This window comes from Equus przewalskii, chromosome 20 (assembly GCF_037783145.1).
Source record: "Equus przewalskii isolate Varuska chromosome 20, EquPr2, whole genome shotgun sequence".
NCBI classification, from domain to species: Eukaryota; Metazoa; Chordata; class Mammalia; order Perissodactyla; family Equidae; genus Equus; species Equus przewalskii.
Window position 1 is genome coordinate 2,913,527 of NC_091850.1, and position 68,013 is coordinate 2,981,539.

The window sequence follows — 68,013 nt, forward strand, 5'->3', positions numbered from 1 at the left end:
CATCCTAACCGCAGGGGTAATTTCCTGGGAAGCGGCAAAGGGAGGGAGGACATTTCTGTCATGCTAACGGAAGCAGACATGGATAAGAGCAGGGCTGGGTGGGTGGCTGTGGGCTCTAACCTGGGGCAGGAAGGCATTTGGGGCCACTTGGGGCAGCAGATTTGGGGTTAGGAGGAGGCCCAATCTTTTCAGAGGGCTCAGAAGGATATTTCTCATGGAGACTGTCTACCTTCTACCCCAGTCATCTCCCCAGGATGGAGAAATGGAAAATGTGTGGGGCCAGGGAGTCAGACAAACTGAGTCTGTCAAGCCCCAGGACTGCCACGTCTTGCTGGATGATGCAAAACCAATGATGCCTCTCTGACCTTTCCTCCTATGGCTCAGTCCCTGCCCTCCAAAACTGAGAGTGGACGACAACTGGGCCCAGAGGAGGGGCTGGAGTCCTGCCACTGGCCGGCTGTCATGTCCCCTCCCCAAGCCTGCTTTCTATTCTAGCAAATAGGGATAGTGAAGGTGTACCCACCTCTTGGCATCATTGCAAGGATGAAAAGAGTTGTCACATGTGAAGGGTCGAAGGCCAGGAGCTGTCCACACCAGTCCTCCCTCCCTTTTACCCCCTCTGGTGTCCACCAATGCCTGGTGTGTCCACTTCACAAACAACTTCTGAATCTGCTTGCTCCTCTCTGGCCCATAGCTCCTGCCCAGAGCTGCCCAGGTCCCCTTATTGCCTCCCGCTGCTTCCCCCCACTGCCCTGTCAGTTCTCCCCACAGCAGCCACAGAGAATTGTTTTAAGTGCCAATATGATCAACTCACTTTCTTGAGAACCTGCCAGTGGCTCCCCATTGCACCCTATGAGTTTTACGTGGCCCAGCCCCTGCCCACTTCCCCAGGCTCCGCTCTCACCCTCCAGCCACAGTGATCTGTGTTCAGCTCCTCGTACATCTGATCCTCTTGAGTCTGAGGCTTTGCACATTCTGTTCCTTCTAATTGGCATACACTTGCCTGTGCTCTTCCTGGCTGACTTCTCTTCATCTTTCGGGCTAAGCTTACATGCCATTTCTTCCAAGCCATCCTTCCTCACCCCGTAACCCCCAATGCTGGGCCAGAAGTCTCCTCTGGGCTCCCACAGTGCCCAGAGCTCTCCCCACACAGCACAGATCACTGTGCTGTCTCCAGCCGATATGAGTCTGTCTCCACCATCAGACAGACTGGTGACGTGTCCCCAGTACAGGGCCTTCCCCATGGCTCTGTCCCCAGTTCAGGGCCTGGCACATAGTAGGTGTTTAATAATGCTTTCTGAACAAGTTTAAAAAAGGTTCAGCTAGACGAGGCACTCTCCCTCTCCTGGGACCAGCTCCCTCAATCCCCATCTGCTTCCTCACCTGCCTGGGGCTGGGCTGTGGCTTTGCTCTGCCCCTTGAGCCTCGATGGTGAATGCCACACAGGTGCTTGCCTCGACCTCTCCAGGGGTCCCAAGCTGGCTGGACAGCCGTGGCAGAAGAGGGGTCCCTGAGAAGTACTTCCAGGTGACACCACTGTCAGGAGCTCCTGGGGGCCAGGCCAGGGTCCACTGACCCCCAGAGCCACTGGGAGATGGCAGTGAGACAGGAGCGCGTTCCCAGGAAAAGGTCTCTCTGGGACCCTGGGGACCACGAGGCTCTGGGATGCCCTCACTCAGATACCTGGAGTGGCCCGGAGAGCTGTGTCTCGGTCCTACTGCCTCCCCGAGGAAATTTACCTCTCTGCACCTCAGTTTCCTCATCTATAAAAAGAGGGTGTGGATCTCAACCTTGCAGGATACAAACAGTGCCTGGCCCACAGTAAGCACTGCAGAAATATTTACTAATCGATTAACACATGGTATATTCATTATAACATTATATAATATATACTGATGTTTGTTATAATAATATGCACTGTAATGGTATTCTATCATATTATATTATTTATTAAAATGTACTAAAAGTTAACCTTTCTTGCACTCACTCCATGTAGGTGCTGGCCTAAGCAGCGCTCACGGACTAGCTCTTGGGGCACGAGGAGGCCGTCATCTACCATCATCCCCATTTTACACACAAGGAAATTGAGGCTCAGAGATTAAGTCATATGCCCAAGGTTGCAATTGGTAAACAACTAGGGGGTTGGGGTTCTGGATTCTGAGCCTCAGCACTTCATTCTTTGAAGGAAGGCCTGAAGAGGAGAAACGAAATGAGACGGAGTTTGCAAGCATGCTCTGAGTAGACAGTGGGACATTTAAAGATCGAAGAGAATCAGGATGAATTGATGAGTCGGGAGCGTGAGCTCTCCAGCCCAACAGACGTGAGTTCAATCCACGCCGTGTGGCCTAGGGCAAGCAGGTCTCAGCCTCCCCATTTGTGAATGGAGGAGATGAAAACAGTACCAATTCCTTGAGATTGCTGATAAAAAAGGAGGGCCCCGCAGGCACCGGTCACAGGCTGGGTGCTGTCCGCGGTGCTGACCCCGAACTTGGCACCGAAACGGGAACCCACAGCCTTGAGGAGGGGGCGGTGCAGGCAAAGGAGCCCACAGGGCGGTAGGAGAGGCGGGGATCAGAGGGGCGGCCTAGCCTTCTCCCGTTCCGCCCTCGAGCCTCACAAATGAGTCTGTCTCCACTATCAGACTATACATTCAGATGGGGAAACTGAGGTCCAAGACCACCGGCTAATCAGGGCCAGAGCCAGGGCGGGGCGTGTGTGTGCGTGTGCGTGTGTATGTGTGTAATGTACATCAGTTGAGCCCCTACTAAGCACAGGGCGCACTGCTCAGCCCGCTTCCTTCCTCATGATGTCGGTCCTCTTATTCTCGCATCATGAGGAGGATATTAAAGTTTGGAAAGGAAATCACCTGCTGAGGGTCACACAGCCAGGGGTCGCTCACTCATCCCCTCTCAGCTGTTTGCACAGATCTGATCCTTCTACGACCCAGGATACCTGACTGTCCTCCCCATTTGAACAGGACTGTCCCCACCCTCTCCCAGGGGCAGCTGAATTCTAATGCAGAAATCTCAGCTCCCCTCAGGCCTCCAGTGGGAGGGTCCCCAGCGGCTGGGAGGACGTGCAGGAAGGGCAGAGAGTAGGGTGTGTGGAGACAGCGGCTCCTCCCAGAACAGAAGGCCCACTGAGATGTCACCTGCCCATTTTCTGCATGTGGAAACTGAGTTCCAGGTGGGAAAACCACTTGCTCACGTTCATAGTCACTCACTTATTCATTTAACAAATAGACAAATATAGTTTGCATAGTGCTAGAAAGAAAATGAAGCCAACTGTGTAAGAACCAGGAGAGTTATGGGGGAGCGATAATGTTGCTGAGGGTAATTAGGGGCCCTTGTGAAGAGGTGGCCAGCAGAGAGCTAGGGAAACAGCATACCAGACAGAGAGGACAGAATGTGCAAAGGCCCTGAGGTGGGAACAAACTGGCAGATCTGAGGAACAGCAGGGAGGCTGGAGCGGAGTGCGGGAGTGAGTTGGGGAGTTGACGCGGGGCCTCAAGGGTGAGGGAGGAGTTGGAAGTGGTTCCGGGAGTGGACTGAGAGCTTTCAAGGGATGTGATTGGCTGTACGGTTTTAAGAAGTCTCCTTGCCTGCCTCAGGGGGCAGGGACCATGGCAGGGGGGTGCAGGGCAGAGGCTGGGGCAGCATCTGGGTAGGACAGCGCCCGGGGCATCTACAGGTGGCTTTGGGACATGTTTTGGAGGCTCAGAGACGGGCCATAGCTGTGCGGTGTTCAAGGGGATTCGAGGATAACTAGTGATTATTATGGATGACTAGTGGTTCCCCAGATAACTAGTAGCCACACAGTCACCTGGGTGGATGGAGCCACCATTACCCAGATGGGGAAGATTTGGGGGGGAAAAACCAGAATCTGGGCAAATTTGGGCTTGGTTTGGGCATCACGTGACCCTGAGGGGGTGCCAGGGAGGCAGCTGGATGTTTGGGTCTGGGCTGGGGGGGGCCTGGCAGACAAGACAGGCCCTGTGGGGAGCAGTTGACAACACCTGCAATGGGTTGGACAAGGAGGCCTTCAGCAAACCTTGACTCCCCGGCCCGGCCGGGCCCCGCTGCCTCCTCGACTCGGAGCGGGGGTGGGGTAAGGACGGGGGCGGGGGGGGGGGCTCAGTCAGCCTGCCACTCCAGACTAACTGCTTCCCTGGGTGAGAGGCTGGCGTGGGGATGGAGGCCCTTGGGGGAAGGGCAGGAGAGAGGCTCAGAGTCGTCCGTCTTGCCCATCCCTGGCTGCGACTCCAAGTCCTGCCTCTAAGACAAACCCTGAACCTGCCCCTGGCTGCTCCTAACCCTCCCGGGGCTTCCAGCACCCCTAGAACGAAACCCATGCCCTCCGCGCAGCCCCCAAGACCCCACGTGTTGGGCCTCCCGCTGCCGCCTCGCACCTCTCTCCATTCCCTGGCGCAGCGGCCCCAGCCCCACCGCCTCATCCTCGCTGCTCCTAGACCACGTGGGGACCTCTGCCCGAGCTCCGCCCCAGCTCTCCCCAGGCTGGCTGCTGCTTTCATCCACTCTTCAGCTCAGATGTCACCCCTCAGAGAAGCCCCTCCTGCCCGGCCCGGCAGCCGCCTGCCTTTTTCTGGGTTTACGACCTGCCTCCCCACCCTGTGAGTGCCAGGCAGGCGGGGCCTGGGGTTTCATTCCTGAGTGCCCCCCGTGTGCCCCGTGCCCAGCGCAGGTGCACAAGGAAGGGCTCCAGATGCAAGTGTTTGTAAACTGAGTGTTTGGGGGAGCGCCGGGGGGCCCCACTTTACAGAGGAGGAAGGTGGAGCTCGGGGAGGGAGCCGTCCACCTGGTTCCCCAGGCTGCCCAACCAGCGCCTTCCCACACGCCACACACCACATGGGGAAGGTCCCCAGCAGTGGCGGCAATGAGGGCTCAGCCCAATGGCAGGGCTTCAGAGCCCGGACAAGCCTCCCAAAGGCCTAGGGTCACACCTCGCTCGGCCACTCACCTTGAGGGGGTGCCAGCCTCTCTGTGCCTCAGTTTCCTCACTTGTCAATTGGGGCCACCCTCCTCCTCCTCCCGCGGACATCTGGGGCATGACAAACCAGCTAACGCATGTAGGACTTGCCCGTGGCAGGGGACCAGCTCACCCTGACCTCTCTCAATCCACACAGTTTGAGCCCATTTCTTTACACAAGCAAACAGAGTCCCAGAGAGCTCACCTGCCACTCAGGCCTCGGTGACCCACCTGGGAGTGAGATCCAGCTCCTGCCAGCTTCCCTGCTCACTACTGTGTTTTTCTCCTGCCTCAGTTTCCCAGAATGGGGCCATTGGCCCTGCCCTGAAGGTGTGGCCTCTGGCCCTCCGTGCCCCAGGCCCACTTTCCTTTGGCAATCAAAGCCTTGTGTCCAGGCCTGAGGGGTCCCTGGTGCCCCCCCCCCCCCGCCCCTGCTGGTCGCCTGCCCTCAAAATCGCTGGCTGCAGCCCTGGGCTGGACACCTGGATCGAGTCCCAGACTCCTGGTGACCTCTCTGGGCCTCAGTTTCCCCATCTGTAAGCCAGTCCCCAGGCAGTTCTGGGTGTTTCCAAGTAGCGAGGCGTGGGACCCCTGCCCCAGGGCCAGGCCGAGGCAAGCCCAGCCCACCACTCACTTCGCTTAGCAGGAAGGAGAGCGCTGATCTGCTGCACCTCATGCCATAGACGTCTCTGAACCTGGGGAGACGGATGTGAGACCCTCACACCCCGGGAGCCCAGCTCTTCCCCTGCGAGACCCCCCCAGATAGGGGCTCACTCCATGTCCTGCACCCTCTCCTGGAGCCCACAGACACTCAACCAAGGTAGCCTGGGCCACACCACAGGCACCCGTGTGAGACACCCACCCAGCCAGACCTTTACAGGGACCCCGGCGCCCGCGCACGCCCCCCGAGCCCCTCCCTGCTCCCTACCAGCGTTAGCAGCCTGGGAGCATCAGCTCCCCCGGGAACAAGGCCCCAGGCCCCAGGGGGATTCTTTCAGTTCCCAGTGCAGCCCTGCCAGGTTCAGGGACCCCAGACCACCGCCTGAGAACCCCCAAACTCACACAGGCTCTGTGAGGCCCGGGCAGGCCTGACAGCCACTGCCACCACTGAGTCCTGAGCCCCGTGGCTGCCCTGGGAGCGGGGGAGTGGAGGACCCGCCCTGCCCAAGAGGACGGCCCAGGGTACCCCCAGCAGGGCCCCTTAACTCTGAGTGCCAGGCCACCACATGCCATCCTTAGGCCCCAGCAGGGAGATGGCAGGCAGAGTGACCAGGAGGGTGTGAACGTGTCCAGAGATGGGTGTGAGACAGAGAATGGCCAGGAGCACGACCAGGTGTGTGTGTGTGTGTGTGTGTATTGGGTGGGGGGGTGTTAATTGTTCCTGTGTTTGCTTATGAGAGAGGGAGAGAGATGGAAACATGGAGAGCCAGAGAGAGTGCTAGAGAGAGGGAGAGAAAAGAGAGACAGAGAGAGAGAGACAGAAACAGAGAGAGGCGCAGCTTTGGGGTAAAATGGGAGAATTTTACCAGCTTGGTCTGGGACAGCGCTTCATAAGAGAGCCCACAAGGTGCGGCCACAGCAGTTTGGGTGTGGCCCTTGGGGGTCCCTGGAGGCTCCAGGAAAGTTGCCCATCATGCTGTGTGCCCCAGGCAGAACGACGACGACCCTCTCTAGTCAACACCTTCCCCACAAACAGCGGGGGCTGAAGCTGCAGCAGGAAGCCAGCGTTCGCAGGGGGGCTGTGGGGGAGCCCTGTGGCCAGGAAGCAGAGGCCCGCGTGGTGCTGCTGCCTCTTGAACCAGCGAGAGTTCATGTTTCACCAGAGCTGCCACCTGCACGGTAGGCCCCGCCGTTCCTTCTGCCCCCAGGAATCATTGGAGCATGACCCTCCCTGGGTGGCCTTCACCCTACTGTGCTGGGTGACCTTGACGTCAGCCTCTCCAGGCCCAAGTCGTGGCCAAGGGGCACGGCTGAGATCCTCTAGACTGCTCTGCTAGAGATGCTGGGAGGCCCTGGGGGGTTAGGCACAGGAAGAGCCCACCCGCCGAGGGGCCCCAGCCCCAGGCCTGGCCTCCTGGACTCAGCTTTCCCTCCTGTGCAGTGGGAGGGAGAGAGCGGGCTGGGCTCAAGACTGAGATGGGGCTGTCCTGACTCCCAGCCTCTGCAGGCTTCCGGCCCCTGGCGGCCTCCAAGCCCCTGCCCCACCGGCCCAGCCCCCCGGAGAGCCTGCCCAGGGCTCTGCCTCCCGAGGACCAGAAGGAAGATGGACCAGGCTCTGATGCCTGCTGGCTGGAAACTGGCCACAGTGTTCCGGTAAAACCCACGCTCCTTCCCACAGCCTGCCCTCACCCCCGACCCTGCTCATCCCGAGTCCTTCCTACCGCCGCTGTGCCTGCTTCCCGGGACACCCTCCCTGGCTGTCCCCAGGCAGCGCCTGCCCACCTTTCAGGCCTCGGCTCAAATATCGCCTTCCCCAGAGAGACCTCCCTGCCCCCAGCAAACCTGGACACCCGGGCCCCCGGGTCTGGCCACAGCCCCAATCTGTGGCCTCAGTGCCACCTGAAATGATGTCATTGGAGTCCTCCCCTCGAGGCTCTGGGCCCCACGAGGGTGGAGAAATGGCCCCCACTGTGACCCCAGCATGTAGTAGTGCTCAGAAAAGTTTGTCACATGAATCCATGACTCAGGAGGCCGCCGAGGAACAGAAGGGCTTTATTCCCACAAGCCTCGACCCTCCCCAGGCACCCAGCCCCCCTCTCAGCCCAGTCGGGGTCACTCCGGTGGGTGACGGGTAAAGGATGACGTGCGGCTCACGGCGCCCTGCAGGAGGAACACACAGGGCCTTTGCAGCAGGGGCCCGGCCTGCGTGGGGGCAGCCTCCCCCGCCCAGCCCCCAGCTCACCATGGACATGTTCTCCAGCTTCTGGAACTCAGACACACCCCGGTGGCTGCACCTCACGGCCATCACCACAGACCCGATGAGCAAAACGGACACCAGCAGACAAACGGCCACCACCACGCCCGGGTTCCTGTGCAACTTGGGGGCCCCAGTGTCACCCGGAGCTGAGGGGAGGAGCCCCGAGTCAGCCCTGGGCCCGCCCTTCCCAAGGCTGAGACGCCACCAGGGCCGGAGCCTTCTCGGCCCTTCCCAGGAAGCCACGCTCTCCTTCCTCTCCCGTCGCCGCCATCACCTTGTTGAAGCCCACTTTGATCCTTCTGCTCTGGAATATATTTGTCTACAAGGAAATCATCCAGTTCACTGTGCTTTCGCTGCCCTCGTTGACCACTCCTGGGAGTGCTTGCAGCATGAGGAAAATCTAACCTAGAACTCTGTTCCCACACACAGTGGCCTTCTGAGGGTGCATGGGAAATGCAAAGCTTTGTGAAGATAGTTTATATCCTGTGACTTTAAGCAAAAGGCTCGTGTTTGCACTCTCCTTTGAACATTTTGGAGACAACATATTATTTTGAACAAAAGATTTTTCTATATCCCCTAAAAATGCTTGGTCTCTATTGAACCCCTGGGGCCCTGTGTGGTCATACCCTGCAACCTTCCCAGCCCCTCTGCCCCCCACTAGTACCCCACTCACCCCATTCCAGCCAAGTCACTCTTCCTCAAACACGCCACGCACGGTCCCACCTCAGGGCCTTTGCATGGGCTGTGCCTGCTGCCCCGGCTGCCTTCCTCCTAGCTGCCTGCATGGCTCCCTCCTCTACCTCTTTCAAAATGTGACCTTTGCTCAACACTCTTTAAAAATTTCAAACCATTTGCACTCACACTCCAATCTCTTATCCTGCTGTATTTTGTTCTTTTATAAACAAACATACACTTTACTTATAACCTGTCTCCCAACATAACTTGGTCTCACGAGACCTGACACACAGTAGGTGCTTAATAAACATGCACAGAATGAAGGTCTGAAGAGCTTCAAGTGATTCCAGGGTTGGCGGGATGGCGAGAGGCCCTTCCCAGCATATTCTCAGGTCTGTGTCTCCCCCTGGTGGCTGATACCAGAACTACAGCCTCGTGCCCCCACGGACCCCTACTCCCAACCTCCCAATACTCACCAGGGCCAGAGGCCACAGAGGTGCTGAAAGTGGCAGCCGATGGCATGGAGGAGGGCTCCGCTCCCGAGGTGGGGGAAGTGGGGTTCAGGGTGCTGGAGTGGGAGGTGAGGATGAGCTCTGAACTAGGGGAGCCAGAGCTGGGGTGAGTAATTGTCTCTGGTTGTGGGGAGGTGGGTACCAACCCTGGACTTGTGGAGCTGGGGCTGGACTGGATGGTGGGGGTTGTCTCTGAATTTGAAGGGCCACTAGGCGTTGTGGAGCCTGTCTCTGAAGTAGCTGTGCTGGGGGGGATGCTGGAGCCTGTCTCTGAAGTAGCTGTGCTGGGGGAGATGCTGGAGCCTGTCTCTGAAGTAGCTGTGCTGGGGGAGATGCTGGAGCCTGTCTCTGAAGTAGCTGTGCTGGGGGAGATGCTGGAGCCTGTCTCTGAAGTAGCTGTGCTGGGGGGGATGCTGGAGCCTGTCTCTGAAGTAGCTGTGCTGGGGGAGATGCTGGAGCCTGTCTCTGAAGTAGCTGTGCTGGGGGAGATGCTGGAGCCTGTCTCTGAAGTCAGGGGGCTGTGGCTGGAGGGAGAAGCACTGAGATTTTTGAGAGTTGTGCTCTCTGTCCCACTCTCCGAGGTCATCAAAGAACTTGTAACAGCTGGAAAGAAAATATCACTGAGGGTACAGGGAGCAGATGACGAGGAAGGAGGGCGTGTGGCCCTGGCCTCTCTCTGGATGCCTCTCCCTGTGACCCCAGATAGTGAATGCCTGCCCCTTAGGGAGACCGGGAGGATTCAGTGCCACTCGAGCGCTCGGTGGGAAACCCCATTGACACCCTTGACTCCTGGTCTGCAGCCCCACAGCCAGGGCTCCAGCCCGGTCAGACCCTCCCAGCCCCCGCTCTGGCTCCGGGGTTCTCGAAGCCCTCTGGGCTGGGACCCAGGCAGCACGGCGGGCAGCTCTTTTAAACCTTCTGGGACTCGCTTTCTCTGTCCGTCCAGTGGACATCATCGGCAGGCAGCGCCGTCGGGCTCACACAGGCCTGCACAGTGTGCTGAGGGATGCTCTGCGGCACAGACCCGCCCCCGTGCTCAGAGCAGCCCCCTCCTTCTCCCCCAGGTGCCTGGAAGGTCCCCTGGCTAAACTCAGAGTTTAATGGGAGGCCCAGAGGCCTGGGCTCAGGGAATAACCAGCAGTTTGAGTCTCTGGAAACCCACCCTGCCTCGTTCCAGCCACTCCCTGGCTCGAGCCCCATCCCGGCACCAAGCCCAGGGGCCAGGCTGAGGGAGGGTAAATATTTCGTGGGCCACCTCCCACAATCACTTCCTTCCCAGTTCCCACCTGCTGGGCACCTTAGCTGCTTGCAGATTCATTCATCGACCGCTCCCTGTCACACCCCGTCCACTCTGCCCTGGGCGGACCTTTGTGCTTCCTCCCTTGCCTCACCCCAAGCTGCAGAAATGCGGAAATAACACCCAGCACTGGCCCCGAGAGGGGGCTGGGTGCACATGCAGACCCCCAGTTCTCTGTCCCATCTCCCAGGCGCTGGAGCAATGATAAATGAGTCTAGAAGAGGCATGGTCCACTGGCTTGACTTCATCTCCATGTTACAGATGGGGAACTGAGGCTCAGAATGGTAACGAGTCTGGGCCAAGGTGACTGGGAAGGTGGGAAGAGGACCCTCCAAGGAGTCAAGGACTAAGAGGCCAGCCTCCCCAAACTGCTTCCCACATCATCATCTGAGGAGGAATCCAGACGATAAGTTTCTGCTGAAATGAAGATGACTCAGGGGCCACAGTGGACCCCAAGCCAAGCCAGAACTCTGGGGAGATGAACTTTTAAAGTGAACTGAGGAAAACTAGTGGGCCTTGAAAAAGGAGGTGGTGGAGGACACAGGTTCCACTGAGTGCCTGGCACAGCAGGCAGGTGCTCATGAGCTGCTGGAGAGTTGACAAGAAGGTAAAGTGGAGCTGTTCCTATGCACTGTGCCAGCAGTTTGCTTTGCCCAGAGACTCCTAGACCAGGAGGCTGGTACAAGCCAAGTCGACTGGTTCTAATCCAGGTCTGGCACAGGCTGAGAGCCCTGGTTTGCTAAGCCTCTGTTTCCTGAGCTGTGAAATGGGGATAAATGTGGCACCTTCTGTATGAAGCCATTGCCTGTATGTGGTGGCCTCAGCTCTGACATTAAAGGTTTGGGGCTGGGACAGGGTCAGAGAGATACCTCGGGGGGAGGGGAGGGGATGCAAGAAGTTCACCTCTTCGCCACCCCAGGAACCATCTTCCAGGCAGCAGAAGGAAATTGTCAGGTACCCAGAACTTCTCCTGGGAGCCATAGACGCTTAGCGACCAGGGAGTGAGCTCTTGTCCCTGCCCACCCCCATGGTCCTGCGGTCCTCACCCTTCTCCCTTTGGGGGCTGGCTAAGAGAAAGTGAGGCTCCAAACGGACACTCACACTGGATCCCAGGCGGTCGCCAGCCTCTCGCCTGTCAGGTCATGCTGGGATCACAGAACTGACAGCCTGGGGGCTGGGATGGCCGGGCTCCAGCTGTCCTCACGACCTCCCCAACTTGCTTCTGTGAGGAGGAGCAGCCCTTCTGGGGTGGGGGCGCTGGCAGACCAGCGCGCCCGGCCGGAGGGAGGGGTCGGGGCGCCAGGTGTGTGGCTGGCGGTAACGGCCCCGGCCAGCCTCCTGGAAGCTGGGCCACCTTCTTACCTGTCGTGCTGGCGGAGGCATCTCCGGCGGGTTTCAGCAGCAGCCCCAGAGCCAGCAGCAGAAGCGGCGGCAGCTGGAAGCCGGCCATTCCTGCGCCGGCCGGGAGGGCGAAGGCGGGGCTCCGCATAGGTGTGCGGCCGGGTGCCTCTGTTTACACCTGCGCGCGCGCGCCCCCTGCTGGCGGCGCGGGGCTGCGCAGGGGCGAGGCGGAGGCGGGGCCTCGGGGCGCCGGGCCCTCCGGTGCTACTGTTCGCCAAAGGCGCCTTTCCTGCTCTCCTCTCCACTTAACCCCCATCTCTTCTAAAAACCCCGCCTGGACCATGACCCTGAAGCCCTCACACTCTGCCCATGCCCTCAGGACACCCCTGGCCCTTCCAGTGCTCCTTCCCCCTGCAGCCCCCACTGCTCCTGGCCCCCTCCACAGCTGCCCCAAACCGACGCCATCAGCCGCCTGCCCCTCCTCTGGCCCCCTCTGGGGCTCCCAGCCCTCTCCCTCCCTCACTGCCCTGTCCCTGCCCACCCCCGCCGGCTGTAGTTGTCTGTGTCCGGCTCTCTCTTACCCACACTGGGGCTCTTAGGGGTGGACCCAGCCTCCCCCACAATCCAGACATGGTTGGAACCCCCCAGCATTTCCTGAAGGAGGCAGCCATGCATACACCTGTGGGATTTTCTAGGGCCCAGGGACTCATGGAGACCATTCTGGGCCAGGTCCCCAAACGTGGGCTTCTGGAGTGTGCTGGGGACAGCTTTCATCTGGAGCCGATTGGACGCCGCCCTGCTAGCCATGGATGGATACGGCAGCACACGTGAGGCCGTGCTGGCAGCCCCTGACCTCCGGGAAGGTTTTGGTGTCCCCATCCCCGCCACAGACCCCCAGGTATCAACTGTGTGGTTGGAGGCTCTGGGGGCCCTCCCATCCAGGATGTTCCAGATGCCCCCAACCCCCCCACCACCATGCCCAAGATGCCCCCATGAGCACAGGTGGACCAAGACCCAGGCTGCAGAGAGCTTTATTCATTAGACCCAGAGAGCCACACGGCCCCTCCCGGGGGTCCCCCCATCGGGCAGCCAAGGTCCTAGACGCCTGGCCACTGAGTGTGCTGCGGGTTGTCCCAGGCCGCTGGCCCCAGGAGTGCATCCGTGGTGAGGGAAGACCGGGCAGAGTGGCCGCGCCAGGTGGCTTGAAGCATCTTGGCTGCTCCCTGCTGCTGTCTCAGCCTGCGGCGGACGAGGAAGCCCCTCCAGCCTGACTGGATGGTCGTGGCCGCCTTGTTCTGGAGGTGGGACTGCTGGAGGCTCGGGGTGACGGGCTGCGAGGCACAGTCCCAGGGCATGCCCGCCTGGCTCCAAGAGCCCTGGCCGGTGCCGTGCACCACCCGCGTGGGCAAGCTTTGGCCGCACATGTGACAGGTGCGGGGGCTGGAGCCCACAAGCATCACCACGCTGGGCGGGCTCCCCAGTCCAGGACTCAGCGACTGGCAAAGGGCACAGACGTGTGGCTGGCAGGACTGGAAGCAGCGGTGGTCAGACGTCGTCCTGGTCCCGCCACCCATTTCGGCCCACGTGCCCGGCTGCAGCGTTTGCTGGGCACGGCCCCGGCGGGTGCAAAAGCCCCGCCATGTGGCCTGGATGACGATGGCTGCTCTGGAGAGCCGGGCCAGCTCCTGCCGCACACGGTAGCCGCGCCAGGCAGCTTGGATGACGATGGCCCACTGGTGCCACACCCTGATGGTACGGCGCACCAGGTAGCCGCGTGCACACGCCTGGATTGTGACCACGGCCTGGCTGATTATCTTCTCCATGTCCTGCACTGACACCACCAGCTCCCCCGACTGTCTGGGATCCGCCACCACCTGGCTTCCCACAGCGTCCCATGGCACGGTGGCCCTGGCCGGCTCCCACACACCGCCGGGGGCCGCAGCACTGTTCATGGGCCCAGCTGCTACACTGGGGACAGCAGAGTTCCACGCCTGGCCACCAGCCACGCCAGCCTCCGTGGGGCCCTGGAGGACAGCAGGAGTCAGGGATGCCCTGTGACTGTCTACAGGGGCCGCGGCGCTATGGAAATCCTGAGACCCTAGAAGTGACTCATGGCTACAAAGGGGCCGCCGAGAGCCGCTAGGGGAAGACTCGTAGCCCAGAGACACCCTCCGACGCCCCAGGTGCAGCCGAGGAGCGGCCGCGTTGTGGGCCACCTGGCTGGTGCGGATGATGGGCGGTGGGGCCAGTGGGGGCCCCGTGGAATACTTAGGACCTTCCTGGGCACTCCTGAAGGCCTGCTCCTGCACAATCTTGGCCAAGGAATCATCTGGCATTTCAGAAACGAGCTTCCCGTGCACAGACCTGTAGGATTTTCTCGAGCTAAGGAAGCCGTGGTGACTGTTCTGAGCCACATCCCCAGACACTGGCTTCCGGGGTGCACTGGGGACAGCTTCCATCTGGAGCCCCCCAGACGCCGCCCTGCTAGCCATGGATGGGTATGGCGGCACAGCTGAGGCCACGCTGAAGGCACCTGACCTGGAAGTGCTTGGGGTCCCCATCCCGGCCACAGACCCCAGGTGCAAACTAGATGCCACAGTACTGCCACAGGCCGGCTTGGGTGACCCTGAGACTGTGGGAGAAGCCTGAATCCCATAGGAGTGGCTCTGGGGTATAATGTGAGCCACTGACGACTGCTGATGAGCCAAGGGGGCCCCGGTGCCCTTGACAGATCCCATCTGCACACTAGGGACCCTGCTAGCAGCCACAAAGTGGGAACTGGGGGCCCCCCAGCTGATTGGCTGCTGCAGAATTGGGGTGACACTGCCACCTATGGAGTGCTTGGCAAAACTTGAGGGTTGGGGAGGGACAGGGGCCATACCACTGGTCATAGACTTGGCTTGGCTGGGGACCACCTCCTCCAACAGGGGCCTTTGGCCATTGGGAAGAGTCCCGTCTTCTACAAGAAATTCACGACCATGGTCAATTTCAGTTGCCAAGGGACTATCGCCCATCCATGGGGTGTCCTCAAGGACCACGGACTGCTCACTGGACACGGACACCTGGGACACAGCCTCGTACAGGTCCTGTGGCTTCATCATGGCCTGGCCATCTGTGGTCTCAGAAGGTGCCACCCCAAGAGCCTGGTGCAACTGTGAGGCTCTTTGCAGAACCGTGGGCACCTGGTGCACTCCCCTGGCTGGGCCACCAGCTTCCGAGGCCTGGGGATGAACTTGAGCCAGGCTAGTGGCGTGGGATGCCTGGAAGGGGACTGTAGAGCCCTCCCCAGCCAGGGCTTCCTGGTACAGCTGGGGGGTGGTCTCCACGAGCATGGAGCCCTGCAGAAGGCTCGGGGCCATGCTTCCAGCCGCGGAGGGCAGACAAGCTGCACTAGCCATGGGCCCCAGAGCCAGGCCCTGATTCAGCCCCCCCACCATGGATGCTGGGACTGCACTAGAGGCCACAGAACCTGGAGGGGCACTTGCCTCAGAGCCTTGGGGCAGGCTGAGAGCAGTCAGACTGGCAGAGGGTCCTCCAGGGAGATCTCGCCTCTTCCCACCAGCCTCAGGTGCTACACTCAGACTAGGGGACGCCCCACTCGCCACAGAACCCAGAGGCAGGGTCCTGATCATGCCACTGACCATGGCCCCTGGAGGAAGGGGCTGAACCACACCATTGACCGTATAACCTGGTAGAAGGCTGGGGGCCACACCACTGACCACCGTTCCTAGGGTCACAGCTGTGGTCATCCTACTGGCTACAGAACATGGCGCCAGCCCACTGGCTATGCCCATCCCAGGCTCCCAGCTGAAATCATATACTTGTTGGTAACCAGATGCAGCGACTGTGGGTACAGGAGGGCACTGGTGGTCCAAAGATGTTGGAAGATCGACATGGCCCTGAGACGTGCCGGGGCCCCCGCTGGCCAGGGACTTGGATGGACTCATAGCCAGTCCGCAGAGCAATGAAGCCAGGGAGCAGCCAGGGCCCACCTCTGAGGCTTGTTCATGACCCAAAGGGGCATCTGCCACAGCGGCCGGGGCTGCCATGGGAGCCGTGCCACTGGCCACCTGAGATTGGTCTGGGCTCATTCCAGTCATCACCCTTCTCTGGCACATGCTCCCTGTCATGCCAGGACACATAGGTCCCTGAGACACACTTAGGAACATGCCAGCAGCCAAGGTCCCTGGAGCCATCCTGGGGAACATGCCAGCAGCCACAGCGCCCTGGGGTATGCATGCAGCCATGTCCCTGAACACAATGCCCTGACACACACTGCTTGCCTGGCCCGAATCTGAGTCCTCTCCGCGGGCCATGCATGCCTGGTGGAGAACTGGGGTGGAAGGAGCGGCAGAGGGATGCTCAGTTACAGTTGGGCACCTCCCACCGACACTAAGGGGCTGACAGAAACCCAGGGACACCTCGCAGAACTCAGGGGCCCAGAGGTGTGGGGCTTCCCCCCTTGCCGTCAGAGGATCTTGACATGGGCCCAGCCCAGGGGCCACAAAGGGCTGGCTCAGAGCCTGGCCCATGCTGCTAGTCACACACGGATACGGTGCACTTGAGGTGACTTCACTCACAAATGATGAGTGACACGGACTAGGGGCCACTGTGTTCACCCTTGATGACAGTGCATTTGAACTCACCCCAGGGGCCCAGCTTGGCTGGCTGAGTGCACCACCCTTACCACTGATCACAGGGGGCTGGGGTCCTCTGAAGGCCAATAAAGTGGCCACTGATGGCTGGCCTAGTCTGGGGGCCACCCCACTGGTCACTGATGGCTGGGCGAGGCTGGGGGCCACCCCACTGGTCACTGATGGCTGGGCGAGGCTGGGGGCCACCCCACTGGTCACTGATGGCTGGGCTAGTCTGGGGGCCACCCCACTGGTCACTGATGGCTGGGCGAGGCTGGGGGCCACCCCACTGGTCACTGATGGCTGGGCTAGTCTGGGGGCCACCCCACACGTCATCAATGGCTGGGCTAGGCTGGGGGCCACCTCACTGGTCACTGATGGCTGGGCTAGGCTGGGGGCCACCCCACAGGTCATCAATGGCTGGGCTAGGCTAGGGGCCGCCCCACAGGTCATCAATAACTGGGCTACTCTGGGGGCCACCCCACTGGTCACTGATGGCTGGGCTAGGCTGGGGGCCACCCCACTGGTCACTGATGGCTGGGCTAGTCTGGGGGCCAACCCACTGGTCATAGATGTCCGGCCTAGTGTGGGGGCCACCCCACTGGTCATAGATGTCCGGCCTAGTGTGGGGGCCACCCCACTGGTCACTGATGGCTGGGCGAGGCTGGGGGCCACCCCACTGGTCACTGATGGCTGGGCTAGTCTGGGGGCCAACCCACTGGTCATAGATGTCCGGCCTAGTGTGGGGGCCACCCCACTGGTCATAGATGTCCGGCCTAGTGTGGGGGCCACCCCACTGGTCACTGATGGCTGGGCGAGGCTGGGGGCCACCCCACTGGTCACTGATGGCTGGGCTAGTCTGGGGGCCAACCCACTGGTCACTGATGGCTGGGGTTGGCTGGGGGCCACCCCACTGGTCATAGATGTCTGGCCTAGTGTGGGGGCCACCCCACTGGTCACTGATGGCTGGGCGAGGCTGGGGGCCACCCCACTGGTCACTGATGGCTGGGCTAGTCTAGGGGCCACCCCACTGGTCATAGATGTCCGGCCTAGGCTGAGGGCCACCCCACTGGTCACTGATGGCTGGGCTAGGCTGGGGGCCACCCCACTGGTCACTGATGGCTGGGCTAGGCTGGGGGCCACCCCACAGGTCATCGATGGCTGGGCTAGGCTGGGGGCCACCCCACTGGTCATAGATGTCCGGCCTAGTGTGGGGGCCACCCCACTGGTCACTGATGGCTGGGCGAGGCTGGGGGCCACCCCACTGGTCACTGATGGCTGGGCTAGGCTGGGGGCCAACCCACTGGTCACTGATGGCTGGGCTAGTCTAGGGGCCACCCCACTGGTCACTGATGGCTGGGCTAGGCTGGGGGCCACCCCACCGGTCACTGATGGCTGGGCTAGGCTGGGGGCCACCCCACTGGTCACTGATGGCTGGGCGAGGCTGGGGGCCACCCCACTGGTCACTGATGGCTGGGCGAGGCTGGGGGCCACCCCACTGGTCATAGATGTCCGGCCTAGTGTGGGGGCCACCCCACTGGTCACTGATGGCTGGGCTAGTCTGGGGGCCACCCCACACGTCATCGATGGCTGGGCTAGGCTGGGGGCCACCCCACTGGTCACTGATGGCTGGGCTAGTCTAGGGGCCACCCCACTGGTCATAGATGTCCGGCCTAGGCTGAGGGCCACCCCACTGGTCACTGATGGCTGGGCTAGTCTAGAGGCCACCCCACTGGTCACTGATGCCTGGGCTAGTCTGGGGGCCACCCCACTGGTCATAGATGTCCGGCCTAGGCTGGGGGCCACGCTGCTGGTCATCGATGGCTGGGCTAGTCTGGGGACCACCCCACTGGTCATCGATGTCCGGCCTAGGCTGGGGGCCACCCCACTGGTCACTGATGGCTGGGCTAGTCTGGGGGCCACCCCACTGATCATAGATGTCCGGCCTAGTGTGGGGGCCACTCCACTAGTTCGAGATGGCTGGCCTAGGCTGGGGGCCGCCCTACTGGTTATAGATGTCCGGCCTAGGGTGGGGGCCACCCCATTGGCCTTAGATGAATTGGATAGGCTGAGGGTGACCCCACTGGCCAGAGAAGGCTGGCCTGGGGTTGGGGCCACCTTACTTGCTACTGATGGCTGCAATAGGCTTGGAGTCAACCTCCTGGCCACAGATGGCTGCTGATAAATGGTAGGGACCACATTACCTGAAGACAGACTTCTTGTCAGCTCTGTCCTGTCGGGTTTCTGGGACAAGCTCTCTTTCGGACCCATGGAGCTTTGGCCTAAGGACATATCCCTGTCATCTTGACCATCTGAGCCCCAGTGGACACCCAAGGTCATGTGACTGGACACTGAGCTGTGGTACAGAGTGGGGGTCGGCTCTGAGGCTGCGGGGGACTGTTGGTGGAGGTTTGGGATCATGTGCCTATGGCCCACTATCTCGGTCTCTTCCACATCCTCAAGCTCCAGGGGCCTTTCCATGGCCTCCCCAGAGAGGGAACCATCTAGAAGGAGGTCCTTGTGCGAGCTGGCCTCCCAGGACTCCTCTTCCACCAGGTGGACAGAGGTCAGGCTGGCCACGGAGCTGGCGGACATGCTGTGCAAGCTGCAGGTACACAGTGAGCTCTGGGAGTCACTCATGTTTGGGCTGTAGTCCGTGGAGCCTTGGGAGAAGCTTCTGGCCAAGTCATCATCTGAACCCTGTGGCAAACTGGCCACCAGTTTCCTGAGTGTGGGGCCCATCAGCAGCCCCTGTGGGCAGTGCATGCTGGAAACGGTAGCCTGCATTCGATTCCTCTCCTGCCCAGAGGTGGCCATATGGAGAAGGTGGGAGGCCAACGGACTGCCTGGGGAGGCTTGGGATGGACTGGCATCTGCCTGAGTCTTGGGTGCCTGGCGGCGAGCAGGAGCCACGGAACCAGGCAGGAGAAGTGGGATTACGTCACAGGCCTTGTGGGTCCGTGGTTGGGTTGAGGACACTTTGCTCACCGTGGCAGCCCTCTGTGGACTTGAGGTCACCTTGTTGATCACATCCCTAGTGCCCAGGGAGGCCCGTTTATGATTTGGGGACTGAGTCCTCTGCATATCCTCCTCAGGGACCATGGATGGCTGTTGTGGACCTTTGGCCATTGAGGGTCGATACACACTGGGGGGCACCCTGCCGACCCCAGAGGACTGACACCAACAAGCAGAACCCCCATGGGCAGTGGCACACTGGTGAGACTGGTTGGCCCTCCCATTACCCACAGTGCTGAGAAACTGGCCCGGGGCCACCCTGCCCTGCCCCGACGACGTCCACGGGCGTGAGGCCACCCTGCTGACCACGTGTGGATTGTGGGAGCTCAGGGCTGTGCCACTGGCCACTGATGGCTGGCTGGTGCTCGGGCCCACGCCATTGGCAATGAGCGGCTGCCACACACTAGGGGGAGGCTGCAGGTGGGGTGACCTGGGCAAATTGGGGCCCGTGTCATTCGCCACTGGGTTGAGATCTGATGCCAATTCAAGGACCACTGGGTGAGGGCACACATTTTCCTCACTGACCTCCAGGTTCAGATATAGCTGTAAAGAGGAGTCCCTGCTGGGCCCCATCTCCCGTGACAGAGTGGGGTCCAGGGCAGCGGCCAGGGGATGCTGATAAATGGTGGTGATCACCCACCTGGTGAGGGAGGCTCCCACAGAGACCACCGATGAGCAGGGTGACCCCATGATCCCGGCCCCATCCCCCATCCCCTCCAAGAGCCTGGTGGGCCAGCCTGTGACAAAGCCCTCCCAGACCCCGGCCGAGAGAACCCTGACCTTGCTGGGCTGTGGTCTCCCAGGGCTGAGGATGGGCCCGCATGTGGCCACTGGGCTCTCCCTCCGGTCCACCTCCATCGGGGAGGGCATCACAGTCATCCCGCTTCTCATCATTTTTGTGGCCGCCTTGGGGAGGCCGGCTCCAGTCCTCAGGGCCGCCTGAGACAAAGGCTGGCTCAGGATGGCACCCAGCTCGCCCTGGCACAGGGCCTGGCTCAGGGCGGCGTGCTCCTCCTCCGTCAGGGCCTTGCTGAGCACATCCACCAGTTTGCCCTGCGTGGCCTTAGTGAGTTTTGCCTGAAGTTCACCCCAGGACATGGTGTGGGACAGGGCGATGTCCAGCTTGCTCCAGGACAGCACCTTCACCAGCGCCGTGCCCAGCATGCCTGGGGACAGGGCCTTGGCCACCGTGGAGCCCAGGACATCGCTGGACAGGGCCTGATTCAGGGCTGCCCTCGCTTCCCCCTGGGAGAGCGCTCGGGCCAGCAGGGCACGGATGTCTTCCTGGGAGCCCAGCAGGGCGGCCAGCTCAGCGCACAGAGAGGCAAGCTGGGAGGCTGCTAGCTCCTCCTGGCAGGGTATGGCCGGGCTGGCCAGTGATGGCTGGGCCCGGGCGGCCACGCTGTCACCCCAGGATTCAACGTTGCACGTGGAGTGTCCGGCAGATGCCAGCAGAGGCACTGGCAAGCTCTGGGTCTCGAAGGCCCCCTGGCGTGGGCCCTGGGTGGCCTTGCCCTGGGCGCAGCTGTGGGGCGGGAGCTGGGTCAGTCTGTCCTCTAGCTTGGCTCTGGGCAGAGTGCCAAGGGTGCCGACATGCTGGCAGGGCTGGGTGGAGGCCTTGAACCCCGCCAGGAGTGGCTGCGATTGCGTCTTGCTGCTGAGCTCAGCAGGCTGGTGGGCCGCGTAGAAGCATTTGGCCGTTTCCGAGACCATCTGGGCCTGCGACGGGGCCGTGCTCAGCCCCGCGGGCAGATGCACTTGGGACTGGACCTTGACGGCCCCGTTGGCCGGACGCGCCTGGGCCTGCACCTTGGTCAGACAGGTGTCCAGGTGCGCCAGAGACTGGGCCTTGGTCAGCTTGGCAGGCGGGTACGTCTGGCACGAGGCTGTGCTCACACGTGTGGCCACCTGTGCCTGCGGCAGGGCCACGGCCATTTCTACAGGCACATACACCTGGGACTGGACCTTCCTGATGTCCATCCTCAGGTGTGCCTTGCTCCCATCCTCGGCCACCTTGGCCCAGGAGGGAGCCCTGGGCATTTCCGCGGCCGCACTTGTGTTACGTGCTGTTTCCGTTTTCCCCTGTTTCTGGGGGAAGGCCTTAATCTTCTCGGCTTCCAGAGGAGGCCTGGCTGGAGCCTTGGGAGCCACAGCCCCCAGGGCAGGTGGGGGGAAGCATTTCACCTTTCCCTCAGTCAAGTACGAGTGGGACGAGACCTTGACCATGCCCGCCGCCTGCCGTGTGTTTGCCACAGCCCTGGCCTTTGCTCCATCCAGAGATGCGTGGGATGAGGTGTTGGGAATGGCAGCTGCCACTCCTGCTGGAGGTGGAGCTGCCGGAGGGGGCAGACACAAGGTCTTGAGGATGGCGGCCACCGAGCGTAACTGGGCTGGGGTCTTGGTTATCATGGCTGTCAGGCGCGTCTGGGGAGGTGTCTTGGTCACTGCGGCTCCCGAGAGCATCTGAGATGGAGTCTTGGCCACCGCTGGACACGTCTGCAGTGCGGTCTTGGTCATTGTGTCCATGGGGTACATCTGGGGCGGGGTCTTGGTTATCATGGCTGCTGGTCGTGTCTGGGTTGGGGGCTTAATCATTGAGGCCATGGGGCACGTCTGGGGCGGGGTCTTGGTCATCATAGCGACCGGTCGTGTCTGGGGTGAAGTGTTGGTCATTGAGGCTGTTGGTTGCATCTGGGCTGGAATCTTGGTCATCGGAGCAGCCGGACCAGGCTGGGGTGGGATCTTGGTCATCACGCCTCGTGGATATGTCTGGGGTGGGGTCTTGGTCATTGGGGCCACTGGATACACCTGAGTTGGGGTCTTGGTTATTGTTACCGTGGGTACTGGGCATGGCTGGGGTGAGGTCTTGGTCATCATGGCTGCTGGGTACATCTGCAGTAGGGTCTTGTTAATCATGGCCGCCAGGCACGACTGGAGTGGGGTCTTGGTCATTGTGGCTGCCGGGCTTATCTGGGGTGGAGTCTTGGTCATCGTGGCTGCCGGGCTCATCTGGGGTGGGGTCTTGGTCAATGGGGCTGCTGGGTACGTCTGGGGCGGGGTCTTTGTCATCGGGGCCGCCAGGTACATCTGGGGTGGGGTCTTGGTTATTGTTACCGTGGGCACTCTGCATGGCTGAGGTGGGGTCTTGGTCATCGCAGCTGCTGGACACGGCTGGGGTGGGGTCTTGGTCATCGTAGCTGCTGGAAACGGCTGGGGTGGGGTCTTGGTCATCGTAGCTGCTGGACACGGCTGGGGTGGGGTCTTGGTCATCGTAGCTGCTGGACACGGCTGGGGTGGGGTCTTGGTCATCGCAGCTGCTGGACACGGCTGGGGTGGGGTCTTGGTCATCGTAGCTGCTGGACACGGCTGGGGTGGGGTCTTGGTCATCGTAGCTGCTGGACACGGCTGGGGTGGGGTCTTGGTCGTCACAGGCACTGGGCCTCTCTGCACTGGGGCTCTGAGGACCTCTGCTTCTGCGGGGGCCTGAGGCTGGGTCTTGAGAGGCCCATGAGCTGCCTGGGCACACTTTCCGAACGGTGGCCCCGAGGCTCCTGCCTTATTAGCTCTGGAAATTACTTGCTTGGTCTTCATCATGTCCCCTTCTACGTGGTGGACGAGGCAGGTGCTTCTGACGGTTCTTGTCATCAAGCATGGCTGGCTCTTTGCATCTGGACTCACTGGACATGGAAGCCTGATGGTGATGGTTTGCTGTGGCAGGAAGGTGATCCCTGGGCCACCCGTAACACCAGGAGCCTGCACGTCAGGCTGTGGAGTGCCCTGGGACTGCAGCAGGGCCAGCTGGTGGGCGCAGGCAGCCAGGCTGTCGGAGGAAGGGAACTGAGTCTCCCTGCTCACCATAACGGGCTGGGCCGGGAGGGACTTGGCCTCCTCCAGGGGCTGGAAGCGCACCTGCTGTGGGGGGTGGTAAGGGATGTCCCCTTCCTCCAGGTTAACTTTTTTCTCCACCATCTTGCCGGACCGGAGGAGGCGCCTGGTGCTGAAGCGTCGCCAGGCCTCCTGGATGGCCTTCGCTGCCGTCATCTGGGAGATCAGCTTCTGCCGGAGCCGGTAGCCTCTCCAGTTGGCTTGGATGAGGGTGGCTGCGCGGGACAGCATCATGTCCATCTCATCCACCAGGACATTCTTGAAGGCCTGGCTCTCAACCACAGCCCGGAGGCGTGGCATACGGTGAGGCGCCGTCTTGTCCTTGTCCAGCTGTGGCAGAAGGGTCTTCCTGGACAAAGGCAGCTCCTGCTGGGGCTGTGGATATGATGTCCCTGCTTTGTCTTGGAGACTGGGGACGAGCTGGAGCTGGTAACAGCTCTGCCCATTGGGTGACAACTGTAACTGTGTTGCTTGCTGCATTGTCTCGGTTCCTAGGCAGGTCAGCAGTGCCTGGGGGCAGCAACGGGGGGTCAGTGAGTGTAGTCATGCACACAAGAGGTGTCTGGCTGGGGCGGGCACTCACCCCGTGTTCCTGGCACTTTGCAATCTTCCCCCTCTCCTTTGCAGGCTCTCTCTCTCCCAGCCACCTGCCCAGAGAGCCATATCTCCCTCCCTATCCTGTGGCTACCGCAGCACTGGCACGCAGCACACATCTCATCTGAATGCCTGACCACCGACCTGCTTCTCAAACTTCCGCTGTATCTGGACATACTAGAGCACAGCACTGATCACACCATTTCGGAAATTTCCTGTTTGTGTGTGTCTGTGTGTATGTGTTGTTATTTGCCTCTCCCCATTGACTGTGAATTCCTAGAGGGCAGGAACCAGGTCTGAGTCATTTCTGCATCCCCATCTCAGTCACAGGGCCTGGCTCCAGGCTGTGAATGGGTGAGTGTTGGGTAAGTGGCTACCTTGATTAGTCAAGGAGTGGGTGAGTGGATTGGAGATTGGATGGATAGATGGATGCATGGCTAGATACTGAATGGATAAATCAGTGGGTGAATGAATGGTGGATGGGCTGGAGGGATGGATGAAGGCTTGGTTGGATGGAAGAGTGGATGAGTGATGTTAATGAATTGATGAGCAGATCAATAAATAAGGAAACGGGCACATGGATGGATGGATGGATGGATGAGTGGGTAAATAGATAAATGAATGGGTGAGTGGGTGGGTAAGTTGAGGGATAAATGGATAGATGGATGGATGGATAGATAGATGAGTGGGTAAATAGATGGGTGGATGAGTGAGTGGAAAGGTGATGGGAGGCAGGGAGGCAAGGAGGATTGGAAGGATGGGTGGGTGGAGGGATAAGTGGATAGACGGAAGGAGGGAGGAATGGATGGAGGGATAGATGAGTGGGTGGGTAGATGGTGGATGGATGAAATCTGAGCAGGTAATGGCTGTATAAATGAAAAGACCTGGAGGAACTGGTGAAGAGATCGATGAATAGGAGGTGGACTGATGAATGGCTGGCTGGATGGGGGAATGGATGGTGGGTGACTGATAGATGATGGATAGATCAATGACAGATGGGAATATGGGCAGAGGGAAAAATGAGGGGATGAACGTGGCTTTCAGAAATACCCTGGTGCAGAGAGAGTTGGGATGCTGTCAAGCAGTGCTGAGGCATAACCTGGAGCATAACACACTTGTTTGGCACAAGTCCCCCCTTTCTGGCTGGACCAGCCAGACCCTTTGCCCAGATATCTTCATACCTTGGAGGGTCATAGAGTTGGAGGAGGTGCAGGAGAAGAAGGTGCAATCTCAGAAGCCAGCTTGCAAGAGGAAGCAGCTTTCAGCCCTTCATCCCATGCAATGTGCAGCAACACTGCCCAGGGCTGGCTCTGTCCTCAAGACGAACATGAGAAGAGATGTTAAAAGCAAAAAAACTCTAAAATCTCAAAACAAAAACTTTTAAATTCACAAAGATGATTGTACGAGGAAATTTATTCCAGTGTTACTTTGTACATAAAAACAAAACAACTGGGAATAACCAAAAAGGTGATCGCTCGGGCATCATTTACAAGCGCACCAGGAAGAGTGTTGGAGGATGTTCATCACTGTATGGCTTAGAAGGGTCAAAAACAAAAACCACCCGAACGCTTCTCAACAGGAGGTGGCTTAAATTAATCAGTCAAACATGCACACAGCCGTATGCTATCCAGCCATGAGAAATATTGCCCAGATCCACAAGAGTGGCTAAAATTAAAAAGACGGATGCATCCAGACTGCTTGGGGAAACTGTCAGTGTCTCGAAGGCAACTCATCAATTCCAGCCTGACGAATACATTCAAGACGTCCAGGTGTTTATACTCACCCCAAACCCGAAACCATCCAAACGCCCATTAACAGGAGATGGATAAGTCAACTGTATATTAATCACCATATCAGTATAAATAAATGTCAATAGAAATATTGACTAACGTATAGAGCAATGAATCCCAGGCAACATAACAATGAGAATGAGCTCACCCATACACTCAGGTGTCACTTAACGACAGGGACACGTTCTGAGAAACACGTTAGGCGATCTTGTTGTTATGCGAACATCATTTTACCCAAGCCCAGACAGTACAGCCTACTGCACACCTAGGCTGTGTGGTGCTGATCCGACAGGACCACCATGGTCTATGCGGTCCATTGGTGACCAAAATGTCATTTGTGTCGCACGTGGCTGTATAGATGAATCTCACAAACATTATGTTGAGTGAAAGACATAAAAGAGGACAAATTTGTTATTCCAATTACAGGAAATTAGAAAGGGAACAGAAGAAATTAAGCTCTGCTATTAGAAATCAGGACAGTGACTGCCCTTGTGGTGGCTGGCTAAGAGAGGGCACAAGGGGCCTTTGGGAGCCAATCACCCCCAGGTTGGCTTGGAGTGTGAAAATCCAACCTGGATGTCAGCAACAGGGCGGCGTGAGCTCACCTGGGACTCTCTCCCCTCCAAATTACAACCAAAAAGAGCAACTGCTTTCTAACCAAAAAAAAAATCCTAATAACAGAAATCGTCGGAGACCCACAGCAACCAAATGACAGAGGTCGGAGAGGCTGGAGCCGCCCTCGGAGGAGCTGGAACGGGGTAGGAGAGAACTTCGCTCCCTCCCCTAGAGACTGGGATCGCTGCCGTGGGGGCGGGAATGAGCTGGGGAGGGGCTGCGCATCCACGGGATCGTGCAGGACTCCCACCGCCTGAGCAGCGAAAACCGCTAACGGGGGAAAGCTTTCGCGTGGGGGAACCCCAGCAAGCCTGGGCCCCGGGAGACCAGAGAGCTAGAGCTGATCCAATCCAGGTCAGTGTGCAAGAGAAAGTGCCCCTCCTCGCCCAACCCGCGGTGTGCAGGGCCATCGTGGCTGAAGGTGCAGGGCTCAGAAAACAAGCCTCTCAACACCCATCTAGTGGTGACAGGCTGTAACTGCTGCCAAATACCACCATCATGCACAAAAACCGCTCCTCTACCATCCAGCAATTTACAAAAGCTCCAGTCCAAAAGGAAAACAATAAAAATACAGAAGTAGGTCCTGAGGAAGTGGAAATGGGTAAACTAAGTGAAAATGAGTTCAAAATACTCAATGAGGTAAAGGGAAATATGGAGAAACAAGTCAACAAGTTCTGGAGTTACTTCACAAAAGAGATAGAAACTATAAAGAAGAATCAATCAGAAATACTAGAGATGAAAAATACAATGGATCAGATAAAACAGAATACGGATTCCATGAATACCCGTGTGGACACCATAGAGGAGCAAATTAGCATAATCGAAGATAGACGGCTCCAGACAGAGGAATAAAGAGAACTAAGAATTTTAAAAAACTGAAGAAAATCTCTGAGAAATAGCTGACTCAATGAGAAAATGCAACTTAAGAATCATCAGAATTCCTGAGGGCGTAGAAAAGGAAAATGGAGCAGAAAGTGTGCTCAACGAAATAATAGAAGAGAACTTCCCAAATCTAGGGATTGAGAGAGAAATGTGTGTGGAGGAAGCTTTCAGATCTCCTAGATTTGTCAATGTAAAAAGACTACTGCAAGGCACATAGTAGTAAAAATGGCAAAAATGAATGACAAAGAAAGAATACTCAGGGCAGCCAGGCAGAAGAAAATAACCTACAAAGGAACCCCTATCAGACTTTCAGCAGATTTCTCTACAGAAACCTTACAAGCTGGGAGAGATTGGAGTGACATATTCAAAACCTGAAAGGATAAAAATCTTCAGCCAAGAGTACTCTATTCAGCAAAAATATCCTTCAGATATGAGGGAGAAATTAAATCTTTTCCAGACAAACAAAAGCTAAGGGACTTCATAGTCACAAGACCTCCACTACAAGAAATCCTCAAGAAGGCTCTCATACCTGAAAAAAGAGAAAAAGGGAGAAAGGGGTCACAAAACACAGAGTAGGGAGACAAATAGAATCTGAATAGGACAGCAAATATTCAACTATAGCATTAGGATAAAGGGAAGGAAATCACCAAAGCAAAGACAATCTTATCACTCTAATCACAAACTCACAACACAAGTTGGAATAAGAGATGAAAATAATAATTTAGGAGGGGAGGAGGAAAGGGACTGAAACAGTCTAGGCTAAGGAAGTAAGAGACCACCAGAAAATGGACTATGTTATACACGAGATTCTAAATACAAACTTCGGGTAGCCACTAAACTAAAAAACAGAACAGAGACACAAAACATAAATAAGGAAAAATCTACGAAACTCAGCATAAGAAACTGCAGAAGTCAATGGGTAGGCTAAAACACACAGGACGAGAAACAAAGGAAACACAGGAAAACTGGAAAACGAGTGACAGAATGACAGCATTAAGCCCACATGCATCAACACTCACCCTCAAGGTAAATGGATTGAACTCTCCAATAAAAAGACACAGAGTGGCAAAATGGATTAAAGAACAAGATCCAACAATTTGTTGCCTCCAGGAAACACACCTCAGCTCCAAGGACAAACACAGGCTCAGAGTGAAGGGGTGGAAGACAATTCTCCAAGCTAATAGCAAACAAAAGAAAGCAGGTGTCGCAATACTTATATCAGACAAAACACACTTCAAGATAAGGCAGGTAAAGAGAGACATAGAGGGCCAATATATAATGATCAAAGGGACACTTCATCAAGAAGAAATAATGCTTATAAATATCTATGTACCCAACAGAGGAGAACCAAAGTTCATAAAGCAACTATTAACAAACCTAAAAGAAGACATCAAAAATAACACAATAATAGTAGGGGACCTCAACACCCCACTCACATCAATGGACAGATCATCCAGACAGAAAATCAACAAAGAAACAGTGGAGCTAAACAAAAAGCTAAAACAGTTGGACTTAATAGACATATATAGAACACTCCATCCAAAAACAGCAGAATACACGTTCTTCTCAAGCACGCATGGAACATTCTCAAGGATAGACCATATTTTGGGAAACAAGGCAAGCCTCTACATATTTTAAAAAAATTGAAATAATAACAAACATCTTCTCTGATCATAATGCTATAAAGCTAGAAATTAATTACAAGAAAAATGCTGAGAAAGGCACAAGGATGTGGAGACTAAACAATATGCTATTGAACAAGCAATGGATCATTGAAGAAATTAAAGAAGAAATCAAAAAATACCTGGAGACAAATGAAAATGATAACATGCCATACCAACTCATATGGGATACAGCAAAATCCGTATTAAGAGGAAATTTCAGGGGCTGGCCCTGTGGCCAAGTGGTTAAGTTTGCGCGCTCTGCTACAGGTGGCCCAGTGTTTCATTGGTTTGAATCCTGGGCACAGACATGGCACTGCTCATCAAACCACGCTGAGGCAGCGTCCCACATGCCACAACTAGAAGGACCCACAACGAAGAATACACAACTGTGTACCAGTGGGCTTTGGGGAGAAAAAAGAAAAAAATAAAATCTTTTAAAAAAAAGAAAAGAGGAAAATTCATCACAATACAGGCACATCTTAACAAACACGAAAAATCCCAAATAAGCAATCTTAAACTACACCTAACTGAATTAGAGAAAGAAGAACAAACAAAGCCCAAAGTCAGCAGAAGGATAGAAATAATAAAAATCACAGCAGAAATAAATGCTATTGAAACAAAAAAGGCAGTAGAAAGGATCAATGAAAGAAAGAGCTGGTTCTTTGAGAAAATAAATAAAATTGACAAACCCCTAGCCAGACTTACAAAGAAAAAAATGGAGAAAGCTCAAATAAACAAAATCAGAAATGAAAGAGGAGAAATAACAACAGACTGCAGAAATACAACGGATTATAAGAGAATACTATGAAAAACTATATGCCAGCAAAATGGATAACCTAGAGGAAATAGATAAATTCTTGGACTCCTACAATCTCCCAAAGCTTAGTCAAGAAGAAGCAGACAATTTGAACAGACCAATCACAAGGAAAGAGATTGAAACAGCAAGCAAAAGCATCCCAAAGAATAAAACCCCAGGACCAGATGGCTTTCCTGGGGAATTCTACCAAACTTTCAGAGAGGATTTAATACCCATCCTTTTCAAGCTATTCCAAAAAATTAGGAAGGATGGAACACTTCCTAACACATTCTATGCGGCCAACATCATGCTGATACTAAAGCCTGACAAGGACAGCACGAAAAAGGAGAACTACAGGCCAATATCGCTGATGAACATAGATGCAAAAATTCTCAACAAAATTTTGGCAACCAGAATTCAGCAATTCATCAAAAGGATCATATATCATGATCAAGTGGGGTTCATACCAGGGACACAGGGATGGTCCAACATCCGCAAATCAATCAACATGATACAGCACATCAACAAACCGAGGAATAAAAACCACATGATCATCTCAATAGATGCAGAGACAGCATTTGACAAGATCCAACAGCCATTTATGATAAAAACTCTGAACAAAATGGGGATAGAAGGGAACTACCTCAACATAATAAAGGCCATATATGACAAACCCACAGCCAACATCATACTGAATGCGCAAAAACTGAGCACCATCCCCCTGAGAACAGGAACAAGACAGGATGCCCTCTATCATCACTCTTATTTAACATAGTACTGGAGGTTTTGGCCAGAGCAATTAGGCAAGAAAAAGGAATAAAAGGAATCCAAATAGGGAGGGAAGAAGTGAAACTCTCACTGTTTGCAGATGACATGATCTTATATATAGAAAACCCCAAAGAATCCATTGGAAAACTTTTAGAAGTAATCAACAACTACAGCAAAGTTGCAGGGTATAAAATCAATTTACATAAATAAGTAGCACTTCTATAGTCGAATAACGAACTACCAGAAAAAGAACTCAAGAACACGATAGCATTCACAATCGCAACAAAAAGAATAAAATAGCTCTGGGTGAATTTAACTAAGGAAGTGAAAGACCTATACAATGAAAATTACAAGGCTTTTCTGAAAGAAATGGATGACGACATAAAGAGATGGAAAGACATTCCATGCACATGGATTGGAAGAATAAACATAGTTAAAATGTCCATTCTACCTAAAGCAATCTACAGATTCAACGTCATCCCAATCAGAATCCCAATGACATTCTTCACAGAAATAGAACAAAGAATCCTAAAATTCATATGGGGCAACAAAAGACCCCAAATTCCTAAAGCAATCCTGAGAAAAAGAACACAGCTGGAGGCATCACAATCCCTGACTTCAAAACATACTACAAAGCTACAGTCATCAAAACAGCATGGTACTGGTACAAAAACAGGTGCACAGATCAATGGAACAGAATTGAAAGCCCAGAAATAGAACCACACATCTATGGACAGCTAATTTTTGACAAAGGAGCTGAGGGCCTACAATGGAGAAAAGAAAGTCTTTTCAACAAATGGTGCTGGGAAAACTGGAAAGCCACATGTAAAAGAATGAAAATTGACCATTCTTTTTCACCATTCACCAAAATAAACTAAAAATGGATCAAAGACCTAAAGCTGAGACCTGAAACCATAAGGCTTCTGGAAGAAAACGTAGGCAGTACACTCTTTGACATCAGTGTTAAAAGGATCTTTTTGGACACCATGTCTTCTCAGACAAGGGAAAAAATAGAAAGAATAAACAAATGGGACTTCATCAGACTAAAGAGCTTCTTCAAGGCAAAGGAAAACAGGATTGAAACAAAAAAACAACCCACTAACTGGGAAAAAATATTTGCAAGTAATACATCTGACAAAGGCTTAATATCCATAATATATAAAGAACTCACACAACTCAATGACAAAAAAATCAAACAACCCGATCAAAAAATGGGCAGGAGACATGAACAGACATTTCTCCAAAGAAGATATACAGATGGCCAATAGGCTCATGAAAAGATGCTCATCATCGCTGTGCATCAGGGAAATGCAAATCAAAACTACACTAAGATATCACCTTACACCCATTAGAATGACAAAAATATCTAAAACTAATAGTAACAAATGTTAGAGAGGTTGTGGAGAAAAAGGAACCCTCATACGCTGCTGGTGGGAATGCAAACTGGTGCAGCCACTATGGAAAACAGTATGGAGATTCCTCAAAAAATTAAAAATAGAACTACCATATGATCCAGCTATCCCACTACTGGGTATCTATCCAAAGAGCTTGAAGTCAGCAATTCCAAAGGTCCCATGCACTGCTATGTTCATCGCAGCATTATTTACAATCGCCAATACGTGGAAGCAACCTAAGTGCCCATCAACAGATGATTGGATAAAGAAGACGTGGTATATATATACAACTGAATACTACTCAGCCATAAAAAAAAGAACAAAATTGTCCCATTTGCAACAACATGGATGGACCCTGAGGGAATTATGTTAAGTGAAATAAGCCAGATAGAGAAGGATAATCTCTATATGACTCCACTCATATGAGGAATTAAACATGTGGACAAAGAGAACAGATTAGTGGATACCAGGGGAAAGTGGGGGGTGGGGGGTGGGCACAAAGGGTGAAGGGGTGCACCTATAACACGACTGACAGACAATAATGTACAACTGAAATTTCACAAGATTGTAACCTATCATTAACTCAATAAAAAATAATTAAAAAAAAAAAAGAAAATCCAACCTGGGTGCTTTTCTCTATGCATGACCTTCATAAAGAGGCCCAAATACTTCTAAGTGACACTCAGGAACGTGTGACGATGTGAGCAAATAGTCACGGCATAATCGTGAATGACAACTGCAGGTTGCACCATATGCACCATCTGACTTGACTTTTTTTTTTTTTTTTGAGGAAGATTAGTCCTGAGCTAACTGCTACCAATCCTCCTCTTTTTGCTGAGGAAGACTGGCCCAGAGCTAACATTCATGCCCATCTTCCTCTACTTTATACATGGGACGCCCGCCACAGCATGGCTTACCAAGCAGTGCGTAGGTCCACACCCGGGATCTGAACCGGTGAACCCCTGGCTGCCGAAGCAGAACATGCGAACTTAACCGCTGTGCCACTGGGCCGGCCCCTGACTTGACTTTTTAAAAATATTCTGTACAGGGGTCCACCCCGTGGCTGAGTGGTTAAGTGCACGCACTCCACTTTCGTGGCCCAGGGTTTCATCGGTTCGGATCTTGGGTGCAGACATGGTACCACTCATCAAGCCATGCTGAGGTGGCATCTCACATGCCACAACTAGAAGGACCCACAACTAGGTTGTACAACTATATACCGGGGAGCTTTGGGGAGAAGAAGAAGAAGAAGAAGAAAAAAGAAGATTGGCAACATATGTTAGCTCAGTTGCCAGTCTTTAAAAAAAAAAAAGATTCTGTACAAACACACACTTTGGAACATGCATAGAAAAATCTAGAGGCAGAAACATCAAATTGACAAATGATTATACAGATCTTCCTCAACTTGCAATGGTATTACATCCCAATGAACACATCATAAGTTGAAAATATCGTAAATCGAAAATACATTTAATACACCTAACCTACAGAACATCGTAGCTTAGCCTAGCACATCTTAAACATGCTCAGAACATTTTCCTGAGCCTATAGTTGGGCAAAATCATCTGACACAAAGCCTATTTTATAATAAAGTGTTGAATATCTATTTATGGATATTCATTTGTAATTTGTTCATAAGTAATTTATTGACTTCCATATGAAAGTGACAAACAGAATGGTTGTACGTGTACTGGCTGTTCACCTTGATGAGAGTGTGGCTGACTCACAGCTGTCGCTACCCCGCATTACGAGGGGTACCGTGCCACACATCACTAGCCTGGGGAAAGCTCAAAATCCAAATCCAAAGTACAAGGCCTACTGCAGGTGTATCATTTTCGCACCATCATAAAGTCGAAAAGTTGTAAGTCAAACCATCATAAGTCGGAGACTATCTGTATGTGTGTGTGTGTGTGTGTGTGTGTGCGTGTGTTTGTCTGAGAGGTGGGCTCATGAGGACTTTAATGAACAGAATTTCAATTAAAAAATTTGGGGGGCAGGCACCAGCAGCATAGTGGTTAATTTCTGTGCACTCTACTTTGGCAACCTGGGTTCATGGGTTTGGATCCCAGGCGTGGGCCTACACCACTCATCAGCCACGCTCTGGTGGCGGCCCACATACAAAGTAGAGGAAGACTGGCATAGATGTTAACTCAGGGTGAATCTCCCTCAGTGGGGAAAAAAAGGGGTTTTAGCATTTTAGTTGAGGTGGCAGAATGATATGACGTGGGAACCTGACCCCTTCACTCAAAAGTAGAAATGATAGGGGCCAGCCTAGTGGTGCAGCAGTTAAATGTGCATGTTCCGCTTCTCAGCGGCCCGGGGTTCGCCAGTTCAGATCCTGGGTGCGGACATGGCACCACTTGGCATGCCATGCTGTGGTAGGTGTCCCACATATAAAGTAGAGGAAGATGGGCATGGATGTTAGCTCAGGGCCAGTCTTCCTCAGCAAAAAGAGGAGGATTGGCAGTAGATAGCTCAGGGCTAATCTTCCTCAAAAAAAAACTTATACATAGGATAATACCTAAAAACAGTGAGGCTAAGCACAGCAAATGTCATTTTAAGTGATGAAATCCTAGTCATTTGCACTCAAGGAAGAGCGAGGTGAGCAGCTGGCACCCTCACTGCAGGAATCTCAGAATCATTGATTTTGGTGGTGACAGTAAAAGCATGATGACAGGACTTGAAGAGCCAGTATGAATATTTGAAAAGGAGAGTGTAGCTGGGGCAGGGATTGTCTACCTAGAAGACCCAAGAGATCACTTATATACACAGCTCCCAGCTTTCCAGCTGGAAATGGAAACGGGAAAAAAATACCATTCATAGTAATGTCACAAACTATACAATTCATAGGAACAAATTTTACACAGAAGCCAAGAGTTCTACGAAGGCCAGGAAAGGGGACAAAAGCCATGTGAAAGGTGCAGCCCAAGGTCAGGAAGAGGGCACTCCCTCCACGGAGCGCAATGTCTCCACTTAGAATCTCAGTGGACAGTTTTCTTAAAACGGAAGAAACGATTTCAGTGATAAAATGGAAGGGTGAATGAGAGTAGCCAAGAAGAAGATCATGAACAAGAAGAGTAATTAAGAGGACCTTGGGGCTGGCCCTGTGGCCAAGTGGTTCAGTTCGCGTGCTCCACTTTGGCGGCCCCGGGTTTCGTTAGTTCAAATCCTGGGTGCGGACATGGCACTGCTCATCAAGCCACGCTGAGGCGGCATCCTAAGTGCCACAACTAGAAGGACCCACAACGAAGAATATACAACTATGTACCAGGGGGCTCTGGGGAGAAAAAGGGAAAATAAAATCTTTAAAAAAACTTTCAGAGCCAGCCCTGATGGCCTAGCGGTTCAAGTTCAGTGCTCTCTACTTCGGCAGCCCGGGTTTGTTTCCTGGTCTCAGAACTACACCACCTGCCTGTCAGCTGCCACGCTGTGGCAGTGGTTCACACGGAAGAACCAGAAGGATTTAAAACTAGGATATACAACCATGCACTGGGGCTTTGGGGAGGGAAAAGAAAAAAAAAGAATGATTGGCAACAGATGTCAGCTCAGTGCAAATCTTTCCCTGCAAAAAAAAATATATATTTGTATGGATTAAAAATACGAGAATATTTACTAGAATGTGTGTATAACCTGTGAATCAGGGATCTCTTATAAAACTAAACAGGAAATGCAGAAGCTCTGAAAAGGATAAATACGTTTGACTTCATAAAGAGAAAAGAAATTGTATGGCAAAGGATGCCATAAATAAGGCCAAAAGCCAAAATATTGGGGAAAATGTTTGCAGTGCATGTGATAATGAGCCCAAGTTAATGACCTGCTGAAACAAACATACCCACACTTTTCAGAAGATGGTAACAGAGTCCAGAGCATCCACACCGTCTAGGATATAATCCAAAATTACTCAGCTTATGAATAAACAGGAAAATACAACTCACGTTCCTGGGAAAAACTTACCAATGGAGTATGACCCCAAGATGCCCCAAATGTTGGAATTAGCAGGCAAGAATTTTAGAACAGCTATTATAATTATGCTAAACCGAAAAATATGCTCATAAGGAGTGGCGAGTTGGGGCATCTCAGCAGAGAAATAGAAAAAAAAATCGATATCAGAAAAGAAGTAGGTGGAATTCTAAAACTGAAAATAATATCTGAGATTTAAAAATTCTCCGGTGGGCTAAACAGAGAGCAGATGACTGAAGAGTCAGTGAGCCTGAAGATAAAGGGACAGAAGTCACCCACTCTGAAGAACACAGAGGGAAAAGTGGGCCAGAAGGGAAGACTTAGGAATCGTGGGACAACATCAAAAGGTCTAACATACATGTAATTGGAGGCCCAGTTTTCTGGGGGTGCCCAGAAAAAGAGGGCATAAAAATATGTGAAGAAATAGAGGCCAAAATTTGTTGAAAATTGTTTTTACAGATTTAAAAAGTTCTGCAAACCCTATGTAAGATAAATATACAGAAAAACACACCTGAGTTCAACACAGTCAATGTTCTGAAAAACAAAGATCAAATTTGGAAATCAGTCAGAGAAAAATGATACATAACACACAGTGGAGCAGGGCTTCAGCAGCTCCTCGTCTGAGATGACGGTGGCCAGGGTGCAGGCGGGAGACAGAACCACACAGGTTAAACCAGGGAAGTTTCATATAAAAATTATTTTTTCCTGCTCTTTCTCCCCAAATCCCCCCAGTACATAGTTGTATATTTTAGTTATGGGTCCTTCTAGTTGCGGCATGTGGGACGCCACCTCAGCGTGGCCTTGTGAGCGGTGCCATGTCCGCGCCCAGAATCTGAACCAGTGAAACTCTGGGCCGCCAAAGTGGAGTGCGCAAACTTAACCACTCGGCCATGGGGCCAGCCTCAAATTATTAATGATAACAAAAGAGTATGAGATAAAAGGAAACTTTGTGTTTTCCGAAGGCTGAGGGAGTGTCCCTAAGGAGAGGCAAATTTGGAACAGGTTCAGACCTCAGAGACGACTTGGCTCAGCCCAGCAGACGGCAGAGACGCTTTCTGGTTTGGTCAGGCCAGAGCAGGCCTGGAGCTTCCCGGCAAGCAAAAGGCCACCCTCCCCGGGAGCACAGGTGCAGGAGCAGACTATTAGCAACTGGTGACACACTTGAGCACACATCGAGAGTCTAGGTGCTGGTCGGGACGGGGCCAGCAGAGTGCATGGGCCACCGTGAAGCCTTTTGTTTTGGGGTCAAGAAGGCTGGAGAAAGGTTTTCACGAGGTCAAGGCTGCAAAGTGGCAGAGGAACGACCTTCTGGATCAACGACTGCGGCAGGTTCCGCCTGGGGTCTTCACCCCTCCACCACCGGTCCCTCCCTCAGGAGAGCCCCTTCCTCCTGCAGTGTCTCACCAGCCCCTCTACTTGGAAAGGCTAACATCGCACTCATTCGAAAGGCGAAGGTGGGGCCACTGCTCTGGATCACAGAGCTCACATCGGGAGGGGCTTTCAGAGCCCAACGCAATATAGGGAGGACTGACACAGGACACCGAAAGAAAAACCCCTACCGACCCATAATTCTACATCCAGTGAAAATATCCTCTGAGAATAGAGTTAAAATGAAAACATTTTCAGATAAAAGAAACCGCAAATCTGTCGCCCATACACCTGTACTACAAGAAATGCTAAGAAAGCTTTCAAGCTGAAGGAAGCTCAGCTCACCGGAAAGAAATGAAGAGCACGTCAGAGATGGTAAATATCTGCATCAAGAGGAAAGACTATTATTTTCCTCTTTTTTAAATAAAATACATATGACTAGATAAACAGAAATTAAAGCATTGCCTTGTGGCATGTGTAATCTATGTAGATGTAACTCCTCTGACAAACGGAGTGTCAAGGACAAGAGTGGGGATGTGAAGGGCATATAGTTGAAAGGTTTCTACACTTTAGGTGAAGCAAATGATAGTAACTCTAAGCCAATCGTGTCTTAAGGATGTATACGACAATTGGTTGAGCAGCCAGGAAAAAAAAAGCAATAGTGAACTTAAAATGGAACTTTAAAAAAGATTCAGATAACCCAAATGAAGGCAGAAGAGGGTGACTGCAGAAATAAAACTCAGAGACAGCAGAAAGAAAAATAGTAAAAAGGCAGAATTCAACCATACCGATGATTGATATGATGATGGACAAACACTTCAAGACGGAGACAATGAGAATCGGTTTGTTTTCAAAGGCCCACGTGCCGCCTCTGTCCAGGACGAACATTCTGCTTTACCCGTGTGATGTCCGAGCGTCCAGCCCCTACCCACTCTCCATCCCAGCCCCAAGATGGGCGGGGCCCATTCAGAACAAGGGTCAATGTAAACTGAATCAGAACAGCAAAAGGGGCTGAGGCTGGCTCCCCTGGAAGGGGACACAGCCATTGTCCCCACTTCACAGAGGAGGAAACTGAGGCCCAGAGAAGTCAACATACTGTGTCTTTTTTGTGTGTGTGAGGAAGATTGTCCCTGAGCTAACATCTGTGTCAACCTTCCTCTATTTTGTGTGTGGGATGCCACCACAGCATGGCTTGACAATCAGTGTGTAGGTCTGTGCCTGGGATCCAAACCCTCAAACCCTGGGCCGCCAAAGCAGAGCGCAGGGACTTAACCACTACACCACCAGGCAGGCCCAATGCTGTGTCTTCCTTACATCGTTTCTGATTTGCCTCCTGCCTTAGACTATGAGCTGCCCACAGGTAGGATGTCTGTCTCTTCTGTTTGCTGTTGAATCCCCAGTGCCTAGAACAGTACACACAGTAGATGCTCAGCAGATGTTTATGGGTTGGTGGATGGGTGGATGGGTGGGTGGATGGGTGGATGGGTGGGTGGATGGATGGTTGGATGAATGGATGGTTGGATGGATGAGTGTAGCCCAAGATTCAGAACTTGGAGATGGGAGCTTCGGGACTTGAATGGGTCCATCCCAGGGTCTGGGGTTTCATCAGCTGCATAGTTCAGACTTCTTGATAAATTCAACCAGAATGAGCAAACAGATAGACGACGGAGTGAGAGAAATGGGATTACAGGGGACAGGAAGAAGGAATAGGAATCCCCGGACACATAAGCCAAGTGGCTGTCTCAGGAATTATGATTAAACCCTCTGAGCCTGAGTTTCCCTATCTGTCACACCAGCTAGCCCACTCTCCCAGGTTCCCAAGGAGACATGAGGGTCTCCCGGCTGGATCCCCAAAGCAGACAAACCCACCATCAGGTCTTTAGCGGCCCCTAGCACTCCTGTTCTGTGGGGCTAAGGTGCTGAGTGGACCGGAGGGCCCAGGGGACTCTGAGGGCCAGATGAAAATGACCCAGCCCGGTCTGCCCCCCACCAACCCTCCACCAGCCCCACTCACCTGCCCCTGAAGCTGAAGCCACCAGCCTGAATGGCCAGCCTCAGGGCCCTAGTACCACAAGGCCTTTGTGAGTCACTGCCAAGACCCAGCCAATCCCCTCCAGCTCCTAGGGGGAGGGGGTTCTAGAAGGCAGCCTGGGGGGGGTGGGGGGGGGAGGGGGGCAGGACTGGGTCAGCGCTGAGGGTCATAGTGGTCGCTACATATTGCCTGCCCATCCTGAACAGAAAGTTAGGGCTCTGAGCACAGAGGGGACCCCGGAGTCTCCCCCAACGTGTCCAGAGGCCGCCTCCGTCTCTCATCCCTTGGTCATTTGCTGAGCACCTGCTTTGTACAGGGACCTGATCTGGGCCTGGGGACACAAACAACTCCAATAATTTGGGGGTGTGAAACTTCTAGGAGGGAACCAAAGAAGGGCTGGGAAGGGCTGAGTCCCCCAGGGGAAGAAGAGTCAGCGTGGGAGGAAGGGCATCCCCGCAGGAGGGCACAGCATGAGCAAAGGCTTGAGGAGGCAACAGGTTGGGCCTGATTAGGGACCATGGAGGAGGCCGATATGGCTGGAGGTGAGGGAGACAAGGGCTGAAGGAGGGGACGGAATAGGCTGGGCCTCAGAGAAGAATGCAGGAGTTCGTGTTTTATTGAGAAGGCCGGAGCAGCCAGGAGGTTTGGACCAAAGGAGGCACAGGCTGACTTCCATCCTGAAAGGCCCGACTGGGTGGTGTCTGTGTCTGGCTCTGAGGACAGGGGCTCCCTAGGGTGGGGCTGGGCCCCAGGCCCATTGGGATCCCCACATGGCCCAGCAAAAGTGGGCACTGACTCTGAGCCACAGTCCTGGAGTGGAAAGTGAGGCCACTGTCCCTGGTCACCTCCTGCAGCTGGGCCGAGGCCTGGTGTGAATTGCTGCTGGCCAGGCCAGGGCTGACACACACGTTGGCCTCAGCTCAGCAGGGTTCTGCCAAAACCACACAGCCCCAGCCCCCAGCCTGGCCCCAAGGCCTCTGCCTGGGCTCCCAGGGGAGCCACGGGGGCACCTGAGCGAGAGGCCAGCAGGGACACCCAACCTCATTGGAGAGAGACCCCTGGTCTTCTCCACACTGTGGGGCAGCTTTGGGCAAAACCAGGGACATGGCAGTTGGACAGGACTTATGTCTTTGTCTCCGCAGTGAGCAGGACAGTTCCCATCCATGCCCCCAGTGAGCCAGACACATATCCAGAGTGGTCAGGGCAATAATGGAGGAAGAAAGGAGTACTGCGAGAGCCCAACAAGGCCCTGGCCCAGCCTGGGGGGCCATGGGGACCAGATCCTTTGGAACTAGCTGAGGAGGAGGAGGGTGTCTGCCTCTGAGCTTGAGAGGAGGTGCTCAGCTGGGTGGCTAAAGGAAGATGCTTATCAGGCTGGCAGCTGTGCAAATGCCCTGAGGCCAGAAGGAAAAGAAACAGCAGAGTTTGGGCAGGGAGGTGCCTGGAGAGAAACATCTCACTTATCCAGGGCCAGGTGCAGTCAGGGACTTTTTTCCAGCAGGGTTTCAAGTGGGAATTAGATCTGTGGTTTTCAAAAAGCCCCTCAGGGCCCTTGCTAGTGAAAAGATAAAGTCTCCGCCTAGCCCCAAGGCTCTTGGAAGGCCTGGGGAGGCCAGCTGTGCCATTCCTGGAACAGGGCTCCTCAAACTCTTGGAATCTCCAGATAAGAGTGTCTTTTGTATGCTAATGAGATGACTAGCGGCTGGGAGAGCCCCCGGGTAGCTTCAGGATGGGGGTTGGTCACACGGACCTGGCACCCTTGGAGGGTTGGAAATTTCAGCCCCACCCTCCCTCAACCTCTGGGGAGGGGAGAGGGGCTGAAGGTTGAGTTAATCACCCAGGGCCAAAGATTCAGTCCAGTGCGCCTTCACAATGCAGCCTCTTGGCTCCAGGGAGCTTCCGGGGTGGTGGGCAGCGAGGTGCTGGGAGGGCGGCTCGCCCAGAGGGCACGGAGCCCCGCACCCCTCCCCTGCTGCCTTGCCCTCCGCTTCGCTCCATCTGGCTGCGCCTGAGTCTGTCCTTTATCATAAACCGGTAAGAGTGAGTAAAGTGCTTCCCGGGCTCCGTCTAAACATGAGAGGGGGTATGTAAGCCCCGATTTAGAGCCGCTTGCTGGGCAGGAGAGGTGGCAACCCGAGGTTCGCACCTGAAGGGGAAACTGGCGGGACTGCGCCTTCCCCTGTGGGGCCTGTGCTAACTCCAGGCAGGGAGTGTCAGAATCGAACTGTGGGACACCCCCGTGGTGTCTGGGGAGCTGGAGAACCAGTTGGTGTGGGAAAAGACCCCACACATTTGGCGTCAGTGCTCTGAGCACACCGGGTGCAGGGGTGCCGGGCGATCTCGCCACCTCCCTGGGCCGCCCCTGCGGGCTCGAGCAGCATCTTTGTTGTTCGTCCCCCAAGCACTTTCAACTTCTGAGCCAGGAGATGGCGTCTGGATGCGAACAGCCCACTTCATGGCACAGGAGGCAGAGGCCAGCGGGGAAAGGACTTGGCGGAGGCCACACGGGCAGACTGGCACCCACATGTCCACCCCCGTCTCCTGAAGAGTGAAGCTCCAACTGCAGAGTGTGGTTCTTGGTCTCCTGTGTCGAGAGGCCCCCACCTCAGCATCGGGCCCCTTCTCCCTTCTGAAATGCCTGCTGGAGGGCAGTGCAAGGCAAGGCGCCACCGTTAAACAGCAAACCCCAAAGCAGCTCCTGAGGCTTGACACGTCGGCAGGGCTGGGAGGAAGATGGAAGGCGCGGGCCACAGCCTGACTCGGGGGCTGAGGGACTGGCCACCCGGCTTTTCTTCTCGGCATCTGTCTCCTCATGTGTAAAACAGGCATGATTCACTGCCCATCGTCCCCTGCTGGGCTGGGGACACAGTCGGTGCTCAATACATGCCTACCAGCCCCACTTACCCTTGGCCACCAATGCTCACGTCCCTCCAGGCCCCAAGCTGAGGCAGACTCCTATGCCCATGGTCTTTCACCCACACAATAGCAAAGGCCAGAGCAGACAGGGCCAGAGGGTAGCCTGGCGGTCAAGGCTCTGGAAGTGAGAAGCCCAAGGTCCAAATGTCCCTGCAGTCTCCTAAAAAGGCTGTGTGACCTCAAGCCAGTCTCTCAACCTCTCTGAACCTTAGTTTCCTCAAAATGGGAGAACAGGATGTTGGGGGGAGGCTGCTTCAGGGACGATTTGGAAAATCCCGGAATCCAAGTCAGCACTCTGAAAGTGAGGTCCCACAGTGGCAACCATACTTCCAGTACTGGAGAGAGGCCGCCTGGCCAGGTCCCACCGTGTCACCTTTCCTCTGGGCCTGAGACTCAGTTTCCCCACTCACCAAATGATACTAAGAGCCTACACTAAGCACCAAGTGTAAGCCAAGCACTGCTCTATAGATAAACTCTTAATCCTGAAAGCTTTATGGAGCAAGTTCTCTGCATTATTCTGCCCACTTTACAGACGGGACACAGACGCCCGGAAGGTTAAACTTCTTTCTTCCTGACTCCGGCTGGGGCTGTCTCCTTTCCACGCCGCAGTCCCTCCCTCTAATGGGACACTCGCAGGCTCGCTAGTTCCGAACGCTGCTTGGCTGCCCCAGCGTGCCCAGCCAACTCGGACACCGCCGGCCCCGCGCCCAGGCGCGTCTAGATGGCGCTCGCTGCGCGCCAGATGTGCAGGCCCCTCCCCGAGCCCGCTGCCCTCCCCCGAGCAGGGGCGGAGGCAGAGAGGCGACAGGCGGGGGAGGGGAGCGGCCAGGCCCCGCCCAGCCCGCCAGGCCCCGGCGGGGAAGGAGGAGGCGGAGCCGAGCTGGCGTAACGACTTTACTGAAAACAGAAAACCGGGCGAACCGAGGCTTACAAACAGGAATGTGGACTCGTAGCAAAACAAAACAAAACAACAAAAAGGGCAGGAGGAGGGGTGTCGGAAGGAGGGAGCGAGAGCGAGGAAAGGGGAGGAGGGAGGTTTTTTTTTTTTTCTTCCCATTTCTTTAAAAAACCAACACAAGAAAACACACACACACACAACCGTTTGTTCCCGAGTAGAAACATAAATAGGGCAGAATCGAACACTCTGTTCTCTCTTCCAAAGTGGAGAAAAAAAAAAGTAAAAGAAAAGGAAACGCAGGGCTTGAGGCTGCACCCCCCGGAGCCCCTTCGGCGGCGGGGTGTACAAAGGGGCGGCCGGGGCGCGCGGTTTGTGCAACCCCGGTGGCCGCGCGCGGGGTACAGAGGCAGCGCGAGGGCGGAGGGGTCATGCGCTCGCCCCCAGACAGCAGGGGGTCCAGCTTGTCGAGTCTGAGGCGCCCTCTCCGAGTCTTGGGCACCCTCCGGTGGGGGGCTGCCCCGAGCCGCGCCCTCTCCGAGTCCGGGGCGCCCACGCCCCCCTCCCATGCGAACCCGCCTCTCGGGGAGGGGGGCCGCGCATGCGCCCCGCGCGCGGGCTCAGTACGCGGGCACCTGGTGCTGGGGCAGCAGCTGGCAGCCGCTGTTGACGTGGCTGAGGACCTTCTGCTTGAGCTGCGCCACCTGCTCGCGCAGCAGGCTCGCCGTGGACGCCAGCTCCGTATTCTGGCTCTTGAGCGTCTTCACTTTCTCCTCGAGGCGCGAGATGCGCTCTAGCTTGCGTTTGCGGCACTTGGAGGCAGCGATGCGGTTGCGCAGCCGCTTGCGCTCCGCCTTAATGCGCTCCTGCGTGTCCATGTCGATGGGCGACAGCGGCGGGCTCTCGCCGAAGCTCGGCACGTCGGGCACCGTCTGCGGCTCATCCTTGAGCGTGGCCAGGCGCGGCGGCCCCAGCGCGCCTGGGGGCGGAGGCGGCGGCGGGAAGGGCACGGGCTCGGCGGCGAAGGCGACCGTCGCAGCACTTCCCGCACCCCCGGTGCCGCCCGCGTAGCTGCTCAGGTTCGCGTAGACCGGCGCCTCGGGCGTGGCCGCCGCCGGGGCCAGCTCGCCCGGAGGCGCGGCGCCCGCGGCCGTGCCCGAGGGTCCCCCGGCGGCGGCGGCGGCAGCAGAGGCCGCGCCCGCGCCCAGCTGATTCTGCTTGTGTAAGTCCTCCAGGGCCTTGACGAAGCCCTCGGCGAACTCCTGCTCCTCGCTGGCTGCCACCTTGGGGTAGAGGAACTGCGTGCTCGTCGGCGTGGTGGTGACCAGCCCGTTAGACTGGATGATGAGGCGCTCAAGCTCGGGCGAAGCGAGCTTGAGCAGCCCCAGGTCGGGCGAGGCGAGCAGGCCGTCGGGGGGCGCCGCGCCCGGGGTGCCGTCGGTGCGCAGGGGGGCCGGGGGCGGCGCGGCCGCCGGCTTGAGCGCCGCCGCCACCTGCTCGCTCAGGCTCAGCGTCAGCGCGTCCTTCTTCATCATGCTGCCGGCCGCCGCCGTCGGGGGCGCCCCGGGGAACAGGCGACCCGGGGACGCGAAGCTGCCACCGCCACCACTGCCACTGACGCCGCCGCCCAGGCCGCTCAGCGCCTCATCGCCGTAGAAGGGTGTTTCCATCCTCCGCCTCCCCCGCCTCGCCGGCCCGGGGGGGGAGGAGTGGCCGTGGCCGCCCGGGGGGCCCGCGCCCCCCCCCGTCTGCTCGGCCCTGCGCCCACCCCGGCCGCGGCCGCTGCCCCCGGCCCTCCGCTGGCGGCGGCTCCTGCGTCGCGCACCCGGCGCGCCCTCTTATAGCCTCGGCCCGGCGCGATGAGCTCACTGCCCCCGCTCACCATTGGGCGCGGGTGACGTAGCTCATTTGCATGGCTGGGCGGGGCCAAGCCACCGACACCCCGTCCGGCTGCCGTTGCCCCGGTGACGCGCGGTAAACGGCACAACAGCGCGCTGCCTTGTGGGTTGACGTCATGGGGGCGGGTCGCGCGCCGGGACCCGGTCACCCCGCCCCGGGAGCGCTGTGTACGACCAATGCCCCCAGCGCCGCCTCCCGCCAAGGCACGTCCCGGGTGGCGTGATGGGCTCGGTCACAAGGCGCCCGCCCGCCCCGAGGCCCCGCCCCGCCCCGCGTCCGCGCGTGGGGCCCGGGCCGGGCAGGGGCGGGGGCGGTGCCGGCCTCCAGGGACCGGAGGGGGATGGGGCCCCGGATGGATAAATAACTCCGCGGCGCCTCCCGCCCCACTAGGCGGACGGCGCCTCCGTGAGCCGGCCGCTGGCGAGGCTGTGCGTGCTGGGTCTGGAGGCCGGGGGCGCTGTGCCCGGGGCTTCCCCCGGGGGCTGGGCCAGGTCTGTCTCCACCTCACCCCCGCCTCGGTCCCCGGTGGTGTGTTTCCACAGGACAGACGCGGAAGGGGAGACGAGGGCTGCCAGAAGTTCCTGGAAGCACTTTGCTCCTGACACTTTAACTGGATGGGGTCAAAACGCGGAGTCCGAATTCCTGATTTTACAGACGGGAAACTGAGGCTCAGTGAAGTGGAGTGACCTGCCCATGGGGCCAGGGCTGTGACCAGGCTTGAGCTCTTATCTACCTAGTAGAACCCAGGCGTCCACGCCCTTGGGCAGCCGCCTATGTTTTAACTCTGCGTCTGCCAGGTTCTGCTATGGGTCCCCCAGTGAGGGAGCTCGACTCTAGGACCCCACAGTATCCCCCTTATTGCCGGGCTGGGCTGGCAAGGAAGGAATCCCAGCTGGTAATTATTACCTGCTTATTATCATGACAGTCAGGGCCTAATGGGTCGCCATAAAGGCTGGCTGGGGACGGGTTATGAGGGAAGAGGGAGGGACCAACCTCCCAACACTCCCAAGGGATCCTTGGGACATCTGTGTCTGACCGACAGCCCCTAAACACAGCCCCGCTGTGGCTCCCACCACACTCAGGATGGAGCCTACTCCTCAACCAGATAGTGGAGGCCTTACACCATCCTTCCCCTGACCTCTGACCTTTCACTCTCACCCTCACTGGAAGCCTTGGCTTCCCAGCTCATTGCTGCCTCAGGGCCTTTGCATATCCTATGCCATCTGCCTGGTGCTCCCTTCCCCCAGTGCAAATGTGTAAGGCCTCTCCTACTCACCTTATTCCCATTATATCCTTGGAATCAAGCAGAATGATGGGGTGGACTATAAGTCCCCAGAGGGCAGGAACCTTGTCTATCCTGGGCCTGCTGGGTCCCCAGCTTCCTGCACAAGGCCTAGCATTCATTCACTGGATGCTCACTGTTAAAGGAGAACGCTGCCTGGCTGGGTTTCTGTGGCAGTCTCTGGCCTCAGTTTCTCTAACTGGGCTATGGGCATGGGCACCCACTCTTCCACCTCCCTTCCTCACTGGGCCCCACCCCTAACTGGGCTCTGGAGCCAGAAGGCCATGAGGGAGGCTGTCACACAAGCGGGCCTGGCCTGGCAGGCTGAGGGCTGCCTGTGTGTTTCCAGGCATTGGGGTCTCTGTGCCCTCCAGACCTGTCCTCTCCGGGTCCTGCCTGGGCGAAGGACCCCTAGTGGGAGGGGATGCAGCCGCGGCCTGTAGCCAGCCCTGCCCCGGGACCCCTCTCTGGGCCTATGCCTGGGCCTAGATTGGGGGAGATGGGGCCTCCTTCTCCCCTAGGCAGGAAGGTGAGTGGGTGGCCTGGGGAGGCTCCACCCTGACCTTGGGCCTTGACCTTGATAGGTGGGTGATTGGTCTGGTGAACGGGGCAGAGCTGGCCTGAGCTGAAAGACTGAGTAGCAGGCGGGCCTTGGGAACTGGGGGTCCCGGGGAGGCCAAGGCCTGCGACCTCTGAGTGTCAGTTTCCTCCTCATGGCAATGGAGTGACTACTCGTGGAGTCTTGTGATTTTTAGTGGATTTGAAGAAGTAGGGCTCAATAAATGTTTTCTAGAGTTATTTTACTTCATTTTTTGGCCAAACTGAACCGCGGTTCCTTGGTCTGGGGTTCCCTCAGCCTCCATGTAAACTCCTAGTCATCCGTCAAAACCCATTTTCAATGTTCCCTTCTCCAAGAAGCCTTCTTTAACCAGGCCCAGGGACTCCGATAGACTCCTTCCATCTGGCCCAGCCCTGACCCCAGAGAGCTGGGGGGTGCCGTGTCCAGCTTTGTCCCCAGAGATCGGGAACTCTGAATCCATCCCCTAGTCCCATGCAATGAACAAGGGGTAATTCCCATCCATTTCTTCCTTCCATCTACATTGACTGAGCGCCTAGTGTGAGCCTGTGAGCCGAGTGTGTCGGGGACACACATGAATGACACAGGCAGCCCACCCCGCAATCTGAAGGAGGAGCCTGCCCTGCAAGGCTTCCAGGAGGAGAAATGGTGCTCCCTCCGGGACGGGTGAAGGGGGCATGTTTTAGAGTTGGGTAATCTGGGAGGGGCGCCCCAGGAGGTGATGCCGAATGGAGGAGGAGCTGGAGCAAATCATGAGATAATTCGAGGGCAGTGTCCCAGACAGTGGGGACATTAAATGCAAAGGCCCTGGGGCAGAAGCCAGCTGGCCACATTGATGGAGGGCAGAGAGGCAGGTGGGGCTGGACTGAGGGAGTCAAGGGGATCCAGAAGGAGAGAAGGAAACCAAGCGGTGTTTGACCCAAGAGCAGTGGAAGCGGGCGACAGGGCTGCGGGAGGAGGCTGTAACAGGGATTGGCCTGGGACCCTGAATTCTCACCTTTCTTCTCCCAGCAGCTCCAGGAGCAGCGGGACATTATCCCACTTCTCAGCGTGACTTCCAGACAGGGCACGCGACGGCGACCTGTCTGAGGTCACACAGCCCATGCCTGGCAAGAAGTCAGCCCCACCGACTCCCCACCCTCCGCCTGGGTTCCCATCTCTGTTGCTCTGGGTTCTCCTCAGCGCGAAGAGATTTGCTTTCCTGTTTAAAGCAACCTGTAGCTCATTTTATGTTTAGTCTTTATTTGAAGACCCAGAGATCTAAAATCTACTCGATAAAACGGGAAAGCACCAAAGAAAGAAAAAAGGAGTCTGGCAGGAAGCAGAAGGGGTGAAGCGGAGCGGGCATCTCGGGGTGAGTCTTGCCAGGGATGGTCCCCCGGCGCTCAGGACCCCGCAGGGCTGGGGGGACGTCCCCGGCGGTTGGGACCCACAGGCCGGTGGGGGCGGGGCTGGCGGGCCCCCGCGGGCGGCCGGGGGAGGGGCGCCGGCCTCGGGCGGGGGGCGCGTCTGGCCCCGGCGCATTCCTGAGGATCAGGTTACGGGCGCAGGCGGCGGCCCCGCCCCCCGGCCCCGCTTCCGCCCCCTCCTGGAGCAGGAAACGCAGGCCCCTCCCCGGCCCGGCGCAGGTGTCTGTCCGGCCGCAGGGAGGGGACGGAGGCTGTGCCCTCTGGGCCGGCACCAGGTCTTTCCAGTCGCGCCAGAGCATTTTTCAGACGAGGAAACTGACGCGCCGTCAGCCCCCTTCAGCACTGAGGGCACCAGATTGACATCTGGCAGAGCCTGCTTTACGACCGGTGGCCCTGTTGACTGCTTCCCCAGGCTGTAGTGTCCCCAGTCTCCCGCAGGCCCAGAAGAGCCGCTCAGTCCAGTGTTTGTTGATTGACTGGCCGAAGAGAGTTATCCCGGAAGGGCTCCCGCGCAAGGGAAAAACAACTTCTCGTACCACCCTCTCCCACCCGCTGGGGCAGGCAGGACCCCTGCGCTCATCCAGTGCACATTTAATGTGCACTTGTTGGATACCCAGGCCCAGGCTAGGCCTTGTCACAGGTTTAGGTTGGAGAACCGAAGGGGCGGGGGTCAGAGGGTGATGGATTTGATTGCATTAGATGAGCTTTAGAAGTTGGTTGGTTTTGGTTTTGCTTTTCTCTTGGCCAGCCTTGAGCACCCTCACTCAGCCACCCCACCTCCCTCAGTTGAGCACCTGCTTTGCGTCTGGCCCTGTGTGCCGGGTGAGGATTTTCCGCCATGCCTCATCCCTCCCGAGCTGATCCTCTCACGGGGATGGGAAACCACCACCGCCACAATGAAGAAACACGCTTGAGGGCCATGTCACTCTTTTTCCTTTAAGTCGACCCCTTTTCTGTTTTTACTTCAGTAAATCTATTTCAAAAGGGAACCTTCATGTCACCACCAGGAATAGAAAACCAGTTTCTCTTGCCACAAATAGAAGGAAACAGAAAAATGATGAAATGAGAGCAAAACCTAGGCATTCCCTCCTCAGGGACATTCTGGGCCAGGCCTGGATAGGGAATGTTCCAATGTCCAGAAAGCATGAAAGGGAGGGATGCCACAAGCCAGGAAGAGAGCAGGAAGGGACCACAGAGACCCACTCGGTGATCCCGTACCGAGAGCCCCAGTACGAAGAAGGTGCTCAATCTGTGTCCAGCCTCGGCGACGAGTACCTATTATGCGTGGGGTTTGCCTGCATCAGCCCATTTCCTCTCAAGGCCCATTTTGGGGGACAGATGGAGGCGGTGGTGGCAGACAGCCGCCTCTTTGGCGGGGACGCCACAGGACCTCTGGGGAGGCTGCAGGTTGGTTAAGTGTTAGTTCCCACTTCCGCCTCAGGACCTTGGGGCTGTCCCCACCCACGGTCCTGTGGGCCCCTGACGTCCTTCCCAGGCTGCCCACGGGTTGGGGGAGGGAACCTGTGAATCAATGAATATGTGAATAAATACTTAAGTGAATGAGTGAATGCTGTAACGGATGAGTGAAGTAATGAATGAGCGGACCGTCCATGGTGCCAAGATGGGAAACCTCCTCTTGACATTCTTTCTTAAGATGCCCACAGCAGCACCGCAAGGACGGACACCTGTCCCCATTTTTCGGATGGACAAACGAAGGCTCTGGGCAGAGCCTGGCCCCGACTTTTGGAGGGCATGTGCGCAGGAGGACGCGGGCCAGGGCTCCGGGGCCGGGCTGGCAGCAGAGCTGGGCCTCGGGCCTGCAGGGCCCTTTGGGCCGCAGGTACCACGTCGCGCAGATTGGCCGCCAGCGAGGCCGACAGCGGAGGGAGCGGGGAGGAGGCGGCGGGGCCATCGGCGGGGGGAGAAGCAGGCAGAATCCGGGTCGGTTAGCAAGGGGCCCCAAGGCGGGAGCAGATTTGGGGGGCCCCAGCGCTGGAGGTGCATCAACGTCAGCCCTGCCCCCTGGGGCGTGGGGGCGGGGAGACCCCTCCGAAGCCGCGGCCGCTCCCCCACCCCCGTCCCCGCCGCCGCCTCTCCGGGGAGGAAGTGGGGAGTGTGCGGGGGAGGGCCCCCAGTCTCACTTCCCCGGGCAGGGCGGGGCCGCAGAGTCCCCTCCCCCGCCGCGGGACCCGGGCCCTCCCTGGGGCCCGGCAGCCGGGGCGCCGCCGGAGTTCGCTGGGCCTCGATGGTTCTCGTCTGAAGCACGCGGGGCAGCGCCCCGACCTTGAGACGGCGGGTTGCTTGGGGAGAAGTCCCCGGCCCAGGCCGAAGGAGCCCTCCCGGGGCGGAGGAACCCAGCCGTACACGGACACGCCCAGTCGCGGAGGGGTCAGGGCCGGGCCGGGGGCGGGAGGTGGCCTTGCACCCAGACTTGGAGTGGGGCGGGCGGCGCGCGTCCCAGGCGGAGGGAAGGGCGCAGGCGGAGGCTCGGGGGCCGCCGGAGCTCCCGCCTCGCCTGGCGGCTGGGCCCGCCCACGACCTGCCCCACGTCGGTCCCCGGCCGGGGCCTCTCCTCGGGCGCCGGGTGGGGGTACAAAGGATCTCGAAGGCTCGGCGCGGCAGGCGGCAGCCTAAGAGTTAACCCCGCGCGGCGGCCGGCCGGCGGCGAGGGGGACGGTGGCGTCAGCGCCGACGTCAAGGCGAGGCGGGGCCGCGTAGACGCGGCCGCTCCGGCCGCCCGGCCCGCGCCCCAAGCCGCGGTAGATCCCGGGGTGGGGATCGGGGGATCACGGGGAGACTCCGCTCCCCGGTTTACCCCCTGCCGCGCAAACGGGAAAACTGAGGCACAGGGAGAGCAGCGGCCTGGCTGAGACTGAAGCTGGGCCGCCGCGCTCCAGGTCGTCGCCCTCTCCCAGTGCTCGCCCTTGGCCACGCAGCGACAGCCCCAGGGTCGCCTGGCTGAGACGAACTGGTTTTTTTGGTTTTCCAGTACGTAGACGAATCCCCACAAAACCACCGAGCGCTGGGCGGCCCGGAGCTGTGTCCTGGCGAGTCGCCACGTCTGCGTGGGCCTCAGTTTCTCGGCCGGACAAGGGGGAGAGAGCTGACATTTGCTACGCGCGTTCGGCTCTGCCTTGGGGGGGGGGGTGGTGGTTCACACCCTGAGGGGCGCGGGCGAGAGCTGTGAGGTTTGCGTGGGGGGCCCCAGCGAGGCGGGATTCGAATCCCCGGCTGGCTCCCCGCCCCGCTTCTCCTCATTACCCCCGCCCCTCTCGTCCCTCTCCCTTCGTCTCTGCCCTCCCCTCCGCTTCCTCCCTCCCCCTCTCCCCCCACCGGCTCTCCCTTCTCCCTCCCTTCCCCCCGCTCGCCCAGCTAGGCCGCCCCGCGGGGCCGCTCATTAAACGCAGGGCTGGGGGAGGGGCGGCGCGGTTAACCCCTTCCCCACCGGGCCCTGGAGGGCTGCCCGGAGCTGTGGAGGGAGAGTGTCTGCTGCCGCCCCCAGGACTGCGGGCTCTAGAACAAGCCCATTTGATGAATGAGTAGATGGAGGCCGAACTCATCAGGGCCTCCCCATAGGAGGGCTGGAGCCTCGAAACAGCGGGAGAGAAAAGAGATTGTGACTACGAGATAAACAGGGAGGCCGGCAGGGGGGCAGCGACCTCCAGGGAGAGGAGAGAGGCAGAACCAGAGACCCATAGAGAAAGGAGGGAAGAAGAGAGGCCAGCTGGAGAGGGCAGGAGACAACAGGGGGACAGACAGACCAGGAGGCACAGGAAGAGAGCGACAGAACTGGTTTTAAATCCACATTTGTCACCCGCCGGGATCCCCAGCCCCTGGCTGGGGACTGGAACCAATCTTCAATCTCCCTGGTGTGAGGAGAAGGCAACCCTGTAAATCTCCACAATGAGGATAGAGTGACTGAGTCCCAGGGCAGTACACCTGGGGCTGGTGGGGTCACAGTGGCCCTGGGGGTGATCAATATGTGGGGTAGTAGGGGGCTCACAGGTTACCACAGGACCTGGAGGCCCCAACTGGCCTGGGGGCTCCCTGGCACTGGCCCCTGGCCGTGGCCTGGCTTGACCACTGACCTCTGTCAGGGCCTTGTGGCCTGAACAGGGTCAAGCCCACCCAGGGAGCTGTAGGTCACCCCAAGTTCCCAGTCTGTCCCTGCAGCCCTCGGTCAGGTGGAGAGGACCGGACACTGACGTTTCACTGCCTGGATCCCCTTCCTTCTGCCACTGGCTACAGCCATTGTCCAGCTAGGTAAACTGAGACTCTGAGAAGGGTGTATCAAGAGCTATGAAGAAATCTCATCAGGGAAGGGGGGCATAGGGGGCACAGAGGGTCAGTGACACCTGCAGACCAAAGGGACACTGTGAGGGTACTCCAGGGGACAGTATTCCTGAAAGCTGGAATCGCATGTGCAGAGGCCCTGAGGTTGGAACGCAGGGCGTGTCAGAGGAGCACCAAGGAGAAAGCTTGCAGTAGGGTGAGAAGAGGGGAGATGAGAGGAAGGCAAGGGGGGCGGGGATCACAGGGGCACCCAAGTCCTCAGCAGCTGGAGTGGGGGTAGTTGGAGTCCTTGCCAGCCCAGGTGGAGCCTGTGACTACCCTTCCTGCCTCAGTTTCCCCACCATTACTAATGTTTCAGAGGAGGTAGGGGAGGCTCAGGGGGCATAGGGGCTGCCCAGGATCCCAGGGACCTGTCTTCTGTGCTCTGTGACCCTGGCCTCCCCACATCTTCTGTGGTTCCCTGCTTACCCTGTCTCCATGTCACCCCCTAGGTCTGCCCACCCCTGCCATCTGGTTCCCTAACCCTTGCCCATGCTGTTCCCTCACCTGCTGTGCCCACCCCGGGAGACATTCTCTGCCCGCTCCTAGACAGCCTGGAGACCTCACCAGACTCCTCACCACAGGCGTGGCTCAGGAGACGGGCTAAGAGGAATGGGGGAAGGTGGGCACTGTGGTCCTTGAGCCCTGCCTGCAGCCCCTGCCACCTGCGAGGGGGCGGCCGTGACGGTGGCTACAGTGACGGGGATGTGCCCGGAGGAGCATCCGGCAGGGCCCGAGTTGCCATGGAGATGCTGACTCAGAGGCAGAGGCAGGTAGCGCATCTGGTACCCAGCCGGCCCACCCCTGTGCTCAAGGCACCCTGCCCAACCTCACCCCGCAGCCTCCACTCCAGGGACATCTTCTGAGATGGAGGTGGGTGGGCGAGGCCCCAGGGTGGCTGGATAAGTTCCTCCACCGACCCCCACCCAATCACTTGCTGGAATGTGGGAGACGATAGATGCTCTCGTAGTACTGACCTGGTGCCAGATCTTCTTTCCACTCACCCATCCATCTGCCCGGCACTCATCTGTCCATCCCTCCGTTCATCCAGCCACCCAACATTTATGGAACACCTACTGTGTGCCCATATTGTTCTCAACAGAGAGCAGTTGTCCCCTGCCCATGCAGTCAGGGTATCAGAGAGGGGTCTGGGCTAAGGGGACGTGGGTGAGGATGAAGCCTGCAGCCCCTTGGGCCTGGGCCTCGAGATGCTGAGGCCCTTTCTCTCCCTCCCGCTGCCAGTCTCTCTCCCTCTCTCTTCCTGCATCTCTTTCAGTCTCTCTCTGTCTGTCTCTCCATCTCAGAGTACAGTCCAGAACCTTCCCCTTAACTGCCCAGGCCCTGCAGCTGCTGCCGACTGCCCCCTTTTTCTGTCTTTCTCACCTGTTCCACTCTAGCCACACCAGCCTGTGTGCTTTTCCTCCAACACACCAGCTCATTCCCACCTCAGGGCCTTTGCACATGATGTTCTGGCTGCCTGTAAGATCCTTAGGTTCTTCCCCTGGCATCTATCTTGTTGGTTTCCTTATCATCTGCTTTTATTCTCATCTCTGGAGTATGAAGACCTAACAGAGGTCCTTTGGTGGCCTATCTACCTATCTGTGCCTTCATTTCCCCAACTATGACATAGGCAAATGGGCATCGTGGTCACAGTATGAACTGATGGGGTGGGGTGGGGGGGTTACGTGCTTAGAACTGTGCCTGGCACAGAGTAAATGCTCAACAAACACTTCCTTAGAAATAGTCCAATGTGTCCATGATCTGAGGAAGGGTACACAAAACGTGGGCCATCCACACAACAGAACAACACTCAGCCACAAACAGGATGAGGCCCCGACCTGCGCCGCCGCACGGTTGGCCCTCAAAAGCCTCGTGCTGAGGGGAGAAGCCAGCCCAGAGGCCACGGCGTGTGAGCCCGTCCGTCTGAAGCGTCCAGAACAGGCACACCTGCAGCGACAGAAGCAGACTGGTGGGTGCAGGGGCTGGAGGAGGGGGATGGGTATGAGGTTTCTTTTTGGGGTGAAGGGAACGTTCTGGAACCGGGTAGAGGTGGTGGTTGTACAACACTGTGAAGGTACTAAATGCCACTGAATTGTTCACTTTAAATGGTTAATTTTATGTTAGTGAGTCTTACCTCAATAGTAATTTTTTTAAAGGATATTAGGGAAAAACTAAGGAAACTGAAGAAAGTATGGAGTTTAGTTATTAACGGCCAGCTGGCTGCATCTCCAAGATGCTCAGCACACACCTGCCCCGGGGCCTTTGCACCTGCTGATTCCTCTTGCTTCAGGTGACTGAGACATTGGATCTGACCCCGGCATGCCCACCCACAGTCTCCACTTGCTCCCTCCATCTTTCTGGCTGCTGGAAACGTCAAGGTGCTCGGTGGTTAGGACGGAGTGGGACTGGGAGACTGAGTGGCTGGGATGACATCCAGGACGTTTGAGTGCCTTGGAGGGGACCGTCTGCTCCCCTGGAGGTGGGAGAAGGACCTACATCCTCCGTGGGGTCCTGGAGTGAGTGGGCAAGGGAGGCGGTGGAATTCGGTCCAGCTGAGGCCCTGGCTGAGGGGCCTGCTGCTGGCCGCCTCGGGAACATGAACAGCAAGAAACACTTTGTGAGTCTTCAGGAAAACTGCTGAGTAATGGAGATGTCCCTGGACAACGTCGCTGTGCCCTGGCCCCTCTCCAGGAACCAAGACTTCTGGGGGGGGCGGTGGGGAAAGGCTGGGCCCTTTCGGAGGGTTCTGGAGAAACAGCGTCCGAGTCTCTCCATGGCAATGGGGAGGGACAGAGGCCACTCACTGTCCCCTACACGCACCTGGGGACACCCCAGCCCAGCTCGCCAGGGGAGGGGCACAGCGTGGAGGGACAGGCCTCGGGGGTGCTTTCAGCGACACTTTTCAAAGGAACAGAGAAGGGAATGAGGGAGGGGAAGACACACCGAGTATTTTTAGGCACTGAATGCAGCCCTGAAATATTTCCACGGCCACTCCCCGGAGTGAGCTGGGTGACTGTTTCAGTGCCCGGCTCCAGCGGAGGCGGGGTGTGGGTGAGTCACTGCAGGGGGCCGAGCCAGGCCGGGAGGGGCTCACAGGGCGGTCCAGGGGCCTGCGAGGTGACCGTTCAACAGCCCCGGCCAGGCGTCTAGTGCCGGCCTCCGGGGCACAGAGGACAGTGGCCTGGCCGCTGCCCACAGCACAGGCCAGGCACGTGGTACCACTGCCCTGGTCCCCTGGTCGGCGAACCAATCATGCTGATCCTGTGGCTCATAGGGGTGACGAGGGTCCTGGGTGAAGCTCCAGACACTCTGTGGGTGCTGGCTGAAGTGCCACTCGTCCATGTTTTCAAGCATGTATGGAGCACTTGCTGTATACCAGGCAACCTCCCGTGAGGTGGAGTCCACTATTATCCCTGACAACCGGTGAGGAAACTGAGGCACAGTGGGGTTAAACTAATGGGGTACCCTCTTTGCCTGGAACCCTGTCCCCTGACGGTCAGCTGAGGCTACAGTCAGGGGAGTGAATTTTATTTTTTATTTTTATTTTATTTTTGGGAGGGAAGATTAGCCCTGAGCTAACATCTGCTGCCAATCCTCCTCTTTTTGCTGAGGAAGACTGGCCCTGAGCTAACATCCATGCCCATTTTCGTCTACTTTGCATGTGGGATGCCTACCACAGCATGGCGTGCCAAGTGTTGCCATGTCTGCACCTAGGATCCGAACCCTCGAACCCCGGGCCACCGAAGCAAAACATGTGCACTTAACTGGACCAGCCCCAGGGGAATGAATTTAAAGCATGAGCTGACCTCACCTGCCCCTGCTGTAACCCCCACCCCAACTGTCTGCTGGCTCCTGAGTCTGTGCCTGACACACCTGAGCTGGGAGAGGGTAATGGAGCCTCCAAGTTCAAGGAGGCAACAGAAGGAGGAGCTCTGAGGAGGCTCTGGAGCTGTGTGACCTGGAGCATGTTGCCTACTCTCTCTGGGCCTGCATGTGAGAGCTACCTGGCACAGGCTCAGCTGTTGTTAGGATAACGTACCTAGGTCTGATGACCCCTGACCTGTCTGTGCCCTTCCGGAATTCTTCGGGACTTGGTTTGACTGTGTCCCCCTCTGCGAGGCCTCCCCTTCCACTCTGTGGAAAGGTCCCACCCCAGGGTCTGGGGCTTCTTGCAGAACTGAGAGCCCATCTGCCTGGGTCCTCAGACCCCTTGTCCACCTCCAAGGCCTCCACCCTGGGCTCAGTTCCCAGCTTCCACCCTTGCCCCGTCTGTTCCAGAACACTCTGTGGCTTCTCATCTCCCTTAGAGCCTGCAGCGGCCCCATTTCCTGCCCCCTCACTTTGCTCCCATCACCACTCTGCGCAGGCAGGGCCTTTGAAGGGGCTGTTCCCCTCCCCCTCCCGTCTGGAACACTCTTCCCCCAGATGGTTGGCTCCTTCATCTCCCTAAGCCCTTCTCGAATGTCACCCTGTGGCCTTCCCTGACCACTTACTTCCCTGCCCTGCCTGGCTTTCTTCTCCGCGTTTATGCAGTCGCGGCGGCGCGTTTGCTGCTGCTGGGGAAGGGAAGGCCACGGGGCAGGCTCTCTGCCTAGTGCAGAGCCCCAGTGCCTGGAACAGGGTTGTGGCCCCAGTTCCTCGCCGCGGGACAGTGCCCTGCTCCCGTTGTGTCAGGTGGCTACTCCCACGGAGGTCGTCTGAATGGACATCAGGCCCACCTCTCATACCCCTCACCAGCCAGGCGGCCCTTTGTCGGCAGAGGGACAGCAGAGGACACGGGGGCACGCGCCGACCAAGTGGGAACACACACGCTGCTGATGTCAGGACATGCAGGCCCCAGGGTCCAGCTGGCCGGGTGGGGAAGACACCTGCCGTCGCGCCCGCCTGGAAGAGGTGGGGCTTCCGGCGGTGCTGCCCTCGGGGCAGCAGCTGGGGCCCGGTGGCGGCGGGGCGTCGCTGCCGCTCCAGGCATCCGTGGCACTGAAATGTTGGCCCCTGGTCGAGGCAGTGGGGCCATCGAGGCTGGCCCGTGGGAGAGGCCTCGGGTTAAGGCAGCGCGGGGCCGCGCACCAGGCCGCTGGCGCACCAGCACGGGGGCGGAGAGGTTGAGACCCGCGTTTAGGAGCCAGGCTGCGCTTTTGGTTTCTCTTCTTGTCGAGGGGACTGAAGCTGTTTCTTGAAACCCACCAGGAAGAAGACTGCAAAACGGGGCTGTCCCGACACCCAGCTCAGGGGATAGAACCTTCCGGAAGCCCACGGCCCCTAAGCGGCCGCGGTGGGGGCGGCGGCTCACGTCACCGGCGGGCGAGAGGGGGGCTGGGCGGCCGGCCGGGAAGGTCAGGGCCGCGGGCGCGCCGGGAAGCCGCGATTACGCAGGCGGCGCGGGATGGCGCGGCGGGCCGAGGCCCGGGACGGTGAAAGGGCGCTTGGGGCGTCTTCTTAGAACACGTTCTCGGCCCAGAGCTCCGCAAGCGAGGAAAAAGCCCGACCGCGACGAGCAGGAAGGGGCGGGGCCTCCAAAGTTTCCCGTTCGCCGCCGCGCAGGCCACCTGACCCCGGAGCCCCGAATTTCAGCAAAGCCACACCAGGCAGAGACGACCCCGCGGCAGGGGGCCAGTTCCCCAGACCAGGGCTCCAGAGGCATTTTTTTTTTTTTTAATTTTTTTAAAGATTGGCAACAGTTGTTAGCCCAGGTGCCAATCTTTTTTTTTTCCCCTGCTTTATCTCCCCAACCCCTCCCCCCCGCTCCGTACACAGTTGTATATCTTAGTTGCAGGTCCTTCTAGTTGTGGCATGTGGGACGCCGCCTCAACGTGGCCTGACGAGCGGTGCCATGTCTGCGCCCAGTATCCGAACACTGGGCCGCCGCAGTGGAGCGCGGGAACTTAACCACTGGGCCACGGAGCCGGCTCCTCCAGAGGCTTTTATGGCCACGGAGCCAGCTCCTCCAGAGGCTTTTATGGGCCTCTGCGTCCAGGGTGATGGGGACGGGTGGGGGGGGGGGGAGCCTGTGAACACGACACCCTCCCTCCCCACCGGTCCTTCCCTTCTTCTCCTCGCCCCAGCAGCCCAGCCAGCCCTGCGGCACAGCCCACCCTGCCAGAGACCACGGCCCACATCTCTGAGGAGGGGGGTGGGTTCCCAGGGCCTTGACTGCGAGACCCCCCCAACTTCCACTCGGACTCCAAGACTCTGTCCCCAACCCTTGCCGAAGTGCTCCTTTGTCACTAGACAAGGATCCAGGTGGCAGCAGGTCCCAGGAGGGGTGTGTCGAGGAAAAAGCAGGGATGGGGGGGCTGGCCCCGTGTCCGAGTGGTTGAGTTTGCGCGCTCCGCTACAAGCGGCCCAGGGTTTCCTCGTTTGGAATCCTGGGCATGGACACGGCACTGCTCATCAAATCACGCTGAGGCAGCGTCCCACATGCCACAACTAGAAGGACCCACAACTAAGAATATACAATATGTACTGGGGAGCTTTGGGGAGAAAAAGGAAAAAAAATAAAATCTTTAAAAAAAAAAAAGCAAAGATGGGGCTGCAGGGGGAGCCCACAGTCCGCAGATGGGGGAGCGTCCTGGGCACCAGCTGAGAAATGTTGAAAGCTGCGATCTTTGATCTTCCAGACACTGGCGAGCACTTTGCAGATCTAAGCAGTGGACTTCATGGAGCAACAATGCCCTTTACTCCAACCACCCTCAAAGGTCATCTCAACACGGTGACGATTGGGAGAACCCGTGGGAACCAGCTGGAGCGTCTGCTTTCCTCCCAGCGCCGGGCGTGTGGTCCCTTCACTTCCAGAAGTAACGGGTCTGCAGACCAGGTCACCGGAAGCATTTTGCCAAAGTGCTGGCTCAGCGTCTGGCAAATCCACGAGGTGAGGAGGAAGAGCACCCTGAAACTCTCGGGTGTCCCCCAGGCACTCCCCGAGGGAGCCGCCTGTCACAGCTTCTCCCGGGGACTCTGGTGTGAATGGTGCTTGCAAAACTGGGACAGGGAGTGGATGTTGGTGGCAAGGCCAGGCCGCATGGGTGTTACGGTGGCCCCGCCAGGGCCTTCCCACCCCCACCTCTCCGTGGCATCAACTCCCTCTGCAGAGAGGAGAGGGGGTTACAGGCAAACCTGGTGCAGGGGGCCTGCTCTGCACAGACACACGGCTCACCTTTCCTAAGAGGACGTCACCTTTCATAAGAGGACATCGAGGGACCCGGAACCAGTGTCTTGTCAAAATGCTTCCCCTCGGCGAGACAGGAGGCGGCCCTTGCAAGGAGACTTCTCTTTCCGGGCTGTGCTTTTCCGAGGACACTACGTCCCAGATATGCCCGCTGACTCCAAAGGAACGAGGGATTTGCAGTCCGTAGCTGTATTTGTTTTTATTTTTCTAACACAAACAGGGAGAGAGGAAGGGCAGGGCCCACCGATGCCCCGGAACAGCTTCGGAGGCATAGGTTCGTCCGAATTTGCTCTGAAAAGGCAACTTTGGGGTCTGTGTTTCAGGAAACTCGTGAGGCTGTCAACCTCAGTGCAAACAGCTTAAAATAAAAGACTGCCATTTGCTCTCCACGCAAGAATCCAACAAAAACCGCCAAATAAACCTGTTTGGAATATGCCTGCCCTTAAAACAAGAGGGCTTGAAGGACGTATTAAACAGAATCTTCCAGGAATCAAGTCAGCTGTGACTTCACAACACCAGAAGCAGATAACACTGCCAGCTGTAGAAACAATGGCTACAAAAAAAGGGACTTTACGTAAAAGGGAGGGTCACAAAATGCACGGGGCGGGGGGGAGGGGGAGAGGGGGCACCAACCCCTGCCTCCTCTCTCCCTCCTCTCTCCGCTGTGTCGTTCTCCACAGACTTGTGAGCTGGAGGCAGAGCAGAGCCGTGGCTTGGGCGTGGCAGCAGAGGCCCGGGGCGGCGGTGAAGGTGGCGGCGCTGGGTCTCCATGGGGATGGGGACGGCTCACTGCTTGCCTGCCTGGCGGCCCGGCTTCTTCTCGGGCTGACCCCGGCCTGTGCCTGGGATGCCACCGCGGCCCCGGCCGCCAAACACACCTGGGGGAGAGAGCAGGGGCTGCAGTGGAGCCAGGACCGGAGGCCCCACTGTAGACACGGACTGGGGACCCCTCTGAGCCTCAGCTGTCCCCTTGGTAAAGGGGGGTGGGGATCGTACCTCTGGTGGGAAGGACAGGCTGAGAACCTGGGATGGAGCATCTGAGCAGGGCCAGGCATGGGTGGTGCTTAAGAACATTCTTAGTGTGAGAAGGGACAAGACCAGGCCCCCCCAGGGTGCAAGGGAGGACAAAGGTTGACACCAAGTCACACTGGGGCTTGGGGCAGGCTTCCTGGGAGAGAGGACCCGGGGTAGGAGGCAGTCATCAGAAAGGCAAAGCCAGAAGGGCTTCCAGGAGGAGGGGGAACATGACCAGGACAGGGGCAGGACTCAGCCTAGGATGGGGCAGAGATGTGGGCAGCAGGGCGAGGCTAGAGCTGACCACTCACATCTGCTGGCTCAGAAGAGAAATGATGGGGTTCCTGTATGTCCTGCCCCAGGGGTGGGCACAGGGGCACTCCTGCCCTCCAACCTCTGCCACCCAGTGGTGGGGCCATGTTTTCAGAGGACATTTACATGCAGCCCCTGCGATGGGAGCACGTGGCACTGCTGCTGGGGGGAGTGGGTAGTTGGGGGGAGGGTGTGCTCCCTGCCTAAGGAAGTCCTGGAAGGACTGGGGTGGCATGGGGGACACGAAAACATGCACACAGGCCCCCTTCTGCGACAAACATGCAACTGGCCCCTCAAGGACAGAGGCCAGTGCCCACAAGGGCTGCCCAACCTCCCCCTGCCTAGGGCAGGACCAGCTGTGCCAAGTGGAGCTGTAGCATGTGGGCTTCCGTGAGACTCCACCTGCCGCTGAGGGCCACGTGGCCTCTCCAGCACACCGTGCGAGCTGCTCCCCCTCCCTGCTCCACAGCGGCAGCGGCGCACTCAACTCAACAGTGCTGGCCAACTCCACAGTGCTGGCCAACTCCACAGTGCTGGCCAGACCAGCCTGAGCCTCCCGAGCTGCTGAGCCCAGGCCTTCACAGCCCTCCCACCCTCTTCCCTCGGCCTCACTCCTGGGCCGACACCCAGGAGGCCGCTGGAGAGGGAAGAGACAAAGCCAGGCCCTGCAAGCACACAGCAGGGCAGGGGCGGGGCCTGCCGACCGCCTCCCGGCTCAGGTGCCAGCTGACTACAGGACAAATTGGATTTTATGCCAGACTTACAATCTTGGGTGTGGGAGGAGTCTATCAAAAATCGAGACCCCGGCTTTGTATAATGAGGTCACAGCAGGGAAAGGGTCCTGTGCCAGCAGCCCAGTGAGGTGGGCACCACAGGACCCTCTCTGCAGAGGGGAAACTGAGGCTCAGGGAGACACCGTACCCAGAGCACCTACCAGGAGACACAGGGCACTAAGATGAGGGCTCAAATCCCAGGTCTACGTGGGCACCACGTGGATGCCGACACTCCCCTGCTGCAGCTGAAGGAGCCCTGAGGACCCCTGCAGCCCGGCAGGTGGGGGAGTAAGCCCCACCCACCAGGGTTCAGCGGGCTCCCTGGGGTGGGGTCAAGGGGCAGGGGCTGGCTGCCTGCTGCTCCGCAGAGGAGCCCAGTGAGTCATGCTCCCCTGCTCTACACAGGGGGCTCAGAGGCGGGGCCTGTGGCCCAGCGATGACACCAGCCAAGAATGTCAACACTGAGCCTGGTGGAGCCGAGTGCTATAGCACCCCCACCCGCAGTGCAGAGGCCCTTGCCTGCTGGGGGGATGGAGGGAGGACCTACCTCGCCCGGCGCCCCCCATGCCTCGGCCCTTCTGCTGCTTCTGCTGCTGCAGGCCTCCGCGGCCACGGCCCTTGGCCACCACCTCCTCCTTGACCATGTCAATGATCTCGTCAGGAATGCGCAGGTACTTGATGGTGCTGCCCCGAATGTAGCACTCGGGCATCCGCCAGAACTTGTCCCCGTCCTGCGGGGGGGGGGGGGGGCTCAGCTCTGTGGGGGGTCCCTGCACACTGGGTACAGACAGCTGGGGCAGCATCCACCCCCTCCCGCCCGTTCCCACCCAGGGCCCAGGCCCCGGCGGCCTGCACCTGACATCAGCCCCCACACGCTGCAAAGTTCTCAGTCCCGGACCTGACGGGAGAGGGGGTCGGGGAAGGGGCCACCCGGCAGCAGAATCTTGCCAGACCCTGGGCAACCCTTCACACAGGAGGAAGGGCGGACAGGGCAGTGCCGGGGCCCTGCCAGGGTGTGCCACGTGGGGGAAGGCCTGCTCGTCCTTGCCTGTCCTCCAGTGTGGAGGGAGTTGGTTATCTGCAGCCTGAAGCCAGAGGGCGGTGGGGCTGCCCCGCGTACCAGACCCTGCCAGGGCCCAGCTGCCCCCAGCCCTCCAGAATCCACCTTCTGGAACCCTCTCTATGTGCCCTGACTCATTCATACGTCCAAGAAGTGTCTCTTGACAAGGTCTTAGCTGCGTGTGGGACACAGGATAGAGACCCTGGGTGCTGGTGCTGAGGGCTGGGAGGGGGTTGGAGAGGCAGGTCTGCGGCCCATGACGGGCAGCTCCCAACGATGCCAGTTTGCAGGGGAGCTAATTGAGGCTGGAAACGAAGGGCCTTGCAAAGTCACAGACTCCTGAGCAACGCCAACCCTGGGGTTCCTAGGACATTGGCTGCCTCGCCCCCCATCCCCCCACCATACACCCTGTGACCAGCACCCGGCCCTCCCCCCGTACCCCCTCCGGTCTCCCTGGGCAGGAGCACGGGGCCTCTCCCATCAGATTAGTTCCCCAGACACACCCCTGCTGTCCTGAGCCAGAGCCAGGCCCTCTCCTCCCGCTACGCCCCTAGCAGTCAGACCAAGACATCTCAGGCCCTGGGCCAAGGATGAACTCCAAACTCCTCAGTGCACTCCCAAGGGCCGAGATCCAGCCCCACCCTCGCTGCCCTCTCTCAGCCCTCAACGCGCCTTCCAGATGGAACTTTCTGGAACACACACCATGGGCGTTTGGCCCCCAGCATTTTGCATATGCTGTTCCCACCTTTCCTCATCCAGCTCACTCTGGCCCTCAACGGACCTTACCTCCCAACCTCCTTGAAACCCCCAGTCCTCCTGCATGACACTTGTCAGCGGTGCCTGGGTCAGTCTGGCCCGGCCCAGTGATGGAGCTCGGCGGGAGGAACAGAATGTTCAGGGGCCAAGCCTTCCCAGGAACACGCACGAGCCCCCAGCCCAGAAGAACCCCGCGAGGCCTCGGGGCATTCCTTTCCCAGAAAGGGCAGGCCGGGGGCCAAGTCCACGGGGATGCAAAGCACAGCCAGACAGAAACAGAATGATTCCATGGAAGCTCAGGGCTGGGTGCTCAGCACGGGCTCTCCCTCAGCCAAGGACAAGGACAGGCTGGGCCTGGCGCGCTCCCCACAGGAACCACAGCTTCCTCCGCTTTCTGGGGCCAAGCCAGCTGCCTCCCCACCACCCCCAGCCCTCCTGCAGCGTCTCAGCTCCGGGGGGCCTCTGCACCCTGCCGCCCGCTGCCGCAGGGAGGGAGGGGCTGCGCCTCTGCAGATGAGGATGCTGGGCCACCCGAGTGACTTCGAACCTCCTACCCACCTTTCCTCCCAACCACCGGGTCACGGAGGGGACTGCCCGGTCTCGGCTAGCCAGGGAGGCCATAGTGACCTGGCCCGAGACCTACTGGTTATTTCCAGGACCGAGAAGTGGACATAGACCTATCGGCCAGGAGCAGAAAGACATATGCTCGCCGTGCACTGTGGCACCGTCTGCTCCAGCCACACTGGAACCACCTCCTGCTGGGAGTGCAGCCTGAGGACCAGGAAGCTTCTCACGCGCTGGTGTGGAAGGCCCCCCATGATGTCCCATCACAAGAAGCAGGTCATAGAGTGGCACAGGTGAAGGGGTCATGCCTACCTGCCCACCTGTAGGACTGTGAAGCGTCCAGAGGATGGAGGGGGCGAGGGTGGCTACCTCGGGCTCTGCTGGACTCTGGTTTGGCGAGCCCCGGGAGCACGCTGCCCCTGGGCTCGGGACAGCCCTGCCCAGGCTGGGCCCCCAGCAGCTTCCTTCCCCAGAACATGGGGGACGGAGACTGGAATGAAGGCGGAAGAAAGTTCTAGCAGAGCCCGGTGCAGGTTAGCTGGAGGGACCCCCGCCTTCACCCCTGTCCTTGTCCTTATCACTCTGTGGGTCATCCTGAGGGCGGGGAAGGCTGTGACCCTGGGGGCCATCCCTGAGCCCTGGCCTGCCCAGTGGTGCTCCCGGTCTTGCACGTCCTGGTTTCAGGCCTCAGGAGGTAAACAAGAGTCCTGGTCCACTGGGCTGCCCTCGCCCCCTGGTGGCCTGGACAGCCCACGGCCACACCACAATGGCCTGTCCACAGCCAGGACTGAAGGCAGACGAGGCTGGTAGCAAGAAGGGGTGGGCCCACAGCAGGGACTTGTAGCCAGGAGGGCGGCCCACAGACACACAGCAGCTGAGTCCAGCGGGCCAGCTCAGCACCCACCTGGGCAGCGCCCTCACAGGTGCAAAGTCCAGGGCACAGGGGGCCCCGCACCTCCCACAAGCCCCACCCCTAGCAGGCCAACTGTGCTGGTCTGACGGAGGCACTCCGTCAATTCCTCCCACAAGGGCCAGGGAGAGGCCTTCACCCCACTTGTGAGCAAGGATGCTGAGGCTCAGTAAGCCCCGGGTCCAAGTGCACCCCTGGCCACGCTGCCCCCACGCCCTCTGCCTGCCTGACCAGCCCCACCTGAGGGCCTCCAGGTGGTGGGCACAGACTCTGGGGCACAGGGCACTCACCCTGGATGTGCAGATCACCTCGCGCAGGTTGATGTTCATCCAGTTGTCACAGCTCACCAGGTGACCATTGTACGTCTCCCCGTTTTTAAGCTCCACCAACTGGAGAGAGCAGGCCCCATGTTAGGTGCAGCCTTACCCCTAAGAGCCGGCGACCACTGTCCCGGCCTCACTCAGCCCTGTCCTGGGCTCCTCTCCTGACCCAGTGGACACAGCCCACAGCAGCCAGCCCCCCAAGTGACCTGTCTTACAGGTGACATGTTCTGCTTCCTCTATACATTCTGCTAGGCATTGTAGACTTTCTACAATGAAACTATTTTTTTGTGCAAAAAAGAAAAAAAAAAACAATTACACCACAAATCTTTAAAGGAACGAGTGAGGTTAGAGTCACAGTGGCCACGGATTCAGGGTGGCCAGGGGCCAGGCTGGCACCCTCTCATGGTGCATGCGTGTGCTGTGGTGGCCTGCAAACACTGTTCCCTGTCTGTTTTGATGTGTTTTGGGAAAGCACATAAGTAGCTCATCATTCTCAAGATGCGCTATTGCTAGGAAAAGGCTGAAGTGTAAAAAACAGTCAACTCAGGTATCTGCCCAAGAGAAACGAAGGCATATATTCACACAAAGATGTGTACACAACTGTTCACTGCAGCCAAAATAGTCACAATCGCGAAAAAGTAGGAATAACCCAAATGTCCGTCATCAGCAGACAGATAAACACAACGTGGTCTACCCACACCATGGGAAATCATTTGTCCATACGGACTGAAGCCCTGACACACGCTGCACCGTGGATAAACCTCAGAAACCTCAGCTGAGTGAGAGAAGCCAGACACAAAAGGCTACGTAGTGCACGATCCCATTTACAGGAAACGTCCAGAACAGACAAATTCCCAGAGACAGAAAGCAGATTAGTGGTTGCCAGGGGCTAGGGGAGGGGGATGGGGTCTCCTTTTGGGGATGATGGAAATGTTCTGGAACTAGATAGACGTGATAATTGTACAATATTGTCAATGTGCTAAATGCCACTGAATTGTACACTTTAAAAGGTTGAATTGTATGGTATGTGAATTGCATCTGAATAATAAAAAAAAAAAGGGAAACAGAACATATTGACAGAGACTACACTGTTCCATTAAGGACAAAGGTAGCTTAGGGAATAATGTGTATCACGTAACCCTATCTATGTTTAAAGAAAATCCAATTCACGTTTACATACATGCTGAAAGTCTGGCGTGCATTTATCAAAGAACTGGGTACCTGTTCAGAAGGTTAATAAAGAGGGGCTCCCCCTTTCTCCGTATGTCTAACAGTAACATTTTCTTTTTTTACTTGAGGAAGATTAGCCCTGAGCTAACATCTGCTGCCAATCCTCCCCTTCTGCTGAGGAAGACTGGCCCTGGACTAACATCCGTGCCCATCTTCCTCTATTTTATATGTGGGACGCCTGCCACAGCATGGCTTGCTGAGCGCACCCAGGATCCAAACCAGCGAACCCCAGGCCGCCAAAGTGAAATGTGCGAACTTAACTGCGGCGCCACCGGGCCAGCCCCTAGCAGTGACATTTTCACTAAGCCTGGCTTACTTCTATCAGCAGCAGAAAGGAGCCAGGTCCTGACACGGCGGGAGGGAGGAGAGAGCAGGCTGTTCGTGGGCAGGTAGGGAGCGGGTTTGGCTGGAAGCCCCCTGCCCTTTGCCCAGTGTCCCTGTCCCTGTTGTGAGGCTGACCCCACTGAACCTCGCTATCCTAGACCGGCAGGCACTCACCATGGGGTGATTCTGAGCCGTCTTGAGCAGCGACAAGGGCAGCTGGAAAGCAAAGACAGGCATGTGACTTGTGTGTTCAACCCGCGCAGGGAGCCCCGGCCCCCAGGCAGGGCTGGGACTTGCCCTACGGATCTGCTGGCGCGTCAGCGCTGTGCGCACCCCAACATGAAATGCATTCTCCTGACTCTGCCCACCCCACACACACACCTGCCACCCAGCTGAGGAAAGTCTTTGAACACCCCCTACCCGATCCCAGAGGCAGCCCCCCTGGTCTTGGTGCTGAGCACTCCAGGTATCTCTTTCCAGGTCATGCTGCATATAGTCACAGCTAGCCGGTCAGGGCCCAGCCCTCCAGGCCCATCACTAGCATCACAGCACACAGGTCCTGCTGCTGCTCTGCTCAGTGGGTGTCCTTGAGGGGCATCTGGTTGACACGCGCAGCTCTAAGTCTTTGGTTCTCAGCATCGCAGAGGGTTATCACCACGCCCACTTTACAGATGGGGACACTGAGGCTGAGAGGCTGCGGCAGGTGCCCAGCACTAGCGCTAGTAAGAGACAGAGCCTGGCCTGCCCCGTCTGTCCATGGCTAGCGCGGCTGAGCCCCCACTCAGAGGGACCCTGAGTGGACCACGGGGGACTCTACCAGGCGTGGTGGGCAGCCCACACCCACGTGAGGAGGCCACATGTGAGCCGGGTTTTCAGAGAAACACTCACCAGGTTAGGGGGAAGAAACATTCCAGAAAAAGCCTGTGGTTACTGCAAGTGAAGGCAGATAAAGGATGAACTCTTAAAACTCACCCAGATAAGGTGAGCTTGCGAGATATGCTTTTCCATCGTTACTGAATTTCCTTGTATAGCCACCATGTAGTGTAACTGGAAAAAATCAGCCCTCTCCATTTTTGGAACACAAATAACGAGACTCAGGTGGCAGCGCTTGGGTCCAGGCTCCAATGACAGCTCACCCAGCTTG

At 57.3% G+C, this 68,013-nt stretch overlaps 4 protein-coding genes and 2 long non-coding RNA genes across 11 annotated transcripts in view; 2 read left to right on the top strand and 4 right to left on the bottom strand.

Moving 5' to 3' along the window:
• Positions 1-6,729: 6,729 nt before the first annotated feature.
• Positions 6,730-8,486, top strand: LOC139077899 (uncharacterized). The gene is made up of 2 exons (XR_011530541.1): positions 6,730-6,825; positions 7,145-8,486. It is a non-coding gene; the product is annotated as an uncharacterized lncRNA (long non-coding RNA).
• On the bottom strand, positions 7,677-11,918 carry CIST1 (colon, intestine and stomach enriched 1). 2 transcript variants are annotated; one of them, XM_008536211.2, is made up of 4 exons: positions 11,750-11,918; positions 9,055-9,693; positions 7,889-8,049; positions 7,677-7,806 (listed from the first exon to the last, which is right to left on the bottom strand). In XM_008536211.2, exons 1-4 carry the CDS (start codon positions 11,874-11,876, stop codon positions 7,759-7,761), a joined length of 975 nt encoding a protein of 324 aa, XP_008534433.2. In that variant the 5' UTR covers positions 11,877-11,918; the 3' UTR covers positions 7,677-7,758. The 2 variants fall into 2 exon arrangements, with proteins under 2 accessions (XP_008534433.2, XP_008534435.2); XM_008536213.2 differs by having other exon boundaries at positions 7,889-8,023; positions 11,750-11,911.
• An 825-nt stretch (positions 11,919-12,743) lies between these two features.
• Positions 12,744-39,211, bottom strand: IQCN (IQ motif containing N). 2 transcript variants are annotated; one of them, XM_070587413.1, is made up of 4 exons: positions 39,108-39,211; positions 25,038-25,166; positions 20,158-23,772; positions 12,744-13,752 (listed from the first exon to the last, which is right to left on the bottom strand). In XM_070587413.1, exons 3-4 carry the CDS (start codon positions 23,740-23,742, stop codon positions 12,826-12,828), a joined length of 4,512 nt encoding a protein of 1,503 aa, XP_070443514.1. In that variant the 5' UTR covers positions 23,743-23,772; positions 25,038-25,166; positions 39,108-39,211; the 3' UTR covers positions 12,744-12,825. The 2 variants fall into 2 exon arrangements, with proteins under 2 accessions (XP_070443514.1, XP_070443515.1); XM_070587414.1 differs by having other exon boundaries at positions 25,038-25,171; positions 39,108-39,164.
• A 3,711-nt stretch (positions 39,212-42,922) lies between these two features.
• JUND (JunD proto-oncogene, AP-1 transcription factor subunit) lies at positions 42,923-44,753 on the bottom strand. The gene has a single exon (XM_008536222.2). It carries the CDS (start codon positions 44,604-44,606, stop codon positions 43,557-43,559), a length of 1,050 nt encoding a protein of 349 aa, XP_008534444.2. The 5' UTR covers positions 44,607-44,753; the 3' UTR covers positions 42,923-43,556.
• Positions 44,754-47,467: 2,714 nt separating this feature from the next.
• LOC139077900 (uncharacterized) lies at positions 47,468-47,919 on the top strand. Its single transcript, XR_011530542.1, has 2 exons — positions 47,468-47,548; positions 47,706-47,919. It is a non-coding gene; the product is annotated as an uncharacterized lncRNA (long non-coding RNA).
• Positions 47,920-59,787: 11,868 nt separating this feature from the next.
• The window catches only part of LSM4 (LSM4 homolog, U6 small nuclear RNA and mRNA degradation associated), an 11,518-nt gene continuing 3,292 nt past the window's right edge, over positions 59,788-68,013 (bottom strand). For 3 of the 4 annotated variants that reach the window (XM_070587417.1, XM_070587418.1, XM_070587419.1), the window contains 4 exons: positions 67,044-67,085; positions 65,283-65,381; positions 62,250-62,433; positions 59,788-60,481 (listed from right to left, as the gene is read on the bottom strand). In XM_070587417.1, coding sequence (XP_070443518.1) covers positions 60,390-60,481; positions 62,250-62,433; positions 65,283-65,381; positions 67,044-67,085 — 417 coding nt within the window. In that variant the 3' untranslated portion in view covers positions 59,788-60,389. Of the gene's footprint in view, positions 60,482-62,249; positions 62,434-65,282; positions 65,382-67,043; positions 67,086-67,757 lie in introns of all 4 variants that reach the window. The other variant, XM_070587416.1, reaches the window with a different exon arrangement.

What these genes read in the sequence shown, in the direction of transcription:
- CIST1 (XM_008536211.2), bottom strand. Translation starts at nt 11,876, where the DNA reads ATGCGGAGCCCCGCCTTCGCCCTCCCGGCCGGCGCAGGAATGGCCGGC. An exon ending in CTCTGTGGCCTCTGGCCCTG is followed by an intron (nt 8,050 to 9,054) that starts GTGAGTATTGGG and finishes TCCTCCCCTCAG; the next exon opens with CTCCGGGTGACACTGGGGCC. An exon ending in AGCTGGAGAACATGTCCATG is followed by an intron (nt 7,807 to 7,888) that starts GTGAGCTGGGGG and finishes TTCCTCCTGCAG; the next exon opens with GGCGCCGTGAGCCGCACGTC.
- IQCN (XM_070587413.1), bottom strand. Translation starts at nt 23,742, where the DNA reads ATGCAGCAAGCAACACAGTTACAGTTGTCACCCAATGGGCAGAGCTGT. An exon ending in GGAGACCACAGCCCAGCAAG is followed by an intron (nt 13,753 to 20,157) that starts GTCAGGGTTCTC and finishes GCTGTCCTCCAG; the next exon opens with GGCCCCACGGAGGCTGGCGT.
- JUND (XM_008536222.2), bottom strand. Translation starts at nt 44,606, where the DNA reads ATGGAAACACCCTTCTACGGCGATGAGGCGCTGAGCGGCCTGGGCGGC.